At 60.2% G+C, this 58453-nt stretch overlaps 6 protein-coding genes across 17 annotated transcripts; 1 reads left to right on the top strand and 5 right to left on the bottom strand.

The window, feature by feature from the left end:
• The first annotated feature begins 12334 nt into the window (after positions 1-12334).
• Positions 12335-18614, top strand: EOLA1 (endothelium and lymphocyte associated ASCH domain 1). 12 transcript variants are annotated; one of them, XM_032619422.1, is made up of 7 exons: positions 12579-12748; positions 13091-13163; positions 13452-13523; positions 15049-15651; positions 15790-16070; positions 16882-17060; positions 17579-17702. In XM_032619422.1, exons 5-7 carry the CDS (start codon positions 15818-15820, stop codon positions 17597-17599), a joined length of 453 nt encoding a protein of 150 aa, XP_032475313.1. In that variant the 5' UTR covers positions 12579-12748; positions 13091-13163; positions 13452-13523; positions 15049-15651; positions 15790-15817; the 3' UTR covers positions 17600-17702. The 12 variants fall into 12 exon arrangements, with proteins under 12 accessions (XP_032475311.1, XP_032475302.1, XP_032475305.1 ...); XM_032619421.1 differs by lacking the exon at positions 13091-13163; XM_032619418.1 differs by lacking the exon at positions 13091-13163 and having other exon boundaries at positions 12580-12748; positions 15049-15161; positions 15312-15651; positions 16882-17702.
• LOC116747381 (heat shock transcription factor, X-linked member 3-like) lies at positions 18452-23018 on the bottom strand (the record flags this gene model as incomplete). The annotated part of the gene is given in 3 exon segments (XM_032619423.1): positions 18452-18605; positions 18607-18956; positions 19386-23018. Coding segments are annotated over 3 exon segments (1002 nt in total), but the record flags the coding sequence as incomplete, so codon positions are not given.
• Positions 23019-24271: 1253 nt separating this feature from the next.
• LOC116747219 (melanoma-associated antigen 10-like) lies at positions 24272-25069 on the bottom strand. Its single transcript, XM_032618998.1, has one exon. It carries the CDS (start codon positions 25067-25069, stop codon positions 24272-24274), a length of 798 nt encoding a protein of 265 aa, XP_032474889.1.
• Positions 25070-38289: 13220 nt separating this feature from the next.
• Positions 38290-40351, bottom strand: LOC116747220 (heat shock transcription factor, X-linked-like). Its single transcript, XM_032618999.1, has 2 exons — positions 39770-40351; positions 38290-38808 (listed from the first exon to the last, which is right to left on the bottom strand). Exons 1-2 carry the CDS (start codon positions 40349-40351, stop codon positions 38290-38292), a joined length of 1101 nt encoding a protein of 366 aa, XP_032474890.1.
• Positions 40352-41934: 1583 nt separating this feature from the next.
• Positions 41935-43563, bottom strand: LOC116747583 (paraneoplastic antigen Ma6F-like). Its single transcript, XM_032619966.1, has one exon. The coding sequence runs from the start codon at positions 43227-43229 to the stop codon at positions 41961-41963; it is 1269 nt and encodes a 422-aa protein (XP_032475857.1). The 5' UTR covers positions 43230-43563; the 3' UTR covers positions 41935-41960.
• A 5448-nt stretch (positions 43564-49011) lies between these two features.
• On the bottom strand, positions 49012-49809 carry LOC116747221 (melanoma-associated antigen 10-like). The gene has a single exon (XM_032619000.1). The coding sequence runs from the start codon at positions 49807-49809 to the stop codon at positions 49012-49014; it is 798 nt and encodes a 265-aa protein (XP_032474891.1).
• Positions 49810-58453: the final 8644 nt, after the last annotated feature.

Consider the following 58453-nt stretch of genomic DNA (forward strand, 5'->3'; position numbering starts at 1 on the left):
GGGAGGGTGCGAGAGAGCTGCTTTCAGTCAGTGAGTGGGATCCTGAAGTTTAAGATGTTTGAGGTGGAGCAGATCCTGATGACGAAAAGGTCTAGGATGTGGCCTTGAAGATGGGGGTGCTGAGGTGGAGAGAAAGAGAGATTGTCAAAGGCAAGGAAGAAGTTAAGGAGCTGTGAGTAGCACAAGCTGCCCAGGTAGACACTGAAGAGTCACCCAGGATGATGGCAGGACTCAGGATGCCAAGGAAACCAGGGAGCCAGGTGCCCGAGTCTTCAGTGAGTGAGGGAGAGGGACCAATAAGTGCTAGGTAACCACAATCTTAGTGGCTGTAAGTAGCACCCATTTATCACCTCATAGTTTCCTTGGGTCAGAAGTCTGCGAGCAGCTTAACTGGGTATTCTGCTCAGGGTTTCACAAAGCTGCAATCGATGTGTTAGCCAGGGCTATGTTCTCGTCTGAGGCTCTGTGTCCTCTTCCAACTTATTCAGGTCGTTGGCAGAATTCAGTTTCTTGTGGCTGTAGGCCGAGGTCCCCATTTTCTTGCTGGCCATCAGCCAGGGCCGCTCTCAACTCCTAGAGACCATTTACAGTTCCTTGCCAGGTGGCCCTCTCACAGGCGCTCTCAGGCAGTGAGAGCAGAACATATTGGTCTATTGGTCAATATTCCACAATCCCCTGCCACAGCAAAAGGATGAGGACTCAGGGGAGAATTCAAGGCTTGTTTCATTCCAGATCTGGGATCCTCGGACGGGCACTCCTCGAGGGCAGGCTCTGCCCCTTCCATTCGCTGCTGTATCTGCAGGGCTGGCGCTATTTGTTGGGTTTTGAGGGATCACTGGGATGACAAGCATGACCAGAATTACTTGGGTGAGAAGGCAGAGCTCACCCTGCACAGAGAGGCAGGCATCACCCTTGTCTCTGTGGGCATGTGAACTGAACCTGAGAAGGAACCTGATGTGGGCTGTGATTGCCACCACATGTGCTGGATACCGAGGGCCCTGTTCCCGGAAATGGCTGCCTCAAGATGTGCTGGATTGTCCTCTAACTGCCTGGGGAGTGCCAGGTGGATGGAGCTGGGTCTGGGCTGCCCCAAGGTTGATGATACAGCAGGAATAGCCTGGTTTCTAGCTGGGAACTCCCGGGGGAGTGAAGGTGAATTGGATCACAACCAGAATCTGATTCTGTTGAAGTAAAGCCTTATGGAACATGAGGGGGCAGAAGAGGGACCGGGCATCACTGCAGCATTGACATTTGCTGAGCTCCTGCCCTAAGTCAAGGACTTTGTAAGGTGAGATGATTCTCTCATTGTGGAAGAGGTTGGTCCCAGGCGCATTTGTCTCTGGACATCTTGCATCATCCTGTGAACAGTCTTTCCTTTCCCTTCTCTCTACTCTCTTTTTCCTTCATTTTCTCTTCAAGCCCAGACTTTTCCATCCTGCCATTCATTGATTCAGCGAGCATGGCTCTGGGTGGGAGGACAGGCCTCTAGCTTGGAGCAGGCAACTCTAGGGCTGTCAGAGCCAGGAAGTGCAGAATTTCTAAAAGCCTCCAGCAGGGGCCGCCCGAGCGCTGGTGTTCGCTGGCGCTACTTCTTTGGTGATTCATGTCCTTAAAATAATATATAGATGAAGCATACACTTAAAACAAACTACAAATGCCTAGTCAGATCTTTTTTTTTTCCTCCCATTTGAGCTGCATGCATCCAAATTGAGGAGGTTACATTTGGTCACCCCCTTCCTCCTGGTTTTCCCCGTTCCTCTTCCATCTAGGGAAGATTTCGGCTTACTCCCCCAGATTTAAGAGCCTCAGGGAAGGGAAATAATGAGACCTCAAGGAGGACGCTCACAGTTGGGGGGCTTCCTGTGTGAGGGGAGGGGCTGCGAGCCAGCCCCAGGCCTGTCTGGCATCGCACACCTGTGCTCTTATACTCTGACAATCGGGTGTTTCTTGCGAAGGGGAGCCCACAGCTGGATGGCCAGGGCAACCCCCTCTCCCTCTGCACTTCTGCAGTCAAAGCCAGGGGACAAGTGGAGCTGGGAAACAGCGTAAGGCTTGGGTGACATTCCTCTGGGGCCCCTCTCATACTTGTGCCATGAAACACACCTCAGGCGCGAATGGGTCCATCTACAGAAGGAATAGCTAAAGATGGCCCGAAACGAGGCCCTTTTCAGGGGCGGGGAGGAACAGAAGTGTGGAAGGAATCTTTGGTGGTACAGCGAATTAGCATGTACCTCATCAGACAGGTGTCCTCATGCACTTAGTAGTTTACACAAGAAAGGTAGCGAGGGGAGCACAGGCTTGGTGAGGAAAAGGAAGCCCTCATTTTATATGGCACTAATAATTTTAAAATAAGTAAAAGGGATGAGAATTTCAATTCTGCCTTTACTAGGATGTCATTTTCTTATACACTGCAGGCTGTCATCTGCATTTTACTTGAAGAAATGTGGCATTTGGGAAGCAGCGGACGTCACCCCTTATGTAATCCGTGTGATGTGATATTTCTGTAACATCATTTAAAAGTCTATCAATATGGGAAACTTCTGTAAGAGTCTCTAAGGGACCAATAAAAACACTTGGGTGGAAGGCATACCAGAGGGGATTCTTGCTAAAGGACATGTGTTCACAGGCAAACCACAGCTTGCAGAAGTCCTTAAAGCTGGAATTTCTCTCCATTGAATTTTGGCGCCCAAGTGTTGCCTTTGAACCCCGGGTAGGAGCAAAAGCTTGAAACTCCCGGTCCTAGCCTTCACCTTGTACCCCAGCAGAAACCACCAGCTGCCCAACGTCACTGCCCCCGACAGCTTGCTGACCTCCAGCTGGCCACGTGGCCCCCACCTCTCTGAGTGATGGCACGTGGAGTGGTCACATGATGGGGCAATTAAATGGGCATGGGCTCTGCCTTCAGACAGATGTAATTTCAATCCTAGCTCCACAGGGTGGTCCTGACCCGCTGCTAAACTTCCCTTGGCCGTATTGGGAAATGTGAATTCCCACAAAGAGACTGCCTAGGGGTCTGTTCCCAGTGTCCAGCAGGTACTCAATAATCTGGGGCTGTGGGTAGCAGGTTCTGCCAGTGGAGTTCCAGATCCTGCCCTACGTGGCCTGCCCCAGCTCTAGCCTCACTGGGGCACAGCTGCAGCGACTGCTGGCTCTCCCGAGTCCCACACCATGGCTCGTGAACTTCAGAGAAATGCCAGCTGGGCCAGTGAAATGCTTCCAGTTCTGAAGCCGCAGCCTGTGGCACAGGGGACTTCAGCCTTACTCAGGTGATACCCAGTTGCCTGACAGGCTCCAGGGAGCAAGTGGGGCATCTTCCTGGTGCCTTGTTCCTGGCACTTTGAGCAGAGCAACTCTGGTTTTGCATTTCCAGTGTAACTTGTCTTCTACGTCAACAACAAGCTGCTTAAGGAACCAGTCCTCAGAACCCCAGAGGGACACAACAGGCTGGAGGCAAGGTAGCATGGAGCACTTTTTCTGCAATTGTCAGCCAGTGGTGGGGCCCAAAGGCAGGCAAAAGACCCCAACATAATTTTCCTGCTTCTCTTCCCCATAACATCTTTGTGCACCAAATTCATTCCAGCCTTTCAACTCATGGAATCCTCCCTGCTGCCTCAGGGGCTGTGCACTCTTACTACGTCCAGCATACAGATGTGCAAACTGAGGCTGGAGAAGGGTAAGCACTGGCTCAAGATCTCACCGCCAGCAGAGCTGGAACTTAAACCCTAAATAGCCTCTGAGCCATGATGGCCACGATGCCAAGGACAAACCCAGCCCAGGGCACTGGTCTGGGCCGCTCAGCCCTGTGTGTGAGGCTGATCACCATGCATCCTCATGGGCAACCAGGGTACATGGAGAGTCACCAAGGCACAGAAGCAGGGATGGGCAGGTAAGAGAGAGCTTCCAGATCATTGGCTGGCAGAAAACCCCAATTTTGCTCAGGGAAAACATGGACTTTGCAATTTAGGGTCCAGGTTAATCCTAATAATATAATTAGCTACTAAGCATGGAGCAAGTGAGACGTCGGTGCTACTCCCTGAAGGCATCTTTCCATCCTGTCCAAAGTTAACAGACAGGCTTCTTAGGGACAGAGGGGGCCACCCAGCAGAGCAACTAGCACCTCTGGCAGCACAGCGCCCTTTCCCTCCAGCTGCATTTCCCACTGGGCCCTTGGGAAGCGTGCTATGAAAGCAAGGCAACTGGGTGGGCCTGATGCTGCCGAGCTCCCTGTGTCATCACCGAGCTCTCAAAACCAGAGACTCCTAAATCACAAAACACACCAGAATTGTGTGGGGGACCCAGGCTTTGTGGGACAGCACTGGGAGATGGCACAGGGCTTGGGATTTCCTGAAACAAGACAGTGGACAGGTTTTCAGAGAGATAAACAACTAGTGGACAAACACGCTTTCCGAGAGCCCTTCCTCTTTTTAGCTCTAGGTTCATCCCATTTCTCCCACGGAAGACCGTGGTTGGTGCCAAACGAGATTCCACATCCTGATGCAGTTTGACAGATGGTGGGGTGTCTAGTCATCTAGGTTGACCTGGGGCTTGGGCCTCAGTCCTGCCTGTCCCAGGAAGGGCATCCCTACTGGCCGAAGGCTGAAGGAAGGTCACACACCCAGGAACCCTGGGCCTCTGTCAAAATGTTGGTTCTTACTGGTGTTAATATCACATGTGCACAATGCTTCATCCAAAAGCCTTGGGGGCCACGTGAGTTTCAGGATTCATAAAGATGATGGGGACACAGAGCATACACCAGTGACACACTGGCAGGGTCTAGCAAACACGCTGACTTCTCTGCAGTGAACCACATGACTCTTAACACCAAATGGGATAAATAAAAAAAAATTCAGGATGCTATAAATAGCTTTGTGCCATCATCCATTTTTGGTTTTACCACCAAAAGGGTTTAGGTCAAGCTGGTGAAAACACTTTTGGTTGCCAAAGCATCGTGGCTGATGGAATCATGGAGAGCAAATCATAGACCCGTATTACCCGAGGCAGCAGGCTGACATCAACTCCCACACAGTTCAGGGAAGCTCCTAGCTTCAGCGATTCCTGGCGCTGCTACAGCCCCTAATTCTCAAACCCTGTCAGATTGACTCAGTTCACGCTGCCTCCTATTGTGTCCAGGGGCCACTATACATCTTTAGTCAAAACCTACCCATGGCCCCCAAGTCCCCAGGCCATATCCTGTAGGACCTTTGGGACTGAAGTCCGATAGTGTCACTGTTCTCTTCCTCCTTTCCAAGCTGGAGGCTTTTCAGTGTCTGCCTGTCTCCCAGCTGCAGGCTTCAAGGCACAGGCCTGCTTTCCCACACTCTTTCTAGCCTGGCAAATTCTTCTTGGGAAAACAGAGACGCCTCTTCAAACACTATTCGTAGTAGGTGCTTTCTGGTTTACAGATTGCTCTCATGTGAATCATCCCGTGTCATCCTCACCCCCACCAGGCAGAATTTAAAAAATTAGTCCTTATGGGGAGACTTTCACATTATGCCCATCCTTTAGACGAGGAAATCAAGACTCACAGAGGTAAAGTGATTTGCTTAGACTCACACTCCAGCAATCGTGGTGCTGGGGATCAATCCCAGGTTTGTGACGGCAGAGCAGAGCTTGTGCTTCCTCCCACGCTGCTTCCTGTGGATGACAGAAGCCTGCCCAGCCTACCTGGGTAGCTCTGCACACACACTTCCCTCTACAGGCAATGAATGAAACTTCACAGCACATCAAAATCTCTAAAACTCCCATGCCAACAATCGCTCAGAGGACCTGAATTGATGGTGTCAGGCTGGGGCCCTTCACAAACTCATCTGCTCCAGCCACACACCTGGACTCAGTCCCCTGAACGTGTCTGGCCCTTCCAGGGGGCCCGTCCCCCATCTCCCAGCTAAGGAGAGCCTTCTCACTTCAAGACCCAGCCCAGACGGCCCTCCTCTCTGAAGCCCTCCGCAGCCCCTGGCTCTGAGTCAGGGGTTCCCCGCTCTTCACGTTCCCCTCCTTCTGCCTCGTTTCAGACTCTGTGCTTTACAGGTCTGCCTGGAAGGTGCCCCTCCCCCACCAGCCCTGAGTAACCCAAGGGTGAGTGGACACCTGTGTCCCTGCACAGTCCAGGACCCTCTCACAGCACGGACGTCTGCGGACTTAAATGGGCTTTGCCTTACGATGCCTGGTATCCAGATCTGCCCTCTCCCATTGAGCTGCGCTGACACCGATGACGCTAACCGACGGCCAGTCAGCCAACGCCCTGGAAGCACGTCCCCTGCCCAACCCAGCGGTTGTCTGATGCACAAGAAGCCAAAGCACCTCCCGCCAGGCCGGCCGCAGGGCAGAGCAAGGTGCTGCCCGGGCAAAGGCAGCTGGCGCCCCGTGCGCGCACGCAGCCACCCCTCGGGCACCACTTCTGGGTGTTGGTTCTCCCGGACAGTCGATGTGGATCGCAAGGCCTCGGGCACTGCGAGGGCCTGACCACTGGGGCCCACCGCGGGGACCTCTAATGCCCGTCCGTGCTCTGCAGCTCCCCGACGGGCTGGCAGAAACCGTCAGGTCAACATCGCAGGTTGAAGGGACACCCTGCCCGACCCTGCTTGCTCCCTGTCCCCTTAGTGGGTGTGAGTCCCCAGACAGCCTTTGGCACTAACCCTCTCCCGGGATCAGCTTCCCGAGGGACGCAACCCGAGCCGGCCGGCCCTGGAGTGGTCCAAGGAGCAGGTGATGAGACGGGGTCTTGGTACGGGATTGTCATCACCCGCCTCACTGGCCATGAGGGCCCCACCCCGGGGATGGGTGGTGTGCGGGCGGACAGCCCCGGCCACAAGGCCACAGCCCAGTTGCTAGAACTTTCATGCTAGAATTTTCGCTGGGCTGGCAGGGGGAGAGGAATGTCCTGGCAGGTGAGAAGATCCAAGCGTGTGGAACGTGGGGGGCACAGGGGGAGGTGACTTCTTTGCTTTGCCGGCCATAGGGGATGAGCAGCTTAGGGTGAAGAGCAAAGTGAGAAAAAAGGGGGCCCCAGGGTCTCCCCAGTACCTTACAAAGGAGCCCCCATCTCAGGCAGCGGACAATCGTCCACCCCAGGATTCGAGAGAAGTGGCCGAACCTCAAAGACGCTGAATGTTCAACCAAGGCACGCCCGTCCCACCAGCATCGGAAGCCCACTTGGGCAAACCTGCATCCTTGACACGAGGACCAGGGAGACTGGGAGGAAGCCCCAGAAGAGCGGGACTCCCCAGATGTCTCTGAGCTTCTGAGCCTGAGGCAGCGGCACACCCCTCCCCCTAAAGAGCTGGCGTCCCCAACTCACCCCCGAGGGAGCAAACAGGACCCGTGTCCTTCCCCACAGGTGCCCTCCGTCCCAGGAGACAGGGTAGCCAGCCGCCCCGGTTTGCTGTGGGACCTGAAGCGCTACAAGCAGGAGAGTGCAGGAAAAATGGGGAGAGGTGGTCAGCCCACTGCCAGGCCCCCAAGCAGAGCGAAGTCACCTCACAACACAGGCCGGGCGCGCCAGGCCTGGTGAGGGAGGAAAGGGACGAGCCCCTGCCCTCCCCCGCCGCCCAGGGACCGCAGCAGAGGTCGTGGGGTGCCACTGAGCGGCCAGAAACCAGGGGCTATGACGATGGCCGCCACTGACCAGGAGGCCTGACCCACCGAGCGGGGCAGGTGGTCAGTACCACACGGCTTCCCGGGGACTCGATGGATGGGCAACCAACCAAGATACAGTCTAAGACGGACACTCAAAAGAGCAAGGATGGACGGCAGGAGGCCGAGGGCAGCCGCCCCAGTGAACAAGTCATGATCCCTCGCCCAGGTTCTGCCCCCGAGCCAGTTCTCAGACGTGGAACCGCGGACCAGGGACGTGGCGGGTCCCCGGGGGAAGGACGCTGCAGCACCACGGCAAGCAGGCACTGGAATGACCCCCCCAGACCCTCCCAAAGGGACCTCGGGCTCCGCGCTGGGTGACCCAACACCGGGAAGCGGGACAACCAGACAGCTGGAGGCTGGTGGACACCGGTCCCAGCTTGACCCTGATGTGGGAGACGCGATAAACTCTGTCTCTGCGGCCGCTTCAGGAGGACCCCTGGGCTGGGGTTTCTGAGCAGAGGCTGTCACTGGTCCAAGGTACGCAGGGCCGTTCCCGAGGGTTTGTCAGTTGGTCTTCAGCAGGGAGAGGCTGCAATCCAGTATCCTCCGGAACCAGGCGCAGGGCGTAGTGAGATGTCTGCCGAGGAATCCTTCAGAACCTGGGATAACCCTTAAGGGGAGTGAGAAAATGTAAGGCCCAATGGTAACCCTGCACGCACTCCAGCGAGTAAAGGAGAAACGTGTAGAAAAAGAGCAGGGGAAACACGCCCCAGTCGTGAACTCGTGAACCTTCTTGCCTCCAGGTGATGCCTTATGGGCGTCCCTTGCTCCTGACTCTTCACATCCTCTCTGTACTTTGTAAAGTCGCCACAGAGAGCACACGGATACTCAGGAGGCGGCTGAACGGGCCCTACAGGCACAGAGCACATCAGTCCTGTCACCCAAGCCCTGTGACCACGGTTACGGGATGGCAACACTCGCTCCAGACCCCCACCCCCGCACCCCGGCCCCACTCCTGAATCTCTCAAACAAGGAAGCTGGACCCATTCACTGGGCCACGGCCTGATGTCGGGAAGGCTCCCTCCAGCTGCAGAGGGCCTGGGGCCCGGGTCGTGGCTGATCTGCCCAGAGACTGAGGACGCTGAAGAGCACGTAGACCCAAGAGCTCAGGAGTGCCGCAGACGTGGAGATGAGCATCTCCCGCCCCCAGCCAAAGGCGATAGAACCGTCTGTAACGTGAATGCAAGTGGGGGCATCGCCAGAAGTGCACAGGAGGCCCCCTGTGCTGTGCCACGTTCCCTGCGCAGGCACCACCCCGAGCAGTGGCGGCCAAGTGGCTGCTCACGTCTGCAGGTCCCCTGTGTGCAGCTTCTTCCCGAGGTCCTGCAGCGCCAGTCACTAAGACAGAATCAGAAACACCTGCGGTTCTCAGGCTGGACCCCTCGATCTGGGCCGTGTGGAGAGGGACACGGCCAACAGGAGCTGCCCAGGGGACAGAGGGGAAGGAGGGGGCAGGGGAGCACGTCTTAGAAACAGGCCAGATGTGGGGCGGCAGGAGGTAAACCGGGAGCTGGGGCAGAGAAAACAAGGCCGGCCGTCTTCCTGCAGCTGCACGGCTGCCCCGGGGCTTGCCCTGCGTGAGTCCAGGGCAGGGACTAAAGCCAGGCGGTGACCGAGTGACTTACCCAGTCAAGAAGGATCCCTTTCTCACGGGCAGAGCGCTGGACGCCAGGGCACCGGCTCCTCGGGGACCACTAGCCCCAGGGGGCGGGCCTGGGAGTGGGCCGGCGGGACACGCCCTGACGTGTGGGGCACTTACAAGTCGGAGAGGGTGTAGGCGCATGCCGAGTCCAAAGCTGGCCTTCAAAGAGAGGAGGAAACCAGCCCCCAAGGGGCAGGAGGAGGCATCTGAAACACAAACAACCAGGGCGGGATTAGTACCCGGACCCCGAAAGGAGCTCCCACGACTCGGCACGAAAAGGACACGCAGCTCAGTGGAAAGATGGGCAAAAGGCGTCGCAGAGAGGAAACCAGCCCTACCAAGGAGGACACTAGGGAAACCGAGACTTTGGGTCGAGCCCGTCCCACACCGGTGGTGCCCCCAAACTGGAACCCTCTCCGGGCCTCAAAGACGCAGTTGGGGTGGGGGGCTGGAGGGACCCAGGCCACCGGGGACGAGAAGGGGACACAGCCGCCAAGGCAAGTGCCCAGATGGGGCTCAGGGACAGTGAGGTCTGCTGGTGCCACGGGCGGGGGGTCAGAAGGGGAAGTGGACTCAGAGCAGGTGCCCTGGGCTCCGAGAGGAGACGATGTCCTGGGGGCACCGCCCCCCAAAGAGCAGTGGCGCAAACGACGAGGACTTCCTAGAAGGAAGATGGGGTGCCTCACGGGGACAGAAGCGTGTCTGGGGAGGAAGCGGAGCTTGAGGAGGAGACTCCCTCCTGGGATGTGGGCTGCGGCCCAGTCACAGGGGCCGGGAGGAAGCAGCAGCCCGAGCAGCGGAAGGCGGGAGCGGCCAGGCTGGAGGCCCGGCTGACACCCAGGTGAGCAGACAGGAGGGAGAGAAGGCCTGTTCCTGCCCTGCCGGGACCTTGCTCCTGGAGGGTGTGGGAAGCAGCAGGTGGAGAAAGTGTCACCGGGAAGTCAGAAATCAGATGGTTTTAAGGCTCGGCGCTGACTTAGCTGTACTGAAGATCAAGGCTGAGCTGCAAAGGGGTCCCTCTCCCAGGGGCAGCCACACACCGTCCCACGCCCACCTGCAACACGGCCAGGCCATTCCTCCTGCGCCCGCCCACCCGGCGGCGAACCGGCCTGGCAGCCGCTACCCCGGACCTCCCCCGCCCCGGGGGACCCGGGGCTCCCCGCCTCTCAGCACACACGGGAGGGTCAGAGAAAGGAGTCCTTACGGAGCGCCGTCACAGCTGTCCCCCAACCAGCAGCCACCGATCGCGTGCCTCTAGCTCACTGGGCAAGTTCTAGTCCTTCAAAACCGGGATTCGGGAGGAACGCCAGCAGCCCACCCACCATTCCCGGGACCCTCCCTCACGATTTGAAACCACTCCGACGAGGTTCTGGGGTGTCTGGACGCAGCTCGCAACCACTCCTGGGGCGACGAGCCGAGGAGGGGACTCCGGCATGGAGGGAGTTGGACCTGCTGATTGCTCAGGTGCCCCGCAGCCCCGAGGCCTCACATCCACGAAGGCACCCTCTGCTCCTCACCTCGGGGCCGGCATTCCTGTTTCCTCAGGCTTCCGCGAGGAGAGAGGAGGCCAGCTCGCTGGAAGAGAGAGCAGTGCTCTGTTGAGCCAACGTCCCCTCAGCAGCAGCTGTGTCAGGCGCCCGGCTTAAAGGAACGAGTAAGAGCCTGTCCTTGTCTTCCCGGGACTCCTGGAGAGCAGCTCCAGCCCGGGAAGAAGAGCCCAGCGAAGGAAGGCAGCAGGAAGGCACAGGGCGCTGCCAGAACCCCGGACAGGAGCTCCTGACGCTCGCGGCGGGCGGAGAAGGGGACGTTACAGTTGTGCCTGGGAGGAGGACAGGAGCTTGCCAGGACAAGAGGAACCAGGGCTCCAGGAGCGGGAACCGCACGTGCCAAAGTGTAGAGACGCGCAGAGCGCGTGCGTGCAGCGTGCACGGACAGCACAGGCACCCAGGGTGTTGGGCGACAAGGACGGAGAGCTGGGGCCACTCGAAGGCCCTCCCAGGGCACCAGGGGGGTGTTGGGGCTTAAACAGGAGAGGGCTCGGCAGGGTCTTCAGCCCGGGGTTGATGAGGACAGATGTGCGGTGTGACACGGAACCGATGGCCTGTGGGGCACCCACTGGAGGAGGAGAGACAGGAGGCGTCCCGGCCGGTGGGGAGACTCAGGTGACAGCAGCACCGGCCCTGGGTCACGAGGCCTGAAGTCAGCCAGTAGCAGTGGGGACAGAAAGAGGAGCATTTATTCTCATCAGGCACTTGGGAGGCAGGGACACCGGACTTGGTCACCAAGGAAATGGGACGGAGGGCCGCCTAAGCAAAGCAAGGAGGAGCAGAGCCAGGTGGGCGGCACTGAGTGGGCTGAGGCCCCGCCCCCCGTCCCCCCACTGGGAGGAAGAGGACAGGAAACAGCTCTGAAGGGGAAGTTGGCTTTGTTTGGGACATGCCAGGTCCCAGGCGCGACAGGAAACGGAGTGAGAAATTTTCTTCTCACCTCAGAAAAGGCCAGATAAAGACTGTCCCTCAGGACTCGGCCAGCAGTCCCAGGATGGCTTGGACGGGAGGTGGCCTGGGCATTCAGCCCAGAGGTGCAAGACTCAGCCCAGAGGCCCCGCCCTCTCCCCCGCCCTCCCCTTCCCCTCTCCCCCCCCCCCCACCCCGCATCCCTGTCCCCTGGGGTCCATTCTGAGGCTCGGATTCGGTCGCTAAGGACCCTGGGTCGCTTCCACTTTGACCCTTGCCGACTGTTGCGGCGCGGACTGGACGCCTAAGGCAAGGGACTCAAAAGGGCACTGCCTGGCCTCCGCCACTGAGCTGGCCTCGCCCACCCTCCATGGGTTCCCAGGGGCCCAAGCTCCATCCCTGTCAGCTCCGCCCCCGCCCCCGCCCCGCAGCTGCCCGGCTTTTTCCTCAGCTCGGCCCCACTCCTCCTCAGTTCTGCCTCCTTCTCCAGAAGCTCCTCCGCACCCAGCTCTTTCCCACACTTCAGCCCCAAATACTCCTCCCCCCGTTCCTCCCACCTCCGCCCTGCCCCACCCCCAGCTCCTCCCCCGCGATTCGCCACAGCCCCGCCCCTTCTCTTCCGACCCGCTCCCCCGCCCACTTCCTGGTCCTCCTCTGGGTGCCGCTCCACGCCGCCGGTCTCGGACCTCCGAGCGGCCTGGCCTTCCGCGCGCCGCATGGCCTGGCGCCTCCTACTCTGTCTCCTAGCGGCCGGAGCCTGCGGCAAATGCGCGATTGTTCGTAAGTGCGTGTCTACGTGCCTGCGTGCGTGCGTACGTGCGTGCGTACGTGTGTACGTGCATGCGTTCACCCCGGAAATAAGGAGCGTCAGCGCTTGCGGGCGCGGCTGCCTGTCACCGGTCCCGGTTCCCCGAGGCGGACGACCGTCCTTCCCGGTGGCCGCAGCCGGGCCGTCCCACCGCGCCCGCGACTCGCCCCGCCCACAAGGAGCCAGGACCCGCCGCGCCCGCGGACGGTACCTCCGGGTGGGAGTTTCCCGGGATCTGCGTCGGGGAGCGCGCGCGGGGCGGCCGAGGCTGCACCTTCCTGTCCCCTCCACCGCCACCGTGCCCGCCCGCCATCCTTCCACGTGTGCGTCCCGCGATGCGCTGGTCCACACGCACCAGCTGCCCGCAGTCCTGCCCTCCCGCCTCCCACGGGCACCGCCCCCACCCCCCAGCCCCCACAACCCACCCCCCACCCCCCACCCCCCACCCACCTCCCTGCCCTGCGGGGCTCAGCTGCCTGTCCGCGGCTCCCCTCTCGGCGGGGCCCACCCAGGAGTCCATTGAGGGTCACGGAGTATGGGGCTCTCCAGATCCTTCCCGCGTGGCACTGTGAGGAGAGGTGTCGTTTTCTCCTGTTGGATGCGGGAGCTGCTGGGCTGTAAGGTCACCATCACTCCTGTGGGATGGGCTTCTGTGCTGTGGGATGGGCTTCTGTGCTGCGGGCTGAGGCATCGTGGGGTCCCCGACCCAGCCGGGCGGGGACAGGGCCGTTGCCTTGATGAGCAGAACCAACCCTGAGGGAGGAGGCACGTGTGTTTCTCATCGGTTGGGCCCTCCTGGGTCCTGGTGGTCTCCGGTCCCTGCCGAGAAGAAGACCGTTGTGGTTTCTTGGCCGGCATTGCTGTCTTGTGGCTGATGACTTTTCTCCTTGTCCCTCTGGTTCTCGTGCAGGTGAAGACGCCCAGACAAGTGGAAGAGTGTTTTCTCCTCCGGCCACCAAGCAGGCACCCTCTGCGTCGAGAGGTAGGAGGGCACTCAGCCGCCTTCTTCCCGAGGGACTCTCCCCAGGGATTCCGCCCGCACGGTTCGGGTCCCGTGGTTGTGATCTGGTGGCGCCCGTGAGGAAGGGGCAGGCTGAGAAGCTGAGGGGCGGAAACCGCAGGCGAGCCTGGGATCCAGTCACACACCCCAGTAGGAGCCAGAGAAACGGCCAGGCCCCAGGGACTGGCCAGCCTCCCTCGTAACTAACCCCAATGCAGTGAGGAGGGCGACCCTTTGTCACCCGTCAGGTTGGCAGAGGTTAAGCGGGGTGATGATGCTCGGGGGCCCGCCAGTGCGTGAGGGCACGGCAGCCTCGCCCGTGGCTGGCAGAGTGTACGTGGGGGAGCCTTTGCGGAAGGCCGTTTGCTGGCGTGTGTCAGCATCTCGGGATGTGTGCCGTGTGACGCGGGCCTCCTCCGACCCGGGGCTTCAGTTAGCGAGTGTGTGGTCGTGTTGAGTGTCTAGAGGGGCAGAAAGTGCCAAGCAGTCTGTGAGTCCCCTTCGGCGGGGGAAGAGTCAGTAACCTGTGGGACAGCCGACGACGGGGTACCGTGTGGGCGGTGAAAATAGGACAGATGGAGACGTCCGGACGTGAAGCAGTGTCCCCGAGGTGCTGTGAGCAGAGAAGTCATCCCCCACCCCCGCGTGCAGAGGTGTCCAGGACAGGGCTGACCCTCTGTGATCGCTCGCCCGGGCAGTCGTGTCAGAGTCCCACGGCCTGGGTGGCTTGAACTACAGAACGTATCGCCTTGCGGTTCTGGAGGCCAGAAGCCCGAGATCTAGGTGCCGCCGGTGGTGGCTCTTGTGAGGGCTGTGGAGGGAATCTGTCCCATCCCGCCCCCCTCACTCCCGGGGCTTTGCTGGCTCTCCTGTGTGCCGGTCTGTCTCTAACTGGCCCCTTTTTATGGGGACATCAGTCCTGTTAGAGGAGGGTCGACCCTAATGAGCTCATCGGACCTTGATCACCCCTGTGAAGACCTTTGCTTTGTAGGTAGGGTCACACTCTGAGGAACTTGGGGTTGAGATTCCAGCACGTGAATTTCAGGGGCACGGTGTGACCCCTAACACTCTCCAAAGGCTCTGAGGTAGGAGCACACGTGGAACGTTCCAGGGATGGAAGGAAGGCCTTCATGGCTGCAGGGGGTGAATCCAGGGGCAAGGAGAGCAGGCAGCCAGGGGGAGAAGCCAGACCATGTGGAGCCTCATGGGCCCTGGAGAGAAATGTGTCTCTGCTCTGCTCGGGGAAGGAAAGCCCTGGAAGGTCCTGGACTGGCTGCCTTTGCGGCCTTGTCCCCCGTCCTCACAGCCACGTGGAAGTGGAGGCTCCGTGCGGTGCCGTGACCCGGCTGACTTTCAGGCCCGCGGCTCCCCTGCTCCTCTGTCCTCAGCGAGCAGGGACCCTCCCCCCAGCCCCCCAGGTACAAGGAAAGCGGGCGAGGACGGGGGTGCGTGGAGTCAGGTCCCCTGGAACCATGCGCTGTCTCTCTATCCTTCGGCGCCTCCTCAGCTGCAGAGCGGGGTGACGGTAACCTCCCGGGTTATTTGAGGATTGAATACTATGATCCCTGGATGGTGCCCGTCCCAGGTCCTGGCGTGGAGACGGAGCGCGCACCAGTGCCGGTAGTTCCTGCCGTCACGTATCCTTTCTCGGGCTCCGGGCCGGGGTGGAAGCGGTGGTGCGGGAAGGGGTGGGAGGAGGGTGGCTCCCAAGGCGCGCGGGGAAGAGACACCTGGCAGGGCCATGTGAGAGCCAGGGCATCCCGTCCCCAGGGCCGAGCCAAGGTTGGTTGCCAAGGATTTGCACTCAGCAGCCCTGGGGTAAGATGGGGGATCCGCGGAGCATGGGCAGCGGCAGGGCCAGGGAGCTGCGGGGCCGGGGGCAGGGGAGAAGCCAGGCCCAGGACTGTCCCTGTCTGTGCCGGGAGAGGGCCAGAGCCCGGCCACTGGGCTGTGAAGCCAAGGAGCCCTCCCTCCCTCCTCTCTGCCGCCCGGGGCCCAGTGCCCTCTGTCGTGGAATTGCCCACACGCCTCTCTCTCGCTGTCCCGGCCTCCCTTGTGAGCTCCCCGCGGACACCATCTGATGGACGGATCCCCCCGGTCGGCACCCCCTGTGAGCTGACGGGCGCGGAGACGGATGGAAGGGGCTGGCGCCCGGGGGGCCCACGGGGCTGAGGTCAGGCCCACGGGTCGTGAGCTCGGAGGCCGGCACGTCAGGCTGCTTGACCGTTCCGGTTCTGTGTTTCCACAGGCGCGTGAGGCCCTGGGAGCTCTGGGAGATGAAGTTCGGCTGCCTGTCCTTCCGGCAGCCTCATGCGGGTTTCATCTTAAATGGGGTGAAGACCCTGGAGACGCGGTGGCGGCCCGTGCTGAGCGGCCACCGGCACCGCACCCTGGCCGTCCACATCGCGCACAGGGACTGGGAGGACGCGGCCTGGAGGGAGCTGCTGGCCGAGAGGCTGGGGATGAGCCCCGCGCAGATCCAGGCCTTGCTGCGGGACGGGGAGAAGTTCGGCCGCGGAGTGATAGCCGGCAAGTGACTGACGATCGCCTCCCGGGGCTGCCCCCCAGGGTCTCACCCGGGGCTTTGGCGCCTCGTTTCCTTTTGAACCGGTCGGTGTGGGGTTAGGGTTCGTTTTCCTGAGGCACCTCGCCTTCGGAGGGGCCGGGAAGGTCCCCTCCCCGCCACTCTGGGCCCCAGTCCCCCTTTGTGCTCCGAGAGGCAGAGGCGGGTCCGGCTCTGCCCGTGGCGCTCGCCTCCGTGTGTGTACGTGTGCGCGCGCACGTGTACACGCGTGTGTGTGCGCGCCGTGGCAGAGCCCGCGGGAGGCAGCACGGTAGCCAGAGCTGCGTGTGAGGGGGACCTGGGGACTCGGGCTGCCCGCCCGGCTTCGCGGGCCTGCCTCACCCCCGCCGCCCGCGGCATCCTGAGGAAGTCCCCTAAAGCCCCCGGCGGGGGCAGGTCCCACATCAACCGCTGGCCCCCGGTGGATCGCTCAGGGACCTGATTGCCCGTAGGCTCCCCGCAGCGGCGGCCCGGGGCCCTCCTGACCTGTACCTGCTGCCTGCAGCGGTCGGGCCTTGGTGGGGTCGTGGGGGACCAGGCCTCTCCTTTTCATTGCTCTCTCCCTCCCTCCCTCCCTCCCTCCCTCCCTCCCTCCCTCCCTCCCTCCCTCCCTCGGCCTCGCCCCCAATTCCCTGAACCGAGGTTGGCGGGTGGGAAGTGCTCGGCCAGAGGGACCCAGTTCACCCCGGGTCCCCTCGATGACGTGGTCTTGGTCTCTAGCGGTCGTGATTTGAATCACCTTGTTCTCCATCTGTGTGCTTCTGCCTTTGTGCACAGGGCTGGTTGACATTGGGGACACTTCGCTGTGCCCGGAAGACTTAGGTCCCAACGAGGTCGCGGAGCTGGAGAATCGAGCCCTGCTGCTCAACCTGCAGCAGAAGTACCTGACTGCGCTTGCCAACCCCCGCTGGCTGCTGCGGCCTGTCCCCGGGAGAGGCGGGAGGGACGTCTTCCAGGTGGACATCCCCGCGCACCTGATCCCCTTTGGGCAGGAGGCCTGACCAGACTGGGCTCTCGAGAGGAAGGTGACCGAGAGACCGGCTCGTTGTGCCACCGTCCACTCACCTTCACGCCCTGGACGTGCACGTCTGGTTCGGTCCGAATCGGCCCTGCCCCGGGGAGCGCTGCCCGCTCCGTGCTGTTCACGGAGGCAGACGTGCCCACCTGGTGCAGGGGCGGGGGTTGGGCCTCTCCTTGTGCGATGCCGCTCTGGGCTCAGCAACAGAGTCTCGAGGACTTTGACCTTTAGGAAAAGATCGCAGTGCCACTCGTTTTGGCCCTGCTGGTTCTGGGTGGTTGAGAGAAATGTGTTTTGAGGGGACCGGTTAGCGTTTTCCCCTCTTTGGCCTGGTCAGAACTCCCAGATGTTTGGACTGCGTCTGGGGAACGAACGATGGGGGAAGGCCAGTGGCGGGCCTCGTGCACGCGGGAGAGGACCACAGGCCCAGAAACAGGGCGCGGTCTGTCCTTGCAGGTGACCCTGGCCCTGTTGTAAAGCGTCCCTTGGCTCACGAAGCGTGTGTGTTAGACGTGCTGCCCGGCCACTTCACGTCCAAAGACAGGCTCCTAAATACAGCTCTGACGGCAAAGTGAAAAGGGCTGGCGCTCGCTTTGTGGAAATCTCTTACTTCTCTGTGGGGTTTGGGGCCATTTGTCAGCAAGCTTTCTAGGGGTTGTCACCTCTGAAGGTGCTGGGCTGTCCCCCAGGTGTCGGCTGGGAAGGGCCCGTCTCTTCTGAGGCAGACGGCAGTGTGCACGCCTACCTTGGTGGGTGGGATGGCCCTCCTTTCCGGCGGGCCTCTTTGGGAGGCCCCTGGATGGTGGGCTGGACACACGCTCAGCTGCGGATCAGAAACTTGTGGCATCGTAGGGGGACCCAGGAGGAGGCTCCTTCTGCTTCAGGATGCATGACTAATGGAAGGTGACACCCCTGAGGTCAGGAGCCAGGCTGCGCTGCCTCCCGACTAGCAGGCAAGGCCCAGGGACCAGCCTGTCCTGGGCTGGCCTCAGCGCTCCCGAGCCGCGTCCCTGGCTGAGCGTGGGAAATGCTGCTGCTTCAAACGAAAGGGGACGGCGGGGACCAAAGCCTGCCGGGGCTGTGGGTTTCCAGCCTCGTCGGGCCCGTCCACTGAGATGTGTGAATAGTACGGACAGTTAGAAAGGACACAAGACTCGCACTTCTCGTTCGATTCTTCATTTACTCCCGTGGACTTTGGCTTTTCTTTATTAGAGACAAAAGTAGATTCTTGGTTATGAGATGGGGCTTTTTGTGTGTCCCCAGGGGCCTGCGAGCTCAGGGATCGCAGTGGTCCTTGCACTGTTCGCGGAGAGCACGCCTGCAATCTGAGGAGCCCCCCTACTCCTCGTCCACCTCAGGGACCTTGTTTGGGGACGTAGCTAAAAGGGCCCGCAGCAGGAGGGAGAGACAGCTGTTGTACAGAGACATCTCCGAGCCATAAGCCGGGTAAAGCGTGGGGCTGGCGGGCAGTTCCCTGGTGCCATACCGGGGGCACAGAAGTGACATTCCAGGGAGTGCCCTGCCCACTCAGGCCGCCCTGCTCACTGGGGGGATGGTGTTCCCTGGCCCATCGCGCTCCACCGCTCGTAGAGCACGTGCTAGAGGACAGGAAAGACTGGGTAGCGCTGGGCCCCTGAGCACCCGGGGCTTTCTTCTGGGTGGTGGAATCGTTGTAAGGGATTTGTGGGGAGCGTCTAGTAGCAGCCACCGGCTTCTTTCCCTCTGGGGCTGTTGCGCTGGTCCCGGGCTGATCAGTTGCTCCCAGCTTGCATTCCCTCTGAATGTTCTCGATGAGCAGAGGCTTGTCTCTCTGAAAGTTGGAGTTGCAGAAGATCTGCAATGAAACGAATCACTTTAGCCATTCTGGGAGAAAATACCCACTCCTCCCCGCCCACCCCCGTCCATCATAATGGTCTTATCTGACTGTGGAGAAAAGGTCTCTTTAAGTTCCTGGCGGGTTATTCCGCCCTGGAGTGTGCGCTCCCTAGAGCTCCCCGAGGCGAGCCTCGGTCGAGGTGTTACTGTCGCTACCTGACATCTCGTGGCCTCTCGAGAGGGTCTGTAGGCACACCTGCAGGTCCCCTCTAAGGGGCTGTGGCTGAATACCACAGGCTCTACTTTCTCATCTTTCCTTAACTACCTTCTCACGTGAGGAAAGTTACTCTCCGAAATGAAACCCGTTCAGCACGTGGCCCATCTGGCCTCCCCGGGAGGTGTTCGAGTAACAAGAGAACATGGGCAATGGAAGGGCTTTCTGCTTTACCATCAGCCTCTTTTTCCCTGGAGAGTGGCTGGTCAGGCATATTTTGCTGAATCCGTACCGGTTCATTTGGCGGATGAAAGTCGTCAAGCTGTCTGTGTTGAAAATCCTGTCTGCGCCTCTGCGGTGAAGAACCTCCCTCTGGAAGAGGTCTTCCTTGATGATCACCATATCTCCCTTGTCATTCCAGCGCACAGAGGTGAAGGCGGGATCCTCCACCATCCTCCAGAGCTTTCTTGGGAGGGAGAGCTGAAGAATACTCTGGTTGGCCACACCGTAGTCTGCGCCCTGTGGTGGCGGGTTGTCTTGGGAGCCGGGATCTGGGCTCTCGGCTTGGTCACCCTGCTTCTCCGAACTCTCCCTTGAATCCACATTGGGATGCGGAGACGCACGAGAGGGGACCCACGTTGCTGGCTCTGCGTCAGCCGATGGGCCCAGCATGGCTGTACACAGCTCATCGCTACTCTGACTAGCCATGGAGCCAGTCTCGATTGGGAGCATTCTCCACCCGAGACCGTATCACTGAACTCTCAGGGCAGAAATGCCTTGGACCAGAGCGGGGATGCCCAGTAAATACTGTCCGCAAGATTCTAGAATCTCGGTAGTGGGGCAGCCAGCCACTCAAGTCGCAGTCTTCTTTATTGGTCGCGTGATGTCACCGAGGCGGTCTGGAGAGGGAGCCCTGGCCAAGTGTAGGGGAGGGGATGGGGACGGGGTCCCAGGCGCCTGGCTGTTTTTCTGAAAGTCTCGAAAAGTGTGGTTCAAGTTCCCGGGAAAGACTTCCGTCTGCCGCCAGGCACCTTGTTTCAAGGGGCCAGGCCCCGGATGGGTTGAGAAACGTGATCCTGTCTCCACTCCCATCCCTTGATGCTGGCTTCCGATTTGCTCAAGGGCCAGGCCCTGGCGAGGCGTAGCTTGGCTGCCACTGAGGCCACAGGGATCACGTGGGCCCCTGGCGACTCTCCCTCCCAGAGGATGGGGCTCCCTAGCGGGCTGGTTGGCCTAGCCTGAGTCGGTGCCCATCCCCCTTCCGGCTCTGGTCGCTTGCAGCTGCTCCTGCCAGCTGGTCGGTCCCGCTCAGATGGGCCCAAACAAAGGGTCCTGATTTCCTGCCTCCCAGGTCAAGCTGTCCCCAGAGTAGGGCTGTGCACGACCTCACATTCAACTCGAGTGTTCCCCAAGCACCTCAGACACAGCCCTGCCCACGACGCCGCGTGGGAGGGCGTAGCCACGTGCCCTCCGCTGGGCATCGAGCCTCCTTTTGGGCTCTGCCTGCCCCCAGACCTCATCCCTGTGCGGATCACAGAGGGATTGTCTTCAGCGTCCATTTCTTCCCGCAGAAGCCCTCCTCGTGGCCCAAGAGCGCTCACTTTTGGAACACCTGCGTGCGTCCTTTTCCCATCGCCTTCCCAGACCGTCGGATTCAGCCTCCCTGGAGGCTGCCTCGAAAGCCCTGTTTCCTTTCCGCAGTGGGGTGGTTTGGCTTCTGCTCCCCTCGATCCTGGCCTCCCACGTCCACCTTGGGTCTCCGTGGGTACTTGCCCTTTGAAGGACTTGATCTGGGGCTTCGGCGTGTAGCCTGTCCCATTGAAAGCAAGCATTTCACTGGTGCGCGCCCAGGCCAGCCCTGCTCTCCTTCCTCACGCCCGCCCCTGCCCCCCTCCACCCCCACCCCCCGGGGCCCTGTCCCTGCTGTTACCTTGAGGATACATAGAATGATCTTGTTTGCTTTCAGCTTCGACGCTTTTGAACGGGCCTACGTGACACAGACTCAGTCCCAAGGTAATTTCCTACTTGCCAACCTAGACGTGACCGGGAGAAGCCCCCGTCCACGTGCATTTGGAAATAGATGAGGGTCTGGGTGTCGGACGCGCCGAAACCCGAATGAGAGTCGTCTGTCTTCACCGCAGGTGGGAGGATAGGATGGTGGGTTTGGTGATGCGTGTTCTCTGGCCGTTGTGGGCGACTTTGTCCTTCATAGTCACTGTGTAGGGGACAGAGCGGCACCTTGGAAAGGCCCGTCTGCGAGGATCCTAGGTCCCTGTCCCAGCTCCGCCACTAAGCAGGGTCATCTGCCCTCTGTGAGCGCCGCTGCCCTATTTCTGAAAGGGGAGAGCTAAGAGGGTGTGCGGGAGGATCGCCCGAGGTGCCTTTCAGCCTAAGGACTGGCATCCTGGATGGAGCTCCCGGGCCTAGATTCGGGCCTGCTCCCTGGTCTTTATGCTTCTAAACTGGTTTACAAAGCATTCTTCAGGTCAGTTCCTCCTGTAGGGACATGACCTCGGAGGCTGCGAATTTTGGCGGAGGCCGTCGGTGGCTCCTCGGAAGGGGCCCAAAGGCTGGGGCCTCCTCGGGCCGAGCCTGCCTGTGTGGCCTTGCCTGCTGCCCCCCTCCTCGGGCCCTCCCTCGCCCCCTGGGTCCCGTAGGAACTGCCTCCTTCCTGGTCCCCCTCCCTCCCAGGTGCCAGCTGGGCCCCGGCGGTGGGTTTGTGTGGCACCGTGGGGTCTTTCTCAGCCGGGTCTCGGGACCCTTCAGCTGGGCAGGCACAAGCCCTGGCGACGTCCAAGGCCTGCCTTTCCCAGCCTCGCCCTCCAGCCCCTGCCCTTGGCTTCCGTGCCCTGATGCCCCCAGCCCAGAGGCCCCCCAGCCGCTCCCCTCCCTCGCTGCCGCCAGGGTCTCGGGGTGTCTGCCGGCGTTAACTTCCCTCCAGTATCTGAGGAGGCTGCTGCAGGGGCCTTATCCCAGTAGGCACTGGGGCCTTACAGTCAGTCCCAGGCAGTCTCAGTCCCTCCCTCCCCGTGGCTCAGCCATGAGCAGCTCAGCAGGCCAGGTTCCCGTTGGACAGGAGGGCCCCAGGGCAGGAGCAGGGACAGGGCGCCGTCACACGGGAAGGTGCCGGGACTGGACGGAAATGCCGGCACCTGGCGGTGTCAGATCTCAACAAACCACAGACGAGCCCCACACTGTCTCTGCTTCTCCTTGGCACCTTCCTTTCTTGGGCCTGCTTTTTGTCAACTGAAAGACGCCGTGTGACACTGAGAAGAGCAATGAATCGCCAGTCAGAAGGTCAGCCACGGGCTGGGGTGGGTGGGAACAGCGTGTGCTCGAGAGGAATTCAGACCAGGGCTCTGGTCCCCACGCCGTCACTTACCAGCACGTGATCCTGGGAAGATTCCCAAGCCCCGTGGCCTCAGGTTCCTCACCCGTGAAGCGAATGGGTGTGATGAGCCCTGTCTCGGGCTGCAGGGATGTGTGTGAGCTACGTAGAGCGGCTCACAGGGCCTGGCGTCTGTTGGAACTTCGATGATTGGCAGGTATCTCTCATATTGTTCGGCCTCAGACCCTTCCCCTCTCTCCTCTGGCGTTTGGTTGGGCGGTTTCTTGTCCCGGTCATGTCAGAGAATATGCAGCTCAATAGGATGTGGAAAAGCTAATGAGCCAAACAAGATGTTTCATCAATAAAACTAAGGAAATGTTCCCAGTTAGAGGGTGTGTTAAATTCGGGCGCGGAGGGGTGTTCCCAGCGAGATACAACACGGAGCTCCAGGAAATAGAATCAAGGAACAAGGCTTTGCATCCCTCCCAGATGCTCTTCCATCCAGACCGTTCCTTTGCTTCATTTCAGCCCCGCCAGACATCGAGTCCTTGATTACAATTGCCAAAGTACAGTCACGATAACGATTAAAGCTAATTAGCACCTTGGGTTCTGGTTCCCCCAAGAACAGGGAAAAGAGGGCCTGTCCACGGACTTCTGGGCATCACGTCAAGGGAGTGTGACCGCGTTTCTCCAGCTGTTGCATATATAACACCTACTTCTTCACTATGGTCAAGTGCAATGCGACCAGAGCCGGGACCCCTTCCTTCCTGCCCGAGTATGAGATTTCTCTCGGGTTCATCCGTGCTCCAGAAGGACACCTCACGGTAATGTCGCATTTCAGACTTTCCCCCCAAACCCAAGTCACACCGCCTGCAGGTCTGGCTGCTGCCACCACCCAGCTTCATCACCGTCACCTCCCCACAGAAGGAAGCCCCGCTTCCCAAAGCCCCAAACTGCCCTGGCTCGGGGCACTTAACACTCCAGGGCTCGCTCCTGGAGCCCCACCGCCTCGTCCCATGTGGACTTGTTCTGTGGGACTTAGGGGACGTCTCACCACCTTCCTCATGAGACAGCGGCTCCTAGACCATCACTCTACGTGTGAGTGTGTCCTGCTTTTCCTAGCGTTCCCGCTAGTAACACAGGGCCTTCCGGAGAGCAGAGGCTCCGTGGAGGTCTGCCGAATAAATAAGCCAGAGAGCAGGGGCCTTACTTACTCAAATCAGTTTTTTCATACTTTCGTAAATCACCATGCAAATCCAACTAAACAGAGATAGCTTAGTTTTACAGAATGACAGACAGGCAGGATAAGAAGCAAAAACTCACTACGATTACTTTTATTTTTCTAATTCTTTCCCCATCTATATTACTGCTAAGTACTTTCACATTTCCAGAGCAGTTCTGATTCCAATTCCGTGTTATCTGCTTCAGGGTCACAAAATGAAATGGGAGATTTCCCAGTCTCTTTTACAAAACAGCAAAACTCTTGTTCTTAAACTGGGTAATTATAAACACATTCTAGTCAATGTCATTCACAAAGTTAGATACTGAAGCTTGTTTACTATTCCATTAAACGGATTACCATATTAAAAACTCCTAAAGAAAACACAGATGATATTCCATGTCATCTTACACAACAGGAACCCAAAGATGCTACACACCATGTTCCCCCCACTCGCAGGGGCCCTCACTACTTGGAAACTCGACCGCTCTCTCTTCAGACTCAGAGTGAAGGACCAGCCTCACTTGCTACCAGTGAACTTGGGCCTGGAAGGAGCCTGGCTGCTGCTCTGGCTCAGGCTCCCTCTTCCTCGTCGCTCACACCCTCTGCACACAGGGATGGGAAGGACCTGGGATCCAAGCTACTGACCCTGAGCAGATGCTCCAGGACCTGCCACTTGCTGGTCTCCGCGTAGGCCCGGGCACCCCACAGGAACTCGTAGCGGGCAGGGTCGCTGTGGGGCACCTGCCGGTCCTCCAGGTAGCCCTCCTGCACCCACACTTCGGTGAGCAGCTCCCCGGGCTCCCCATAGATGCAGGGCTCCCTCCCGGCACACACCCCCATGTTGCCGAGCACTCCCCACACCTCCTCCTCAGGGGCGCGGTCACCGAACAGGGTGATCACGCCCAGGACCAGCACCAGGAGGCCGGCCTCGGGCGTGCTCTGCCCGTCGCTCAGCACCGCATCCCAGGTGAGGCCCAGGGTGGGGACCAGGACGTAGGTGCGCTCGCGGGGGTCCACCACCTTCACGTCCAAGCCAAACACCAGCTGCATGCACTCGCAAGCGTGGCTGAAGACCACGGGGAAGTGGTCCCGATGCTCCCGGAGGACCGTACTCGGCATCTCCGCCTTGGAGGTCGGCTCCCTGGGGCGATACTTGAGCAGGAACGCCACCAGGTCAGCCATCAGCACAACAAGTGCCTCCTGGGGCAAGGACTCCGCATAGGTGGAGAAGGAGGGGGCCCCAGGGGAGGCGGAGGACCAGGGGGATGTGGCCTTCTCCCCCGCAGCCCCCAGCAGCGGCGCCTCCACCGGACCCTGGGTCGGGACTGGGGCCTGAAGGTCGGCCTCAGGCTGGCGGAGCTCACTCATCTCGACCGGGGGCCTGATCACTGGGGTCGGGCCGCCCACGGGAGTGTGGTGTGGGCAGGGGACCTCATACCTGGGGTAGAGAGGGGGTGTGAGCGGCCTCGGCGGAGAAAGGCACCCTGGGCAGCTCTGACGAAGGCCACTTACAGGTCGCCTCTTAAAGGCTGCCCTCGGGCCTCACAGGGGCGCTCCTCCTGGGCGGCCTGTCCCCTGCCAACCTGAAGAAGGAAGTGAGGGGGCTCCTCAGGGTGCAGCCAGCACGGCCCCAGGTTCTGGGGCTGTCAGGGGGGTGGGGTGACTTGCATGTTGTGGGGTGCCCTCTGTTCTGGGAGGGGGAGCCCCTGGGTACACACTCAGGGCACGCACCTCCCCTGGACTCCTGGCGCTGCCTGGGCCTCCTCTGCTCTGTACCCCGAGGACACGGTCCTCAAACCTGGGCCTTCGCCTCCCGGTTCCTGGAGCCCCTGTAAGAGGAATGGAGGGCGCACCTCTTGTGTAGACTGTGGCACAGCTCTGGGCCTCGGTGCTGGTAGGAGGATTGGGCCGGACTCGGTGAGGTCCCCCCAGTTCTGAGTTCTGGGGTGGGTGGTCCCCTCGGGGCTCGCTCGAAGTGCTCACTGTTCCCCTTAAGGGCCTGGACCCTCCCCTTTGCAGGCCGGAGGAGAAACTCAGAACAGGACCCCGAATCTGAACAGAAAGCAGTGAGGGGGCCCCACAGGTGGCCGCACCTGCCCAGGGCCTCCCGACGGTCCTAGGACGGGGAGATTCTGGGTCCTCACCTCCTCCTCACATCCTGCCTGGCCTCCCAACGCTGACCACAGGGGCAGGTTTCTGTTGAGGCCCCTGTTCCAGGGCTGGGGGTCTGCTCAGTCCTCCCTCGGGGTCCTGGGAGTCCACCCTCTGCGGACCTGAAGGCTCACCCCTCACACCAAACACCTGACCTCCTGAGGACTCCGACCCAAAGGTTAGGAAACATCTCATCTGCTGACCGTGCTCTGGCGCCTCCAACGCCCCCGCGGAAGGGCAAAGGATCCCTCCCTGTGTTGGGGTCTAACGTCCTCAGTCCTTCCTTCCTCGCGTGCAGGCTGGACTCTGGGCAGGACCTGGGACTGTCCCGTCTACCACTGTGAGTCCCTGCTCCTTATACCAGGTCTCCAGTCTCTCAGAGACCCTGACGTCAGGACAGGCCTACCGTGCTCATCCCGCCCCGGGGCCTCCCACGGCCACCTGCAAGGGTGGTGATCTGGTGGGTCCCTTTTGTCCTCCCTCAGGGTCCCCTCAGTCCTGCCTAAGGGCCCTAACCTTAGTCCACCAGGGACCTGACATTTTACCCTCTGCGCTCATGAGACCCCGCCCCTTATCCCAGGTCCCCAGCTTCTCTGAGACCCGGAAGTCAGGAAGTGCTGATGTGTTCATCCCGCCCTATGACCTCACTGGGCCAACTCTGTTCTGGGGTCCACGTTTTCCTCAGTCCTCCCTCAAGGCCCTCACCTTGAGTCCACGCAGGACCTGGGGTCTAGCCATAGCACACCTGAGACCGGACGCTTATACCTGTTCCTAAGCCTCTCTGAGACCCGGATACGTAAGTGAGGACTCGCTGCCAAATGCTCATTCCACCCCAGGGCCGCCCAGGGCTGAAGGCAGGGAAGGGTATAAGGGTCAGGGTGTCACAGAGACTGCGGTGCGGGTATAAGGAGTGGGGTCTCATAGAGGCTATGGAGGGGTATAAGGGGCGGGGTCTCAGGCAGGCACAGGAGAGAATCCCAGGTCCTGCGTGGAGTCAAGGTGAGAGCACTTAGGGAGGATTGAAGGGAGCCCGGATCCCAGAACAGAGCTGGTTGTTGGAAGCTATACAGTGGGATGAGCACATGTAGCACTTCCTGACATCCGGGTCTCAGCGACCCTGGGGAGGGGGTGTAAGTGGAAGGGTCTCAGAGAGGCTGGGGAGGGGGTATAAGGGGCGGGGACTCAGGCGGGCACAGGAGAGAATCCAGGTACTGCGTGGAGCCAAGGTGAGGGCCCTGAGGGAGGACTGAGGGGAGCCTGAACCGCAGAACAGAGTTGGCCCTGGGAGGCCATAGGGCAGGATGAGCACCTGCACCACTTCCTGACATCCCAGTCTCAGATGCTGGGGAGGGGTGTAAGGGGCGGGGTCTCAGAGAGACTGGGGAGGGGGTGTAAGGGGCGGGGTCTCAGGCAGGCACAGGAGAGAATCCAGTTCCTCCTTGGAGTCAAGGTGAGAGCACTGAAGGAGGACTGAGGGGAGCCTGGATCCCAGAACAGAGTTGGTCCTAGGAGCCCACAGGGCGGGATGAGCACGTGAAGCACTTCCTGACATCCGGGTCTCAGAGACTCTGGGGATGGGGAGCACGGGGCGGGGTCTCAGGGAGGCGATATAAAGGTCCGGGTGTCTCGTGGGCACGGGAGAGAATCCCAGGTCTTACGTTGAGTCAAGGTGAGTACCCTGAGGGGAGCCTGGACCCCAGAACACAGTTGGCCTTGGGAGTCCATAGGGCGTTATGAGCACGTGCAGCACTTCCTGACATCCGGGTCTCAGAGACGCTGCGGAGGGGGAGCATGGGGCGGGTTCTCAGCCTGGGGAGGTGGTATAAGGGTCGGGGTGTCTGGTTAGGACGGGAGAGAATCCCATGTCCTGCGTTGAATCAAGGTGAGCGCCCTGAAGGTGGACTGAGGGAAGCGTGGACCCCAGAACAAAGTTGACCCTGGGACGCCATAGGGCGGGATGAGCACACGCAGCAGTGCCTGACATCCGGGTCTCAGAGACGCTGGGGAGGGGAGCACGGGGCGGGATTTCAGAGAGACGAGGGAGGGGGTATAAGGGGCGGGGATGTCTGGTGGGCACTGGACAGAATCCCAGGTCCTGTGTGGAGTCAAGGTGAGGGCCCTGAGGGAGCACTGAGGGCAACCTGGATCCCAGAACAGAGTTGGCCCTGGGAGGCCGTAGGGAGGGATGAACAAATCAGCTCTTCCTGACATCCGGTTCTCAGAGAAGCTGGGGATCTGGGATGAGGGGCGGGGTCTAATGAGGGCAGAGGGTAAAATGTCACGTCCCTGGTGGACAAAGTTTAGGGCCCTTAGGCAGGACTAAGGGGACCCACCAGATCATCACCCTCGCAGGTGGCCGTGGGAGGCCCCGGGGCGGGATGAGCACAGTGGGCCTGTCCTGACGTCAGGGTCTCTGAGAGACTGGAGACCTGGTATAAGGAGCAGGGACTCACAGTGGTAGACGGGACAGTCCCAGGTCCTGCCCAGAGTGCAGTCTGCACGCGAGGAAGGAAGGACTGAGGACGTTAGACCCCAACACAGGGAGGGATCCTTTGCCCTTCCGCGGGGGCGTTGGAGGCGCCAGAGCACGGTCAGCAGATGAGATGTTTCCGAACCTTTGGGTCGGAGTCCTCAGGAGGTCAGGTGTTTGGTGTGAGGGGTGAGCCTTCAGGTCCGCAGAGGGTGGACTCCCAGGACCCCGAGGGAGGACTGAGCAGACCCCCAGCCCTGGAACAGGGGCCTCAACAGAAATCTGCCCCTGTGGTCAGCGCTGGGAGGCCAGGCAGGACGTGAGGAGGAGGTGAGGACCCAGCATCTCCCCATCCTAGGACCGTCGGGAGGCCCTGGGCAGGTGCGGCCACCTGTGGGGCCCCCTCACTGCTTTCTGTTCAGATTCGGGGTCCTGGTCTGAGTTTCCCCTCCGGCCTGCAAAGGGGAGGGTCCAGGCCCTTAAGGGGAACAGTGAGCACGACGAGCGAGCCCCGAGGGGACCACTCACCCCAGAGCTCAGAACTGGGGGGACCTCACGGAGTCCGGTCCAATTCTCCTACCAGCACCGAGGCCCGGAACTGTGCCACAGTCTACACAAGAGGTGCGCCCTCCATTCCTCTTACAGGGGCTCCAGGAACCGGGAGGCGAAGGCCCAGGTCTGAGGACCGTGTCGTCAGGGCACAGAGCAGAGGAGGCCCAGGCAGCGCCAGGAGTCCAGGGGAGGTGCGTGCCCTGAGTGTGTACCCAGGGGCTCCCCCTCCCAGAACTGAGGGGACCGCACTACACCCAAGTCACCCCACTGCCCTGTCAGCCCCAGAACCTGGGGCCGTGCTGGCTGCACCCTGAGGAACCCCCTCACTTCCTTCTTCAGGTTGGCAGGGGACAGGCTGCCCAATAGGAGCGCCCCTGTGAGGCCCGAGGGCAGCCCTTAAGAGGAGACCTGTAAGTGGCCTTCGTCAGGGCTGCCCAGGGGGCCTTTCTCCGCCGAGGCCGCTCACACCCCCTCTCTTCCTCAGGTATGAGGTCCACGCCTGTCACCCGTGCCCACACTCCCGTGGGCGGCTCGACCCCAGTGATCAGGTCCCCGGTCGAGATGAGTGAGCTCCGCCAGCCTGAGGCCGACCCTCAGGCCCCAGTCCCGGCCCAGGGTCCGGTGGAGGCGTCGCTGCTGGGGGCTGCGGGGGAGGAGGCCGCATCCCCCTCGTCCTCCACCTCCCCTGGCGCCCCCTCCGTCTCCGCCTATGCCGAGCCCTTGCCCCAGGAGGCACTTGGTTCGCTGATGGTTGACCTGGTGGTGTTCCTGCTCCTCAAGTATCGTAGCGGGGAGCCGACCTCCGAGGTGGAGATGCTGAGTACGGTCCTCCCGGAGCATCGGGACCACTTCCCCGAGGTCTTCCGCCACGCTTGCGAGTGCCTGCAGGTGGTGTTTGGCTTGGATGTGAGGGAGGTGGGCCCCCGCGATCGCACCTACGTCCTGGTCCCCACCCTGGGCCTCACCTGGGATGCAGTGCTGAGGGCCGGGCAGCGCACGTGCGAGGACGGCCTCCTGGTGATGGTCCTGACCATGATCACCCTGTTCGGTGAGCGCGCCCCTGAGGAGGAGTTGCGGGGAGCGCTCAGCAAGCTGGGGTTGCGTGCCAGGAGGGAGCTGCTCACCGAAGTGTGGGTGCAGGCTGGCTACCTGAAGTACCAGCAGGTGCCCCACAGCGACCCTGCCCGCTACGAGTTCCTGTGGGGTCCCCGGGCCTACGCGGAGGCCAGCAAGTGGCAGGTCCTGGAGCATCTGCTCAGGGTCAATAGCATGGATCCCAGGTTCTTCCCATCCGTGTCTGCAGAGAGCGTGAGCGATGAGGAAGAGGGAGCCTCAGCCAGAGCAGCAGCCAGTCCCACGTCCAGCAGCTTCTCCCGTGGGGCAGGAAGGGGGGCTGATCCTTCACTCTGAGTTTGAAGAGGGAGCGGTCAGCCTTCTAAGCAGTGAGAGCCGGGCGAGTTGGGGGAAGCCGGTGTGCAGCATTTTGGGTTCCTGTTGTGTATGTTGACATGGACTTCCATGTCTGTTTTCTTTAGGAATTTTTCAAATGTTGGTTCTTTGAATAGAAGACTAAACAAGCTTCAGTGTCTAACTTTGTGTATGACGTTAATCCCACAGTTATTTGCGCTAATTCAGTTCAAGAACAAGAGTTTTGCTGTTTTGTAAGAGAGGTTGGGAAATCTCCCAGTTCGTTTTGTGACCGTGTTCAAGATAACGGAATTGGAATCAGAACTGCTCTGGAAACGTGGAAGTACTTAGCAGTGATATAGATGGGGGAAGAAATAGAAAAATAAAAGCCATTGTTGTTCCAATTCTTGCTTCCCTGTCTTGTCTGTCATTCTGTAAATAAAACGAACTATCTCCGTTGAGTTGGATTTGCACGGGTATTTTAAGAAAGTAGGAGAAGGTTCATCTCTGTCAATAAGCCCCCTGCCCACTGGCTTGTTTATTCCGCAGACCTCCACGGAGCCTCTGCTCTCCGGAAGGGCCTGTGTTAGTAGCGGGAACGCTAGGAAAAGCAGGACACACCCACACCTAGAGTGATGGTCTAGGAGCCGCTGTCACATGAGGAAGGTGGTGAGACGTCCCCTAAGTCCCACAGAATAAGACAACATGGGACGAGGCGGTGGGGCTCCAGGAGCGAGCCCTGGAGCGTTAAGTGCCCCGAGCCAGGGCACTTTGGGCCTTTGGGAAGTGGGGGTTCCTTCTGTGGGAGGTGATGGTGATGAAGCTGGGCGGTGGCAGCAGCCAGACATGCAGAGGGTGTGTTTTGGGTTGGAGGGGAAAGTCTGAAATGGGACATTGCTGTGAGATGTCCTTCTGGGTCATGGATAAAGCCGAGAGAAATCTCGCCCTGGGGCAGGAAGGAAGGGGTGCTGGCTCTTGTTGCATTGCAGTGGGCCACAGTGAAGGGGTAGGTGTTTCATACACGCCATCTGCGAGGATTTCCAGAGAAATGAGGGTCTTGCTCTTTGAAGCCCTGCTCGGTATTCCCGGGGCTGGCCCTCCTCTCCCTGCCCTGGGAGAGCCAATTACCAACCGTATGGAAACGACCATTTTAGTCACCTGGAGTTTACTTTGGCCACTTGTGAGCAAGGTCTAGATTTCAGTGGGATGAAATGGATGAAAATAGGGGGTTTGGAAGAAGAGAGGCTGCCAAAGTGGAAAGGAGTCGCCGTGTGACTGGAATCCTGGGAGCTTTGCGTGAGCTGCACCCAGCTGGGGAAATCACCACCCTTCCCTCCATGCCGACAGACACACACACACACACACACACATCCAAATTGAATAATATATCCTGCAGGAGTTAAACACACAGAACAGCAATTTTGACTGGTTTTCTATTCCGTTTCCTATGGAGCTGCAAATTCTCTGAGATGTCATGAAAAGAAAGCAATTTCCAGAGGGGAGAAGGACAGAGTCTGGGATCAGAATAATACTAGAAATAAGTCCTAGCCACTAAGGAGCAACGTCCGCCAGTGTCCCCGCGTTCAGGCAGGTGCAGAAATATGGCGGCATCAGAGACCCACAGGTTTGGGCTGTGACCTGGCATCGAAAGGAAGGAGCAACTTCTGGGCCTAATGGGATTGGGAGGTCACTGCAGTGGGAGGTGCAGACGGCACCGGGGGCTAAAGAGGCAGCCCTCCCTGCTGAGCGCCGTACGACAACGTGAACCTTACGTGGGATCCTGGATTTGAAGCACCTGCCATATAGCAGGTGGGCACTTGGAAAAGGTGGAGAATTTCAGGGCCAATGTAACCTGCTCAGACACTCCTGCCGGAAAAGAAGGGGATTTTGTCATCACAAAAGGTAAGCCCTGCTTTTGTTGAGCCTCTACTAGGCAGTGTGGCATTGGAGAGCCGTCAGGTGCTCGTCCCCATCTTGTCTTCCTCTCCTCCCCGCACAAGTGGGGACACAGCACTGCCAGAGTCCTCTTCACTTAGGAGGGGTCATGGGATGACCCTTTGCCACTGAATTCTGAGCAGAAGCATTTTTGTCACGGCCATCTGTATCGAAGGCACACCGGGGTCGGGGGTTAGTCCTCAAGCCATGACAACACAGACACAGACCACTGTGCTTCCTCCCCCAGGGTCTTAAGTCCTGCGCCTCTGACCCTTAGATGTGAGATGCCAGACTCTGTGCCTTTAAGGCCCTGGGCAGGGTTGGAGGTGTTCCAGAGAGAGGCTGCCCCACAGGGAGCTGGCGGAGGGCATTTCCCTCAAGCAACCCGCACCCTTAGGTCCCTGAGCGGCACCCATCCGTCCCCGCGGGGCTGTGCTGAGTCTCTGTCAGGAGGGCAGCCGCCAGCTGCCGAACGGCCCCGTTGGGGTCGGGGGCGTCCTCGTGGGGCCCAGCCCCGAGCCCCCCTCAGGGGTGACCCTGCTGCCCACAGCGCCCACTCTCTCCGGAACCTGGCCTCGGTCTGCACAGCCTGGCTTTTGCCCTGCCTGTCCCCCGACTAAGAGCCGCTTAGGCCCCGGTCCTGATGACCTCGTGCATGTATGTTTATCTGAAAGTCCCAGAGAAGCATCCCCCACCCCCACCAATATCATGGTTCGGGTGGAGCTGGCAGGACGTGATGCAGCCACTCGGCGAGCCTCCTCGTGGTTGGTAAGTGATGATCATTGCCGCGGGGATGTGGGGCGAATCTCTGTGCTTCCGGACTTATTTTGAAATCATTCCCTACGTAATGCCCAAATGTTTGAGTACACTGATGGCCTTCTGAATGTGACCGTGAGGTTTTGGTTTTTGAGCCTGAGTGCGAGAGGCACAGGCGTGTCCTGTCAGCCACCCGCAGAGCCGCCTAGGACTCTGGTGTCCCCGATCAGGGTGTTTGAGCAGAGGGACAGGCTGTAGCAGATGGCAGGGGTGGTCCCCAGGACGCTCCCCCAGGCCCCAGCCACCCGCAGACCCGCATGAAGGTTTGGTAAGGAGCCAGGCAGGAGAGGGCTTTGGGGTCCCGGTGATGCAGGCTGTGAAGAGGGTCCGCCGCCCCAGAGAGGTGGAAGGAGCAGCACCCACCAGATCCCATCTGACCTGCCCTGGGCTGCCCGGGGGAGGCAGGTGGGAGCAGATGCCTCTGCCGGTGAGCTGCAGCCCTGGACCCCAGCAGGAAATGGGTGCTCTTGGGACAACGGGTGCTCCAGGACCAGAGCCCCGTGGGGCACTGCCGGGGGAAAGCAGGGATTCCTAGTGCCCGTTCGTGCAGTGAACTGACTGATGGGGGACAGTGCTAGCCCAGGGACGGCCGTGGCAGGCAGCGCAGCAGCGGCCGGGACACGCCAAGAGCGCCCCAGGGACATTCAGGGAGGCACTTTTCAGGGGGGCAGCAGCACCCTCCCCAGTAGACTCTGGACGAGCACACACCACCCCGGCACCCAGCCAGTCCTGACCAGGGCGGGGCAGGGCACATGGGAGCTGCTGCCCGTCAGCGGGAAGCTCTGACGTTCTCTACGTGCGCTGAGCCTGCCCCCTGAGGGGCTGGTGTGAGTTGTCTCAGCCGTGGCCCTGTTTCCCGAGAAGCCCCCATTCCCCAGCCCCAGCTAAAGTCTGCTCTGAGCTCCAGCCTCCTCGGCAAAGGGCTGACCTCCTGCCTGGCTCTCGCCTACCCTCCTGTGTGGCAAATATCGCCGGCTGCTGCTGTAGGGGCCTTTGTGAGCAAGCGCGGGGGCCCGGGCCTGTGCCTGTCCGTGGTCCCTGAGCTGGGGCTGGGCACAGGGATAGGGCTGGGTCGGTGGCGGGATGCAGGGTGTGAAGCCAAGTGACATTCAGAAGACAGCAGCAGGGTGTAAAGCCACGTGTGAGCAAGCATCCAGGAGGAGGTGCATCCGCAGGGCCCTGAAGGGCACAGACACTCACGCCCCGTGGGGATGCGGAGAGTCCGCCGGCCCGGCGGTCCCCGTGCTTTGAATGCAGGCTTGCCGCCTGCCTGACAGCCAGTGTGCCCGGGGAAGTGAGCCTGCAGGAGAACGTGGGGCCACCACGCCGCTGGGACAGAAGGGAGCAGAGTGGGCAGTGGAAGGAGAGAGCAGGGCCCAAGCCTGAGCATAGGAGCCGCCTTCAGAGGGCCGTGCCTCGGACCCCCACGTCCAAGACCCTTCTCCATCCTCACGCCCTCAGTCTTAGACCCTCACCCTCCTCCCTGGCCCTCGTGTCCATTTCACGAGAGATGGTGACCTGATGGGGCTGGGGAGGCCACGTGGGCAGAATCCAGTGTCAGGCTCTCATGGGCACTAATGCCTGGCTTCCCTGTGTTTTCTCCATTATGTGGTCTGAGGCATCAGCTAGTAGGACCCCGTGGAGGACAGCTGAATCCCCCTTGACTGTTGGGGAGACAGGTCAGGCCAGTGCGGGGATGGGGCTTTGCACGCATATGATGCGTAGCTTGAATAAGAGTCCTTCTAGTGACAAGCTGATCAAATCATGGAGACTCCCTATGCCTCGATTTCTCCATCTGTAAAATGGGCCTCCTAATAGTACAAGGCAAAAGCATTGGTGTGAATTTCCCCATGATGTGACCTGCTTGTAAAAAGCCTGGGCCAAATGAAGTGGTCGGTGGATGTAGCTCTTGTTACTGAGCGTGTAAGAAAGATGCGCCCTCCCCCATGTAGTGAAGGTTCCCAACCAGTACACGTCTTGTGATCCCCGCGTACGTAGATTAGCGCAGTTTTTCTTTTCTCGTGAAAATTTGTTGTCAGGATGCTTGGACTCACCTTCCTCTTCTTCTCGCTTGTCCCTGTTCAAGATGAGGCTGTTGATTTGAGGTGTCACCTCCATTGGAACAGGGGTGTTTGCAGCTTTAGGTCCCAAGTGCCTCTTTGGCCGCGTGCCATAAGTCCTGGGGGCTTTGGTATGTGTTTTCTTCATTTCAAAGTATTTTCTAATTTCCCTTGTGATGCCTTGTCCGGTCCCTGGGCTATTGTTATGGACTGAACTGCGTCCCCCCAAAATTTGCATGTTGAAGCCCTAATCTCCTAGAACCTCAGAATGTCACTGTGACTGGAGTTAGTGGTTCTTAGGTTGAAATGAGGCCATTAGGATGAGGTCTAATCCAAGATGGCTGGTGCCCTCGAGGGAAGAGTGGATCAGCACACACAAGGAGAGAAGGCAGGGGCTGGGGGTGCGTGCACAGAGGGTGACCACGTGAGGGGCGGTAAGAGCACGGCCACCTGCAACCAAGGAGGCCGGCCGCAGTACAAGCCACCCCTGCTGGACCCTCCCTCTCGGCCTCCTGGTCAGAACCACTGTGAGAATCTGTGCCTGCTGTTTCAGCCCCTCACCCTGTGCCGTGGGATTTGGCATCGTCCCAGACTAATGCGGGTATTTGGGGACGCACGGCTCAATTTCCCTCTCTTTGCAGATTTCCCACATTTCCTTCTGTCATTGAGGTCTAATTTCACTCTCTTTTGGCCAGAGAACATACTTTGTATGATTTCAGCCCTTTTGTTTGTATCCCCTTAAGTTCACTGGGGGATGCTGTGTGGCCTGACACGTGGAGTACCCTGGAGAACGTTCTAGGTACGCTTGACGAGCACGTGTCTATTCTGTTCTTGGGGCTAATAGTCTACACATGTCATGAGACCTAGTCTTTGCACAGTGCTGTTCAAATCTGTGATTCCCTTACTGCGGTGCTGTCTGGTCGCTGTACCCATAATGAAAGCAGGCTGTGTTAGTCTGCTTAGAGCTGCCATAGCAAGGTCCCACAGAGGAGGTGGCTAAAACTACAGAAATGTACTGGGTCCCAGTCCTGGTGGCTAGAAGTCCAACCTCAACTTGCTGGAAAGTGCAGTTCCAGGTGAGGGAAGGCGTCTCGTCCTGGCTCGCAGACAGCTGGTTTTCTCTTGGTCCCTCACTTGGCTGCTTCCCTGCACAGGTTGGGGGGGGGGGGGAAGGGAGGGAGGGAGGGTGGGAGGGAGGGAGATAGAGGTATTTAAAGGATGGAGGGAGGAATCAAAAGCAAGAGAGAGAGGGACGGCGGGAAGGAGAGAGAGAAGGGGAATGAGGGAGGGAGAGAGGCGGTAGGGAGTGAAGGAGAGAGGAGAGAGAGAGAGAGAGAGAGAGAGAGATGGAGGGAGTGATAGAGGGGAAGGGAGGAAGGGAGAGAGAGAGTGGGGAAGGGGGAGGGAAGGAGGGCAAGAGAAGAGGGGGAGGGAGGGAGAGACAGGGAAGGGAGAGAGAGATAAGGAGCAGGGAAGGAGGGAGAGAGGGGGAGGGAGGGAGAGAGATAAAGGGAGGGGGGCGAGGGAGGGAAAGAGAGAGGGGGAGGAAGGTAGGGGGAGAGAGAGAGAGGGAGGGAGCGGGGAGAGGGGGGCAGAGGGGGAGGGAGGAATGGAGAGAGAGAGGGACGGAGGGAGAGAGAGGGAGGGAGGTTGGGAGGGTGGAAGAGAGGCTGAGGGAGGGAGGGAGGCAGGGAGATCTTCGGTGTCTCTTCCTCTTTTCCAAAGGACACCGCTCTTGTCGGACTAGGGTCCCACCCTTGTGACCTCATTTAACCTTACTGACTTCCCCAAGGGTGCTATCTCCAAATACATGCAGCTTGGGATTAGCACTGCAGCAGGTGGACTTAAGGGTTGGGGTGGGAGCTGGGGGATCCATTTGAATCCATCACAGGGGGGACCGAAGTCTCCCACTTCTATTGTAGACCGGTTTCTTCCATCCCTTCTGTCCATTTTTGCATCGTTCATTTGGGGCACTGCTGTTGGGCTGCTCAAGAGACCCCCATGACGTGCACTAGCTGTGGCATTGTGACAGACGGGAGCGGCAGATGGGACCACCCCTCACCCGGGCAGACCTGGGGCTCCTCTGGCTGCTGGTGCTTGGATCATTCCTGGTACCTTGGGTCTACTTCCCCTCCTCCCCCAACCCACCTTTTTTTTTTTCTTTTCTGTGTTTTTGGCCACCCCACAAGGCTTGGGGGATCTTAGATCCCCGACCAGGGATTGAACCCGGGCCACCGCAGTGAAAGCATAGAGTCCTAACCCCTGGAACTCCAGGCAATTCCCGCTCCCCGCCCCCTCCTTAGCAGTGTTTGGGAGGGGATGTCGCCCTATCGCTGTGACAGCCACAGAGTCCTGGCCAGGTCCCCCGGCCCATCCCCCACACGTGGAGGCAGCAGCTGTGAGCTGGGGGTGTGCCCTGGCCTTCAGTGCTCTGTACACACCACTGGGCGCTGACCACAGGGACTCGCGGTATAAGCTCGACACCCCAGCGCCCAGAGGGTGGCGGAGCATGGCGCCCTTGAAGTGTTTAGCTCGAAAGGCAAGGAAAAGAGAAGCAGGAAAATGTCTCCAGATGCAGGACCCGCAGTGAAAAGCAAACCTCAATCCTGCTGTCCAGACACCAGAGAGCACCCCCAAACTGAACACCCGCAGGCCCCTGCCAGGGACCGTCACCTCCACACCTGTGCGTCTCAGGACAGGAAGGGCTCTTTTCAGGCCTCTGACCGGGAAGGCCTGAGCTCTTCTCATCTGTCAAATCGAGACCCTGCTGGACACGATGCCCCCGCAACTGTGAAGCCGCGGGTGCCAGGGCCTTCCTTGTGCTTGTCCAGCCCTTCAAGGGTCTTTCTAGTGAGTGGACACAGGGCGTCTGAGGGGCTTCTCCAGGTGTCTGCTAGGTGCCCGCACCGTGCCGGGGGTGGGCTGTCACCTGTCATCGTTTCCTGCTGAGGGGAATCAACTGCTCAGCCACGCCCAGGACGGAGGCGCCAAACACGTGTTGGGTGGAACATCGCTCTCAAGTCCCCGTGCTCTTTATTGCCCTGCAAGGTTCTGGCCGCGTCACCACCTCCGTGTGTCTGCAGGGTCTGCCTGGTCAGGGTCCTCTGTGGGCCTGCCTGGAGGGGCCGGGTATTCCAGGAAAGAGCGGGAGCCCACGCAGCGATGGCAGAAGTGGCTCAGCGGCCAACGGATCAAGGTCAGGGGGGCGGCAGGCCTGGCGGCCACCTCAGGCATCCAGGGTGCGCAAGAGGCAGCAGCGCGGCCCCCGGGAGCTGCGCGGGGTCGGGGGGGGGAAGGCTGAGGACTTGGCGGGGTGCGGCGGCCAGGCCTGGCACGGGCCAGGGAGGACTCATCTGGGCGGGAGGCCAGGCGCAGCAGAGCCAGGGGACCTCGGCTGGCTGGGCCACCTCTGCCAGGACAGGGACTAGAGGGACCAGAACCTGCATGCTGGGATGCGGCGCAGGGGGCTCGGCTGCTGTCCGAGGAGGGGCTGGAGCGACAGAGCCAGTCCTGGCCAGGGCGGAGGCATGGTCGACTTGCGGGTGGCTCGGGGTCCCCTGGATGTGCTCAGGATACGGTGGGAGGCCGTCCTGAGGCTCCGCGGCGCTGGGCGCCGGGAGGTGCCCCGGGGCTGCCGGCTCGCCGTCCACCGGCCCGGATGCTGGTTTAGTGCGCACTCTCGGCTTCATCCTCACCAGGAGGTGCGGGCAGTCTCTCTGAAACAGGGGACTGTGGTAGAAGTGTAACTGAGGTCGCAGTTGAGAGAGAAAAGGAAACCCCGAGTCACAGAAGAGTTGCTCGCAAGCAGCAGCCGCCTGGCTGGGCCCCTGGGCGCCCTCCCCCAGCCGACCCAAGGCCTCTTTGGAGAAAGCGGGACCCGGTCCCAGCAGGACGCTGTGCCCCAGCTTTTACATTCCCGAGACTCGCTCACTCACCATCACCTTTCGCCCTTGGAAAATGACTGAAAATGGCCCCGTAGTATGAGTACAAGGCCCACGAAAGGGGACTTGGCGTTTGCAGGTACGAGACTGCAACAAGGTTCGGTAGCTTTCTAAGGAAGTGTCCGAATCGCCCCCTGGCCAGCACCTCCAGGGGCCAGATCGGGGACGCTGACTGCTTCCCAGGAAGGGACCTGCGCCCCAACTCAAGTGATGCTCTGGAGCTATGGGAGTCAAGGGGGCACACAGACCTCCGCCCTCCCCCCGGCGGGCCACTGTCCCCGAGCAGGAGGACGGGAAGGGCCAGCGTTGCAGCAGTGTCCTCTTGTTCCTCGGTGTGACTGCGTGTCAGGCGCGAGCGGCACTGGCCACGTGTCAGGAGTACAGGATGACGCCTTGCCCGCGTGTGCTGTGAAATGATCACCACAGGGGGTCCAGTTCACACGCATCACCTCACACAGACACACCAAAGGGAAAAGGAGGAGGGAGAGAAGTGACGTCCCTGTGCTGAGAACGCTTCGGGTCCCCCCATAACAACGTCCCAACACAGCGCGCGGCACTGCCAGCTCCGGCCGTCACGCCGGTCCCCAAGTACCACCTTTAAAGGAAGCTCTCCTGACACGCCTGCCGCCGTCCCAGGCGGCCCCGGGGTTGGCACCCGCCCCCCACCCCCACCCCCGGGCCCAGCGGCTCAGACCCTGGAGAGGGCTCCTCCCCCGCCGTCCCCCGCCCTCCTTACCTCGCTCAGGACGTGGGCGGGCCGCTCCTTCGTGGACAGGTTGGTCACGCAGAGGGACGTGCGCATGTCCTGGTGCACTTTGCTGAATCCGTAGCAGTTAAGCTGGCGGATGAAGCTCTTCATACATTCTGTCTTGAACACCTTGTCTAGGCCGTCCCTGTCCAAAACCTCCTTTTGAAACAGCGGCCTGTTGATGCCTATGCAAGTCCCGTCTTCATTCCACCAAATGGACGCAAAGCGACTGCTGTGGACGATCGTCCACAGCTTCCTGGGAAAGGGGTGGAAGAGCAGGCTGCCTTCCCACACGGCCTCGCAGGCGGTGCGAGGCCCTTTCAAGAAAGGCTCTTCCGTCAAATCCTGGAAAGCGGCTTCTCCAGGCAGCAGCCTGAGGTCGGGGTGTCCCGCGGGCACGGGCTGGTCCAGGGCGAGGGACTGGGGGGTGCAGCTCCCTGAGCCGAGGGCCGGAGCCGCTGTGTCGGGAGGAAGAGGCGCCTCGCCGAAGCCGGGCGCCCTGCCCGCGGCGGGGCCCTTCTCGTCCGCAGCCATGCGGAGCGCGGCGGGGCCCTTCTCGTCTGCAGCCATGCGGAGCGCGGCGTGTCCCTCCGCCACGTAAACGGGACAGTGCAGCGCGGCCGGCAGCACCCTGGGCTCACACTCCCGCTCAGCCCCTCACAGAAGTGCTCCGGTGGCTCGGGGGTGACATCACAGCCCAGCCAGGAAGTGACATCATAAAGGGCAGGCCCGTCAGCACGTCAGCCTCCTGCTTCACGCCCGTCATCGCAGGGGGCACGAAGACACTCGTGCACGGGTGCAGAGCCACAGGCCGAGCGCTCGTGCAAACCGGGCACGGCCTTCTGGTCCCGGAGCCCCCGGGCCAGGCAGACGTGCACGGACCCACGTGTGGCCCACGAGGTCAGAGGTCCTCCTGTGTGTCCCCTGGCCTTCCGGGCCGTGCACAGCACCCACGATTTCAAGCACGAGCATCGTCCGAGACGCGGCCCACGGTCAAGGGCGCTAAAACTTTACAATTCACCTGTGAACTGGAAGAAAAACCCTCACGATGTCTGGGTCTTTAAAGTGCCTACCTTACCCTCTCCCTGGAGAGGTGTCCCATGGGTGCTGAGCAGGAATCGGACTCTGGACCCCCGCCCTCGCCCGCAGCAGCCCTTTCCCTCCATTGCCCACAGCAGAGGCCAGACTCAGATGAAACGTTCAGGGAAATTTATTAAACAGAAACATTGACTGAAACCATTGAAAAGAGGGCATAACAACACACAGAGGAACTTCTAACGGCCACCGGAGCCCACGGGTCCCGCCCCCCCCCGGGTCCTCAAAAAGGTGCCTCCGCTACACCCCACCCGGCGGCCCTCCGTCTCCCCACAGTCTCCCTTCCTGAGGGCCCCGCGGGTGGCCTCTCGCCAGGAAGATGGGCGCCGGCCATGCCCGCTCCCCGCAGGGCAGACCCTCCATTTCCGGCCCACATGCCCGGGGCCCGGCCCTGCCCTATGGCGGCCACGGGACAGTCCCACAGCAGGGCGCGCGCCACCGAGCCGGGGACGTGGAGTCCCGAGGAACAACGGGGTGGCCCAGCAGAACACAAGCCCTGGGGGGCCTCCCGCAGACCTCCTGCAGCCCCGGTCAAGGTCTTCCTTCCCAAGGTCCCAGGTGGGATCCCAGGTCCTGGGGTGGGTGCTGGCTGTGACCTCGTCCATCCCGTCCTTCCCGCCGGCTCCTGGGACTGGGCTCGGGGTCTCGACGCCGCGCAGGGCTTGGGGGAACTGCTCAGAGGAGAACACATGCACATTTCCACAACAACAGGCAGCGCTGGGCCTGAATCTATGCCCAGAAAGCACACGTCGAGCTCACGACACTGGCCCACAGAGACCAGAGCCTTGGCTGGCACGTGGCGCACCTCAGGGCTCTGCGGGGGGTCGATGGCTAGGGTGTGTGTGTTGGGGGGAGGGGAGCGGCGGCTGGGGGCTTCCTTGACACCTGGGTCCCTCTGGGGCCTACAGGGACACATTTGGGCTTGCCAGTACAGGGAGCAACCTGCCCCAGGGGATGACGAATAGGGGTCCCCTCTCAGGAGGGAGGCCCAGGCACCTTGAGTAGCCCCTAATATGGGGCCAGTAGGCTGCCGGGCCTGGCCTCCCCCTGCCTCCAAGCCTGGGGGCCCCGGGACCTGCTGAGCCTACTGGCCCGAGGTGGACCCCGGGGGGCTCATCTCTGCAGCCCCGTCTTCATTTCCCGGCTCTTCTGGGACGGGCTTGAGCCCCTCCTCGGGGCTCTCCTCGGCCTCCTGGCCTCCTGCCTGGGCGAGGCCCTCTGGCTCCCAGCCAGGACCTCCTGGGGCCACCGGGGAAGCACTGCCCATCCGGCCAGGCATGGGGACCCTGGGGGCATCTGAGGGTCCTGCCTGACCTAGGCCCGCAGGGGCGGCAGCACTTCCGTCTTCCTGAGTGGCCGCGGATGCCTTGCTGGTCTCCCCAGGGCCAGGGGCTGCCCTGGCGGCACCATGGTCTTCAGGGCCCGCCTCGCCAGCCTTGGCAGTGCCGGCAACTGCCCCACTGGCCTCCTCACGTGCCGGGTGGTCCTCGGCGCTCCCTTCCTTGGAACGGGCGGCCTGGGCGGTGGTATCTTCACCGGCCGGGGAGGCCTTGGTGCCATGTGCAGTGGTGCCTGCGGTGATGGCCTCATGGGCCGCGGCGGCCTGGGCGGCTGCTGCCAGCACTCCAACGTCCACACGGGCCTCTTCCTGCCCTGGGAAGTGCTCCCTGCTAGCCGGGTCGGCCTCCCGGGCCTCGGTCTTCTGGATGAGCCGCAGCATCCCCGCAAAGCCGGGAGGCCTCCTCATCAGCCGCATCGTCCTCAGCGTGTCCCGGAGCGTGTCGTTCAGCCGGGCCCGCATCAGCACCTGCCGGGCGCGCGCCTGGTCCGCCATGGCCGGGTGGATGGCCCTCTTCTCCAGGGCCGACTGCAGCAGGCCTTCCAGGCGCATCACGTACGCAGAGAGAGTCTCCTGGGGCCGCTGGGCACAGGTCACGAACTTCAGCCGAGCACTCCCCCGGGGGTCCTTGTTCCCAAACACCTGCACCAGCGCAGCCAGGCAGTCCTGGGCAGCCAGCTCGGGATCTTCCGCCAGGAGGCCGCGCAGGAGGTCCAGCGCGGGGCCGCGCAAGCTCTCCACCAGCCTCCTCCTCCTCTCCCTCTCAGACACGTGGCGCCACAGGTGCAGCATGTCGTTGGCCTGCTCCAGCCAGCTCTCAGAGGACTCTTCCCCGTGGCCCGGCTCTTCCATCCCAGAGAAGGTTCCCAGCTCCTGGTAGCCCATGCTGTCTAGCAGGGGCTGCAAGGCCTGCCTCCACTGCTGGGTCCCGGGCCCTGCCTCACCCATGGCGCCTGCCGCTGTCACAACTGCTTCCTCAGGCGCAGTCATTGCCTCGCCCGTGGGTCCTGCCATACTCAGAAGTCCTGCCACGCCTGCAACATTTCTGTAACCTGCAGCTCCTTCCTCATCTGACTCAGCTCCTGCTTCACCTTCATCTCCTGCTTCACCTGCAGCTCCTTCCTCACCTGCAGCTCCTGCCTCACCTGCAACTCCTGCCTCACCTGAGGTTCCGTCATCACCTGCAGCTCCTTCCTCATCTGACACTCCTGTTTCACCTTCAGCTCCTGCTCGACCCTCAGATCTTTCCCCACCTGTAGCTCCTGCCTCACCTGAGGCTCCCTCCTCACCTGCAGCTCCTTCCTCACCTGCATCTCCTGCCTCACCTGCAGCTCCCTCGTCACCTGCAGCTCCTTCCTCACCTGCATCTCCTGCCTCACCTGCAGCTCCCTCCTCACCTGCATCTCCTGCCTCACCTGCAGCTCCCTCGTCACCAGCAGCTCCTTCCTCACCTGCATCTCCTGCCTCACCTGCAGCTCCCTCCTCACCTGCACCTCCCTCCTCACCTGCACCTCCCTCCTCACCTGCACCTCCCTCCTCACCTGCACCTCCCTCACCTTCAGCTCCCTCCTCACCTGCAGCTCCTTCCTCACCTTCAGCTCCCTCCTCACCTGCAGCTCCCTCCTCACCTGCACCTCCCTCCTCACCTTCAGCTCCCTCCACACCTAAGGCTTCCTCCTCACCTGTGTCTCCCTCCATACCTGCGACTCCCGCCTCCCCTGCAGCTTCCTCCTCCCCTGCAGTTCCTGAGTGACCTGCAGTTCCTGCCTCACCTGCCCTGCCAACCACTGCTTGTCTCTGGGGCTGCGCAGGGAAATTGGGTCTATCCTGTGAATCAGCATCAGGGGCCTGGGGCAGGCAGACCACAGTCCAGGGCCCTCCCTTGCCTGGTATTTGGTGGGGGAGCAAGCTTCGATTTAAACACTCAGCAAACTCGACCAGGGCAACACTCGACCCCAGCTCCTTTCTGTAGACCTTGCCCAGCACTCGGTACCTGCCCAGGGAATGCAGGGCAGCCTGCACAGCCTCCTGGAATTCCTGGTCTTTGCAGTCATCTGGGATTCCCAGGATGAGCAGAGATCGCTGAGCGTTCACGCCCATCGACCTGCACCAGTCCCGCAATACCGCCAGAGCCATCGCCATCTTCGAGGACCTGAGGGTGGGGGGAAGCGATCAAACAGGTGTGCACAGGCTGTTGAAGTGTGGGAACCGGCCTGTGGGTGCAAAGAGGAGAGAATCATGTTTGTGCCACACAGCCCACCCTAGTGCCCCTCACAGCAACAGCCTGGAGCACCTCCCTGCCCTGTTTGGTTTGTTTGACTTTAGGAAACTTTTTTTATAAATTACATTTATTTACAGGATAGAAGGCTAGGGACTTCCCTGGTGGCGCAGTGGTTAAGAATCCACCTGCCAGTGCAGGGGACGCAGGTTCGATCCCTGGCCCGGGAAGATCCCACAAGCCGCGGAGCAACTAACCCCATGCGCCGCCACCACTGACCCAGCGCTCTAGAGCCCACGAGCCACAACTACTGAGTCCACGTGACACGACTACTGAAGCCCACATGCCTGGAGCCCGTGCTCTGCAACAAGAGAAGCCACCGTAATGAGAGGCCTGCGCACCGCAACGAAGAGTAGCCCCCGCTCGCTGCACCTAGAGAAAGCCCGCGCGCAGCAACAAAGACCCAACGCAGCCAAAAGTAAGAATAAAATTTAAAAATAATAACAAAAGAGCACTTGTTGCGTACGACTCAAGAAACAATAATAAAATAAAATAAAATAATTAAAAAAAAAAAGACAGATAGAAGGCTCGTCACCTTTTCTACATTTCTGGCCTCGGTTTTAGGAAGCTGCCTTTTTCCCAAGGAATTTCTCAAGTCTTCCAATTTGTTAGCATAAACATTTCCATAATATCCCATAATATTCCCCTATATCCTCTTTTTTAATGTACATCTGATCCGTAACGTTGGCCCTCTTTCATTCCTCATATTGGTGAACAGCGTTCTTTCTATTTTTCTGTGATTCATCGTTCTAGGACTTTCTCGGTTTCCTTGCTCTTTTGAAAGAAGCGCATGGCTTTGTTCGTCGTGTCCATAATTTGCTTTCTATCACTGATTTCCTCTCTTAGCTCTCTTATTACTTCATTTTATGTTTCCTTTGCTCTTCTTCTTCTAGCATCTCTAAATGGACTGTTAGCTCACTGATTTTATGTCCTGACTCTTTTCTAACAGAAGCATTTAGAGGAATACAGTTTCCTCCTGTCGCTTTTTGCTGCCTCCCACTAATTTTGGTAAGTTGTGCTTTCTTAGTATTCACGTTGAGATATTTTCTAAGTCCCTCTGCGATTTTTTTCTTTGATCCATGGGTTTCCCAATATTTGAAGATATATTATCATTAGTACCATCAACTAAAATTCCCCCGTGACGAGAAAACTTATCATGTAAACTTGCAATACTGGTAAATTTATGGAGACTTTTTTACAACTCTGGTACGGCGTGTCCGGGTGAATGTGCAAAGCACCCTCGTAAAGAATCTGTGTACTCTGTGTGGAGGCCAGGGCCTTGCCCTGCCCACCCACCTCTGCAATTCCTGTGCCACCCGGACAGAGGCGACCTGAAGCTCTCGATGCCTCATGCAGCGGGCCAGAGCCCCTCCCTGGACCCCCACAAATCCATCTGCCATGGCCAACAACCTCCACGAGATCACAGCAGCCCCAGCGCCTCCCCCTCTCAGCATCACTTACGCCCCCCGTGGCCAGGCGGCTCCTCCCCGGCCCCTCGCACTACATCCCCTCCATACACCCTCCCCCACCCACCAGCTGGGGGCGCTCCGCTCTGGGCCCTGGAAGCCGGGCGCCCCGCCATGCGTACGGGCCAGACTGCCTCTCTCACCTCCCCACACCGGGGAGTCCTCCCCCGAGCACACTCAGCGCCGGGGGCTCTCGCTTCTCGTACCCCAGACGCACAGCCCACCCGTCTTGCCCCCGCCCACCCGGAAGCCGGAGCCCCCTAACTGCCACGAGCGTCCTCCCCCCCACCCCACGCCCCGCCCCGGCGGGAGCTCCCCTAACGCCTACCGCACCCACGCCCGGGAGTCCTCCCCATCGACCCCCGCCTCAGCCAGGAGTAGCTCCCCCTTCCTCCCGCCACACGCAGCAGCCGTTAGCCCTCCCCTCCCGTCTCGGCCCCCGGGGTGGGGCCCGCCCGTGCCGTCCTCCCCACCCCGCAGCCAGTCGTCCTCTCTTCTGGCCCCCAAAGCCGGCCCCACCCGACCGGCAGGAAGCCCTCCGCTCCGGCCCCCCCCACGCTTAGCCATTAGCCCCACCCTCTGCACCCCGACTCCAGAACGCCCCCCACCAGCCACCCCGGAAGCCAGCGGTCCTCCCCTCTGACCCGCTCACTGGGGGACCCTTCCCTCAGCCCCCCTTCAGCCCGCTACCCTCCGCCGCCGCTCCCCCACTCCCAACCGAGCAGCCCGTAGCCCTCCCCCGACCTCCACTCCTTCCCAGGGCCCCCGGTACCTGCGGAGTCCAGCCCCCGGCAAAGCCCCCGCCTGTCTCCTGACTTGCTCTGACTCTGTGGATGGCTCCGGAGTCCCGCTCACGAGGGGCTGAAGAGCTCGTCTCAGCAGAGCAGCCGAAGAGCTCGTCTCAGCAGAGCAGCCAGGAACCGTGCAGCCGACTGTCCCAGGCACTCTGTGCGAACGCCACGTGCGTTTCCGGCTGCTCCCGGAAGCCCCAGGAAGATGAGGGAGAAAGTTCTAGCCGTCTCTTTACAGGGAAAGTGGTTGGATCAGAAGAGCACGTGAGGAGGCGCTTTGCTACGGAAGCACCAATAGCCACGCGCACTGAGGGCCTGAGGTCCCAAGGCTTGGCGCCTCCGGAAGCAAAAGACACGCCCATTGGCCTTCCACCAATAGGAAGGCCTCCCTGCAAGGCTGCGGAGTTGGGGGAGCAAACTTGGCGATGCAGAGCCCATTGTGGCAAGTACGTCCACTTGTCTTCACAGGTGGTTTTCTACTGTGATTGATAATGTCATAAACCTATTCTTATTTCTTTGGTTTGTTTTAATTTTGAATTTTATTTTATGTATTTTTTTATACAGCAGGTTCTTATGAGTTACCCATTTTATACATATTAGTGTACATTTGTCAATCCCGATCTCCCAATTCATCACACCCCCCCCCCGCCCCCACCAATTTCTCCCCTTGGTGCCCATATGTTTGTGCTCTATGTCTGTGTCTCTATTTCTGCCCTGCAAACCGGTTCATCTGTACCATTTATCTAGGTTCCACATATGTGCATTAATACACGATATTTGTTTCTCTCTTTCTGACTTCCTTCACTCTGTATGACCGTCTCTAGATCCATCCACGCATCTACAAATGACCCAATTTCGTTCCTTTGTACAGCTGAGTAATAAATAATAGTCATAAAGCTCTTCTTCGTATGGACTGTTTTCTTGTCTAGTTGTATCAACTAGCCATCTTCTCACAAGGCACGAGAGAATGAGTCAGCCGTCTGGGGCCTCTTTTATAAGGGAGGTAATCTCATTCATGAGGGCTCCCCCCTCATGGGCTAATCACTTCCCAGGGCCCCACCTCCAAATCCCATCCCTTTGGGGGTTAGAATTTAACAGGTGAATGAGGGGCAGGGGTTTACAAATATTCAGTCCATAGCAGTGTCTGTCCAACTATTGTTGCTCCTATGTTCCCTTTTTCCTGCTGAGATAATCAAGGTTTTCATTTACATTTTAACTTCTCTACTGCCTTTTTAGGCAATTATCAGTTTTTACTAAAACTTTACAATTCACCTATGAAATGGAAAAAAGCGCTCACCATCTCTGGGTCTGCACAGTGCCTACCCTACCCTCTCACTGGAGAGGTGTCCCATGGGTGCTGAGCAGGACTCCGACGCTTGACCCCCGCCCTCACCTGCAGCATCCCTTTCCCTCCATTGCCCACAGCAGAGGCCAGACTCAGCTGAAACTTTCAGAGAAATTTACTAAGAGAAACTTTGACTGAAACCATTGAACAGAGGGCATGATAACACAGAGGAACTTGTAACAGCCACCAGAGTCCGGGGGTCACGGCCCCCCCACCAGGGTCCCCAACAATGTGCCTCCACTACACCCCACCTGGCGGCCCTCCATCCCCCCAACTGCCTCCCTTCCTGAGGGCCCTGCGGGTGGTGTCTCGCCAGGAAGATGGGTGCCGGCAATGCCCGCTCCCCCAGGTCAGCCACTCCCCCTCTGGCCCACATGCCCGGGGCCTGGCCCTGCCCTATGGCTGGAACAGGAAAGTCCCACAGCAGGGCACCCACCACTGAGCGGACGACGGGGTGTCCCGAGGAACAACGTGGTGGCCTTCAGTTGTACTGCTAATTACTTTCACATTTCCAAGTAAATTCCTATTCCAATGCCATGTTATCTTGTTCACCATCACAAAATAGTATGGGAATCTTACAATTTGTTTTACACAATTGCAAAACTCTTGTCATTGAACTGAACTAATGCAAATACATGTGTGATTAATGTCATTTGCAAACTTAGATACTGAAGCTTATTAAGCCTTCTTTGAAATGAGACAATATGTGAAAAATTCCCAAAGAAAACAGAGATGAAATTCCATGTCATCTTACACAACAGGAACCCAAAGATGCTACACACCATGTTCCCCCCACTCGCAGGGGCCCTCACTACTTGGAAACTCGACCGCTCTCTCTTCAAACTCAGAGTGAAGGACCAGCCTCACTTGCTACCAGTGAACTTGGGCCTGGAAGGAGCCTGGTTGCTGCTCTGGCTCAGGCTCCCTCTTCCTCGTCGCTCACACCCTCTGCACACAGGGATGGGAAGGACCTGGGATCCAAGCTACTGACCCTGAGCAGATGCTCCAGGACCTGCCACGTGCTGGTCTCCGCGTAGGCCCGGGCACCCCACAGGAACTCGCAGCGGGCAGGGTCGCTGTGGGGCACCTGCCGGTCCTCCAGGTAGCCCTCCTGCACCCACACTTCGGTGAGCAGCTCCCCGGGCTCCCCATAGATGCAGGGCTCCCTCCCGGCACACACCCCCATGTTGCCGAGCACTCCCCACACCTCCTCCTCAGGGGTGCGGTCACCGAACAGGGTGATCACGCCCAGGACCAGCACCAGGAGGCCGGCCTCGGGCGTGCTCTGCCCGTCGCTCAGCACCGCATCCCAGGTGAGGCCCAGGGTGGGGACCAGGACGTAGGTGCGCTCGCGGGGGTCCACCTCCTTCACGTCCAAGCCAAACACCAGCTGCATGCACTCGCAAGCGTGGCTGAAGACCAGGGGGAAGTGGTCCCGATGCTCCCGGAGGACCATACTCAGCATCTCCGTCTTGGAGGTCGGCTCCCTGGGGCGATACTTGAGCAGGAACGCCACCAGGTCAGCCATCAGCACAACAAGTGCCTCCTGGGGCAAGGACTCCGCATAGGTGGAGAAGGAGGGGGCTCCAGGGGAGGCGGAGGACCAGGGGGATGTGGCCTTCTCCCCCGCAGCCCCCAGCAGCGGCGCCTCCACCGGACCCTGGGTCGGGACTGGGGCCTGAAGGTCGGCCTCAGGCTGGCGGAGCTCACTCATCTCGACCGGGGGCCTGATCACTGGGGTCGGGCCGCCCACGGGAGTGTGGTGTGGGCAGGGGACCTCATACCTGGGGTAGAGAGGGGGTGTGAGCGGCCTCGGCGGAGAAAGGCACCCTGGGCAGCTCTGACAAAGGCCACTTACAGGTCGCCTCTTAAAGGCTGCCCTCGGGCCTCACAGGGGCGCTCCTCCTGGGCGGCCTGTCCCCTGCCAACCTGAAGAAGGAAGTGAGGGGGCTCCTCAGGGTGCAGCCAGCACGGCCCCAGGTTCTGGGGCTGTCAGGGGGGTGGGGTGACTTGCATGTTGTGGGGTGCCCTCTGTTCTGGGAGGGGGAGCCCCTGGGTACACACTCAGGGCACGCACCTCCCCTGGACTCCTGGCGCTGCCTGGGCCTCCTCTGCTCTGTGCCCTGACGACACGGTCTCAGACCTGGGCCTTCGCCTCCCGGTTCCTGGAGCCCCTGTAAGAGGAATGGAGGGCGCACCTCTTGTGTAGACTGTGGCACAGCTCTGGGCCTCGGTGCTGGTAGGAGAATTGGACCGGACTCCGTGAGGTCCCCCCAGTTCTGAGTTCTGGGGTGGGTGGTCCCCTCGGGGCTCACTCGTCGTGCTCACTCTTCCCCTTAAGGGCCTGGACCCTCTCCTTTGCAGGCCGGAGGAGAAACTCAGAACAGGACCCCGAATCTGAACAGAAAGCAGAGAGGGGGTCCCACAGGTGGCCGCACCTGCCCAGGGCCTCCCGAGGGTCCTAGGATGGAGAGATGCTGGGTCCTCACCTCCTCCTCACGTCCTGCCTGGCCTCCCAGCACTAACCACAGGGGCAGGTTTCTGTTGAGGCCCCTGTTCCAGGGCTGGGGGTCTGCTCAGTCCTCCCTCGGGGTCCTGGGAGTCCACCCTCTGCGGACCTGAAGGCTCACCCCTCACACCAAACACCTGACCTCCTGAGGACCCCGACCCAGAGGTCAGGAAACATCTCATCTGCTGACCGCGCTCTGGCGCCTCCAACGCCCCCGCGGAAGGGCGAAGGATCCCTCCCTGTGTTGGGGTCTAACGTCCTCAGCCCTTCCTTCCTCGCGTGCAGGCTGGACTCTGGGCAGGACCTGGGATTGTCCCGTCTGCCAGTGTGAGTCCCTGCTCCTTATACCAGCTCTCCAGTCTCTGAGAGACCCTGACGTCAGGACAGGCCTACCGTGCTCATCCCACCCCGGGGCCTCCCACGGCCACCTGCAAGGGCGGTGATCTGGTGGGTCCCTTTTGTCCTCCCTCAGGGTCCCCTCAGTCCTGCCTAAGGGCCCTAACCTTAGTCCACCAAGGACGTGACATTTTACCCTCCGCGCTCATGAGACCCCGCCCCTTATCCCAGGCCCCCAGCTTCTCTGAGACCCGGAAGTCAGGAAGTGCTGATGTGTTCATCCCGCCCTATGACCTCACTGGGCCAACTCTGTTCTGGGGTCCACGTTTTCCTCAGTCCTCCCTCAAGGCCCTCACCTTGAGTCCACGCAGGACCTGGGGTCTAGCCATAGCACACCTGAGACCGGACGCTTATACCTGTTCCTAAGCCTCCCTGAGACCCGGATACGTGAGGACTCGCTGCCAAGTGCTCATTCCGCCCCAGGGCCGCCCAGGGCTGAAGGCAGGGAAGGGTATAAGGGTCAGGGTGTCACAGAGACTGCCGAGCGGGTATAAGGGGCGGGGTCTCATAGAGGCTACGGAAGGGTATAAGGAGCGGGGTCTCAGGCGGGCACAGGAGAGAATCCAGTTACTGCTTGGAGTCAAGGTGAACACCCTGAGTGAAGACTGAGGGGAGCCTGGACCCCAGAACAGAGTTGGCCCTCGGAGGCCATAGGGCGGGATGAGCACGTGCAGCACTTCCTGACATCCGGGTCTCAGAGAAGCTGCGGAGGGGGCACAGGGGGCGGGGTCTCAGATAGGCTGCGGAGGCGGTATAAGGCTTGGGGTGTCTGGTGGGCACGGGAGAGAATCCCAGGTCCTGCGTGGAGTCAAGGTGAGTGCCCTGAGGGAGGACTGAGGGGAGCCTGGACCCCAGAACCGAGTTGGTCCTGGGAGGCCATAGTGCGCGATGAGCTCATGCATTTCCTGACATCCGGGTCTCAGAGACGCTGGGGAGGGGGAGCACGGGGCGGGGTCTCAGAGAGGCTGCTGTGGCGGTATAAGTGTCTGGGTGTCTGGTGAGCCCGGGAGAGAATCCCAGGTCCTGTGTTGAGTCAAGGTGAGCACACTGAGGGAGGACTGAGGGGAGCGTGGATCCCAGAACAGAGTTGGCCCTGGGAGTCCATAGGGCGGGATGAGCACGTGCAGCACTTCCTGACATCCGGGTCTCAGAGACGCTGGGGAGAGGGAGCACGGGGCGGGGTCTCAGAGAGGCTTTTGTGGCGGTATAAGGGTGTGGGTGTCTCGCGGGCATGGGAGAGAATCTCAGGTCCTGTGTTGATTCAAGTTGAGCGCCCTGAGGGAGGACTGAGGGGAGTCTGCACCCCAGAACAGAGTTGGCCCTGGGAGACCATAAGGTGGGATGAGCACGTGCAGCACTTCCTGACATCCGGGTCTCAGAGACACTGCGGAGGGGGAGCACTGGGCGTGGTCTCAGAGAGGCTGCGGTGGAGGTATAAGTGTCTGGGTGTCTGGTGAGCACGGGAGAGAATCCCAGGTCCTGCGTTGAGTCAAGGTGAGCACACTGAAGGAGGACTGAGGGGAGCCTGGATCCCAGAACAGAGTTGGTCCTAGGAGCCCACAGGGCGGGATGAGCACGTGAAGCACTTCCTGACATCCGGGTCTCAGCGACCCTGGGGAGGGGGTGTAAGTGGAAGGGTCTCAGAGAGGCTGGGGAGGGGGTATACGGGGCGGGGACTCAGGCGGGCACAGGAGAGAATCCAGGTACTGCGTGGAGCCAAGGTGAGGGCCCTGAGGGAGGACTGAGGGGAGCCTGAACCGCAGAACAGAGTTGGCCCTGGGAGGCCATAGGGCGGGATGAGCACCTGCACCACTTCCTGACATCCCAGTCTCAGATGCTGGGGAGGGGTGTAAGGGGCGGGGTCTCAGAGAGACTGGGGAGGGGGTGTAAGGGGCGGGGTCTCAGGCAGGCACAGGAGAGAATCCAGTTCCTCCTTGGAGTCAAGGTGAGAGCACTGAACGAGGACTGAGGGGAACCTGGATCCCAGAATAGAGTTGGCCCTTGGAGACCAAAGGGCGGGATGAACAAGTGCAGCACTTCCTGACATCCGGGTCTCAGAGACACTGCGGAGGGGGAGCACTGGGCGTGGTCTCAGAGAGGCTGCGGTGGAGGTATAAGTGTCTGGGTGTCTGGTGAGCACGGGAGAGAATCCCAGGTCCTGCGTTGAGTCAAGGTGAGCACACTGAAGGAGGACTGAGGGGAGCCTGGATCCCAGAACAGAGTTGGTCCTAGGAGCCCACAGGGCGGGATGAGCACGTGAAGCACTTCCTGACATCCGGGTCTCAGAGACTCTGGGGAGGGGGAGCACGGGGCGGGGTCTCAGGGAGGCGATATAAAGGTCCGGGTGTCTCGTGGGCACGGGAGAGAATCCCAGGTCTTACGTTGAGTCAAGGTGAGTACCCTGAGGGGAGCCTGGACCCCAGAACACAGTTGGCCTTGGGAGTCCATAGGGCGTTATGAGCACGTGCAGCACTTCCTGACATCCGGGTCTCAGAGACGCTGCGGAGGGGGAGCATGGGGCGGGTTCTCAGCCTGGGGAGGTGGTATAAGGGTCGGGGTGTCTGGTTAGGACGGGAGAGAATCCCATGTCCTGCGTTGAATCAAGGTGAGCGCCCTGAAGGTGGACTGAGGGAAGCGTGGACCCCAGAACAAAGTTGACCCTGGGACGCCATAGGGCGGGATGAGCACACGCAGCAGTGCCTGACATCCGGGTCTCAGAGACGCTGGGGAGGGGAGCACGGGGCGGGATTTCAGAGAGACGAGGGAGGGGGTATAAGGGGCGGGGATGTCTGGTGGGCACTGGACAGAATCCCAGGTCCTGTGTGGAGTCAAGGTGAGGGCCCTGAGGGAGCACTGAGGGCAACCTGGATCCCAGAACAGAGTTGGCCCTGGGAGGCCGTAGGGAGGGATGAACAAATCAGCTCTTCCTGACATCCGGTTCTCAGAGAAGCTGGGGATCTGGGATGAGGGGCGGGGTCTAATGAGGGCAGAGGGTAAAATGTCACGTCCCTGGTGGACAAAGTTTAGGGCCCTTAGGCAGGACTAAGGGGACCCACCAGATCATCACCCTTGCAGGGGGCCGTGGGAGGCCCCGGGGCGGGATGAGCACAGTGGGCCTGTCCTGACTTCAGGGTCTCTGAGAGACTGGAGACCTGGTATAAGGAGCAGGGACTCACAGTGGTAGACGGGACAGTCCCAGGTCCTGCCCAGAGTGCAGCCTGCACGCGAGGAAGGAAGGACTGAGGACGTTAGACCCCAACACAGGGAGGGATCCTTTGCCCTTCCGCGGGGGCGTTGGAGGCGCCAGAGCACGGTCAGCAGATGAGATGTTTCCGAACCTTTGGGTCGGAGTCCTCAGGAGGTCAGGTGTTTGGTGTGAGGGGTGAGCCTTCAGGTCCGCAGAGGGTGGACTCCCAGGACCCCGAGGGAGGACTGAGCAGACCCCCAGCCCTGGAACAGGGGCCTCAACAGAAATCTGCCCCTGTGGTCAGCGCTGGGAGGCCAGGCAGGATGTGAGGAGGAGGTGAGGACCCAGCATCTCCCCATCCTAGGACCGTCGGGAGGCCCTGGGCAGGTGCGGCCACCTGTGGGGCCCCCTCACTGCTTTCTGTTCAGATTCGGGGTCCTGGTCTGAGTTTCCCCTCCGGCCTGCAAAGGGGAGGGTCCAGGCCCTTAAGGGGAACAGTGAGCACGACGAGCGAGCCCCGAGGGGACCACTCACCCCAGAGCTCAGAACTGGGGGGACCTCACGGAGTCCGGTCCAATTCTCCTACCAGCACCGAGGCCCGGAACTGTGCCACAGTCTACACAAGAGGTGCGCCCTCCATTCCTCTTACAGGGGCTCCAGGAACCGGGAGGCGAAGGCCCAGGTCTGAGGACCGTGTCGTCAGGGCACAGAGCAGAGGAGGCCCAGGCAGCGCCAGGAGTCCAGGGGAGGTGCGTGCCCTGAGTGTGTACCCAGGGGCTCCCCCTCCCAGAACTGAGGGGACCGCACTACACCCAAGTCACCCCACTGCCCTGTCAGCCCCAGAACCTGGGGCCGTGCTGGCTGCACCCTGAGGAACCCCCTCACTTCCTTCTTCAGGTTGGCAGGGGACAGGCTGCCCAATAGGAGCGCCCCTGTGAGGCCCGAGGGCAGCCCTTAAGAGGAGACCTGTAAGTGGCCTTCGTCAGGGCTGCCCAGGGGGCCTTTCTCCGCCGAGGCCGCTCACACCCCCTCTCTTCCTCAGGTATGAGGTCCACGCCTGTCACCCGTGCCCACACTCCCGTGGGCGGCTCGACCCCAGTGATCAGGTCCCCGGTCGAGATGAGTGAGCTCCGCCAGCCTGAGGCCGACCCTCAGGCCCCAGTCCCGGCCCAGGGTCCGGTGGAGGCGTCGCTGCTGGGGGCTGCGGGGGAGGAGGCCGCATCCCCCTCGTCCTCCGCCTCCCCTGGCGCCCCCTCCGTCTCCGCCTATGCCGAGCCCTTGCCCCAGGAGGCACTTGGTTCGCTGATGGTTGACCTGGTGGTGTTCCTGCTCCTCAAGTATCGTAGCGGGGAGCCGACCTCCGAGGTGGAGATGCTGAGTACGGTCCTCCCGGAGCATCGGGACCACTTCCCCGAGGTCTTCCGCCACGCTTGCGAGTGCCTGCAGGTGGTGTTTGGCTTGGATGTGAGGGAGGTGGGCCCCCGCGATCGCACCTACGTCCTGGTCCCCACCCTGGGCCTCACCTGGGATGCAGTGCTGAGGGCCGGGCAGCGCACGTGCGAGGACGGCCTCCTGGTGATGGTCCTGACCATGATCACCCTGTTCGGTGAGCGCGCCCCTGAGGAGGAGTTGCGGGGAGCGCTCAGCAAGCTGGGGTTGCGTGCCAGGAGGGAGCTGCTCACCGAAGTGTGGGTGCAGGCTGGCTACCTGAAGTACCAGCAGGTGCCCCACAGCGACCCTGCCCGCTACGAGTTCCTGTGGGGTCCCCGGGCCTACGCGGAGGCCAGCAAGTGGCAGGTCCTGGAGCATCTGCTCAGGGTCAATAGCATGGATCCCAGGTTCTTCCCATCCGTGTCTGCAGAGAGCGTGAGCGATGAGGAAGAGGGAGCCTCAGCCAGAGCAGCAGCCAGTCCCACGTCCAGCAGCTTCTCCCGTGGGGCAGGAAGGGGGGCTGATCCTTCACTCTGAGTTTGAAGAGGGAGCGGTCAGCCTTCTAAGCAGTGAGAGCCGGGCGAGTTGGGGGAAGCCGGTGTGCAGCATTTTGGGTTCCTGTTGTGTATGTTGACATGGACTTCCATGTCTGTTTTCTTTAGGAATTTTTCAAATGTTGGTTCTTTGAATAGAAGACTAAACAAGCTTCAGTGTCTAACTTTGTGTATGACGTTAATCCCACAGTTATTTGCGCTAATTCAGTTCAAGAACAAGAGTTTTGCTGTTTTGTAAGAGAGGTTGGGAAATCTCCCAGTTCGTTTTGTGACCGTGTTCAAGATAACGGAATTGGAATCAGAACTGCTCTGGAAACGTGGAAGTACTTAGCAGTGATATAGATGGGGGAAGAAATAGAAAAATAAAAGCCATTGTTGTTCCAATTCTTGCTTCCCTGTCTTGTCTGTCATTCTGTAAATAAAACGAACTATCTCCGTTGAGTTGGATTTGCACGGGTATTTTAAGAAAGTAGGAGAAGGTTCATCTCTGTCAATAAGCCCCCTGCCCACTGGCTTGTTTATTCCGCAGACCTCCACGGAGCCTCTGCTCTCCGGAAGGGCCTGTGTTAGTAGCGGGAACGCTAGGAAAAGCAGGACACACCCACACCTAGAGTGATGGTCTAGGAGCCGCTGTCACATGAGGAAGGTGGTGAGACGTCCCCTAAGTCCCACAGAATAAGACAACATGGGACGAGGCGGTGGGGCTCCAGGAGCGAGCCCTGGAGCGTTAAGTGCCCCGAGCCAGGGCACTTTGGGCCTTTGGGAAGTGGGGGTTCCTTCTGTGGGAGGTGATGGTGATGAAGCTGGGCGGTGGCAGCAGCCAGACATGCAGAGGGTGTGTTTTGGGTTGGAGGGGAAAGTCTGAAATGGGACATTGCTGTGAGATGTCCTTCTGGGTCACGGATAAAGCCGAGAGAAATCTCGCCCTGGGGCAGGAAGGAAGGGGTGCTGGCTCTTGTTGCATTGCAGTGGGCCACAGTGAAGAGGTAGGTGTTTCATACCCGCCATCTGCGAGGATTTCCAGAGAAATGAGGGTCTTGCTCTTTGAAGCCCTGCTCGGTATTCCCGGGGCTGGCCCTCCTCTCCCTGCCCTGGGAGAGCCAATTACCAACCGTATGGAAACGACCATTTTAGTCACCTGGAGTTTACTTTGGCCACTTGTGAGCAAGGTCTAGATTTCAGTGGGATGAAATGGATGAAAATAGGGGGTTTGGAAGAAGAGAGGCTGCCAAAGTGGAAAGGAGTCGCCGTGTGACTGGAATCCTGGGAGCTTTGCGTGAGCTGCACCCAGCTGGGGAAATCACCACCCTTCCCTCCATGCCGACAGACACACACACACACACACACACATCCAAATTGAATAATATATCCTGCAGGAGTTAAACACACAGAACAGCAATTTTGACTGGTTTTCTATTCCGTTTCCTATGGAGCTGCAAATTCTCTGAGATGTCATGAAAAGAAAGCAATTTCCAGAGGGGAGAAGGACAGAGTCTGGGATCAGAATAATACTAGAAATAAGTCCTAGCCACTAAGGAGCAACGTCCGCCAGTGTCCCCGCGTTCAGGCAGGTGCAGAAATATGGCGGCATCAGAGACCCACAGGTTTGGGCTGTGACCTGGCATCGAAAGGAAGGAGCAACTTCTGGGCCTAATGGGATTGGGAGGTCACTGCAGTGGGAGGTGCAGACGGCACCGGGGGCTAAAGAGGCAGCCCTCCCTGCTGAGCGCCGTACGACAACGTGAACCTTACGTGGGATCCTGGATTTGAAGCACCTGCCATATAGCAGGTGGGCACTTGGAAAAGGTGGAGAATTTCAGGGCCAATGTAACCTGCTCAGACACTCCTGCCGGAAAAGAAGGGGATTTTGTCATCACAAAAGGTAAGCCCTGCTTTTGTTGAGCCTCTACTAGGCAGTGTGGCATTGGAGAGCCGTCAGGTGCTCGTCCCCATCCTGTCTTCCTCTCCTCCCCGCACAAGTGGGGACACAGCACTGCCAGAGTCCTCTTCACTTAGGAGGGGTCATGGGATGACCCTTTGCCACTGAATTCTGAGCAGAAGCATTTTTGTCACGGCCATCTGTATCGAAGGCACACCGGGGTCGGGGGTTAGTCCTCAAGCCATGACAACACAGACACAGACCACTGTGCTTCCTCCCCCAGGGTCTTAAGTCCTGCGCCTCTGACCCTTAGATGTGAGATGCCAGACTCTGTGCCTTTAAGGCCCTGGGCAGGGTTGGAGGTGTTCCAGAGAGAGGCTGCCCCACAGGGAGCTGGCGGAG

This window comes from Phocoena sinus, chromosome X, assembly GCF_008692025.1.
Source record: "Phocoena sinus isolate mPhoSin1 chromosome X, mPhoSin1.pri, whole genome shotgun sequence".
In the NCBI taxonomy this organism is placed as follows: Eukaryota; Metazoa; Chordata; class Mammalia; order Artiodactyla; family Phocoenidae; genus Phocoena; species Phocoena sinus.

Excerpts from the sequence above, each read along its gene's own strand:
- EOLA1 (XM_032619411.1), top strand. The coding sequence starts at position 15,818 with ATGAAGTTCGGCTGCCTGTCCTTCCGGCAGCCTCATGCGGGTTTCATC. Across the intron at positions 16,071-16,881 it reads CGGCCGCGGAGTGATAGCCG|GGCTGGTTGACATTGGGGAC; the intron begins GCAAGTGACTGA and ends CTTTGTGCACAG. Across the intron at positions 17,061-18,385 it reads GCGGGAGGGACGTCTTCCAG|GGGCCTGCGAGCTCAGGGAT; the intron begins GTGGACATCCCC and ends GTGTGTCCCCAG.
- LOC116747219 (XM_032618998.1), bottom strand. The coding sequence starts at position 25,069 with ATGAGTGAGCTCCGCCAGCCTGAGGCCGACCTTCAGGCCCCAGTCCCG.
- LOC116747220 (XM_032618999.1), bottom strand. The coding sequence starts at position 40,351 with ATGGCTGCAGACGAGAAGGGCCCCGCCGCGCTCCGCATGGCTGCGGAC. Across the intron at positions 38,809-39,769 it reads CCGCCCACGTCCTGAGCGAG|AGAGACTGCCCGCACCTCCT; the intron begins GTAAGGAGGGCG and ends CCCCTGTTTCAG.
- LOC116747583 (XM_032619966.1), bottom strand. The coding sequence starts at position 43,229 with ATGGCAGGACCCACGGGCGAGGCAATGACTGCGCCTGAGGAAGCAGTT.
- LOC116747221 (XM_032619000.1), bottom strand. The coding sequence starts at position 49,809 with ATGAGTGAGCTCCGCCAGCCTGAGGCCGACCTTCAGGCCCCAGTCCCG.